This window comes from Contarinia nasturtii, unplaced genomic scaffold (genome assembly GCF_009176525.2).
Source record: "Contarinia nasturtii isolate CC-2019 unplaced genomic scaffold, AAFC_CNas_1.1 Cnas_scaffold_1627, whole genome shotgun sequence".
In the NCBI taxonomy this organism is placed as follows: Eukaryota; Metazoa; Arthropoda; class Insecta; order Diptera; family Cecidomyiidae; genus Contarinia; species Contarinia nasturtii.
In genome coordinates this window covers 1-54,064 of record NW_022198962.1, presented here as the reverse complement: position 1 = coordinate 54,064, position 54,064 = coordinate 1, and the positions used below count along the sequence as shown (strand labels likewise).

Genomic DNA, 54,064 nt, shown 5'->3' with positions numbered 1-54,064 from the left:
GAGAGAGAGAGAGAGAGAGAGAGAGAGAGAGAGAGAGAGAGAGAGAGGAGAAAACAAAAGCCACGAAACAAAAACAACAATGATAAAAATTCAAAAATGAAAATGAAGAAAGCAACACACAGCACAGACGAACGTGAAATGAAGACAATTGGCAAATAGAATCGAAAAAAGTGAACAGCGGGCACAAGTACCTGTTTTTTTGTTACATTCCACTCTGTTTTTTTTTCGTCATGAACTTCTTTTCATTCGTTCGAAAAATTCAATGACTTCATTTTTTATTTCAGCTGATTCTAGTGGCGCTTATGATTTCTTTTCGTTTTTTATTCGTAATGACTTCATTTGAGTTTAACGCGCGCGTGGTTTTTTTGTTGTTGTTTTTTCTTTCTGTGTTTTCCGATTGCACTGCTGTGAGAAAAGTTGATGGCATTCTCTATGGAATTCGGCGTATTGACGGGTCAGACAACACTCACACACACACACACACAAAAAAAGCCGCACAAAAAACACGATGTTACAATTAATTCAATGTGTGATGAAATGACATATCAACTGGTAGATGCGCGTCTCCATTTACAGCTAATCAGTTCTTTTGTAGCGGTCGTGCTTTTGAATTTGCACCGGCACACGCTTTTTTCCCATTTGTTTCAACCAATAATAAAACGGCCGCGAATCTATTGCTAGATGCTGGGCAATATAAACACTTGTAACACCGTTATAGATCGGGATCGTGCACGTCAAGTGTTGTCTTCTTCTTTTCATCTCAGCGTTATTTCAATTTTTCCATTGCGAACACAAACGAAATTTTCTTTTCATTCATTGCGAACTCTCGTATTTTATGTTGTTGTCTTGATTTTAATGCGCCACGCACGTATATTATCGTTAGCATCATAAAAATGAACCGTTAACTATACCGTCAACATGTGTTTATGTCGCGAAAGTGTTGCTATTCTCGAACGAACAATTGCCTCTTCCCTTTGGCCCGGCTATGCGAATACCAATGAAAAGAAAAAGAAACATGAAATACCAGAGTGGACGGCTCTCCGTTCCAACGGTTGAAGGTTATGATGAAAATCATTCCATTTTATAGATATGAAACTGAATGGAACGCATTTAATTTTACTTTATCATTTTTGCTTGTCATTACGACAGAGCACTCACATGAGGCGAAGAAAGAAAAAGAGAAATTCTTGCACCGTGAAATTTCTTTCACACTCTATCGCGATGGAATTTATTAAAAATCAGTTTTGAAAAGCGCAAAATTTTCATCCGCGTGTTTTATTTCACTTCTTATTCTATCAAATAATGTTAAATTAGATTCTTGTTCCATTTTCATTTCTTTTTTTGGGTATATCGCATTATCGATGTGACTTGGCAAAAAAAAACTATCGAAAGCGGGGCGTTTAAAAGCATTTATGTTCTAATTTCCATCACTGAAACGATAATAATACTTATAATTCCGCAAATTCATCGCTTTAGATCCGAAAAGAAGTTTGATGATTCATTGAGAGGAATTATATATTGAATTGGAATTGTGTTCATTACCAATTGTTCAGATTGCATTGCAAACATTTCGAAAACCATCAATTAAAATCCAATTTGAGACGAAAACGATAAAATTCGAATGAAAAGCCATAAAATGTGAAATAGATCGAAAAAATATTAAGAATAAACAGAGAACCGATCAACATATTTTGCCAGAGAAATGAAAACTGGAGCAGAAATCGTTCGGAATGGAATCGTACATGTTCGGACATCATTCATTAATATCTCTTTGATGCGCAGTAATGCTCTTAGAATCATTTTTAATGCAATCAAATCCCTTTTGAAGCACCAATCACAAGGAAAAACAAAGCGAATGAAGCAACGACTTTAATTGAGAATAAAAAAAATCGTTTGTCTTTGTGCTCAATGGAGCTGATGCTGGAATGATCTGGTAATTTGTAATTGGAATTGCACCGTTTCAACGCGGCTATTCAAGCTGTTGTTTCGATTTCAAAAGTGTGCACCATTTCAAATTATATGGGCGCAAATGAATTGACCCAATTCCCAGTGTTCTACATCACCCAACAAAATCCATGCCATTTTCGATGAATTAAAAAAAACGACAACATCACCATAGTGTAACCTAATGACAGAGTTCTTGTGTTCTGTCAATCAATGTGAAATGTACAGAGTGAGTGAACGAAAGTTGTTTGTGTACCTTGTAAAGGTAATTTAGTCCACATCATTGTGGTTTTGACAAGGAAGCCAAATATAGAATGAGTGAAATCCTTCAATTTTGATTTCATTCCCAACACACACACTCACAATGCCAAACGAATTGTGCATGTCACTCATCGGACGCTCGCTGTGTGCCGAAATAATATTCGGAGGGGCGTCTAGACACTTCTTAGTTGTTGTGCCATTATTATCTAAAATCTAATTTCATTGTCCGATTGTTCTATTCAACAAATTATTCGTTTGTATTTTTCATCAGCCCAATTATTATTTCGCCAGAAAATTAGGTGACCGTTGTCGCGCTTACGCTCGCATTCTCGCCAGCTATGGTCAAGTGATGGTGTATTTTCATTCATAATCCAAATAAATCTTGTTTGTTAAGTAGAACATCGTTAAATGTGAAATAAAATGATAAACACAATTTTTGTTTTGTTTTCGACGATCTCGTTTCCTTTTGTGGTGGATCTCTTTTGTGTTTTGAATGGACGCATTTTTTTACACATGCGGTATGTTATAATAGGCTGAACATCAAATCCAATTCGAATATTTATTATGGGTCATTTAGCCGAAGCGTATTCAGAGAGAGAGTCTCTCTCCAAAACCACAAATGAATGTGTGTCGTCATTGCGCGTTCAGAGTCAGTTTTGATCAACCATCAAAATCCTGTTATATCATGATGGTTGGAAGTTCTTGCGGCGCTTTTCATTCACCGAATATGGTTTGGTTAATGCTCGACAGCTCATTTGTGTGCAAAAGATGATCTAAATTATTGCTTCGCTAGAGATAAAAAAGAGCAGCGCACTGAAACTAAAAATGTGCAAATCCATTTACCATGTTTAAACACACAAATTATCGAAGATTGGCTGAGAGATAATGTGCTGGCATATCCACATAAGAGAAAAATGCTCATGTGGTTGTCGTTCGTATTGCATCGGCATTGTTGATACAGCTCAAGACGATTCACAACAGTAGCTTTTTAATCGTTCGTTGTTGTTCGTCGTTCAAATCATGCACATAATAGTTGCTACAGATCACACGAGAAATAGCTACATGTAACATCTCTATTGTGGATTGCTTCATATTTTTTTCCGCTGCTTCTTCTTGTTCGTTTAATTAATTTTGAGATTCCACATGCGTGGAAAAAAATTATTATATCTATGGTACATGAAATGGCGCACTCCGAATTACAGTGATGTAGCAATGTGAAAAGAATGAAAGAATTTCGAGAACACCCAGCACCAGAAAAGAGAAAGAGAGAGAATGAAAGCACCAACAACATAGCGGATCAAAAAATATCATCGTTTCCTTCAGCATTGGGAATGCACGAAATTTATGAAAAGAATGAAAATTGCGCACACAAAAGAACATTGACGCAGAGAATAACAGCGAATACGTGAGCGCTAAAACACCGTATTCAATCTTGGTTTGATGCATTTTTCCATCTTTGAAAAGAAAAATTCGTTGTATAGCTCGACTTATATATTTTTTTCTCTTCTTTTTCTCTCGCGCTTGATACTTTTTTTTAATTGAAAACCAAATCACACAAAAGAAACATCACGAGAATAAACCGTTAGAATTGGCTCTTACTTGCACACACTAAACACAATGCATTACCCATTTCTCATCGGTTGCGCTATTGAGCGCCAACGATCTCGTGCCAACGCCAATTCCATCAAAACGATCCATTTTCCTCGTTTTAAAGTTAAGACGACAAAAATTCGGATTTTTTCATCTATAAACCTATTGATACTTTACACTAAATAAATGTTCCTTTGTAACTAAAAAAACCATTCATTCCACTATATAAATTAATTATAAATCTATTTTCCTCCATTTCAGGTAATTTTCAATGGAAGCATTTTTGAACGATTCGTGAGGGTTAATGAATTTTATTGAAAATACCACTCTGTGGCGATCATAAAAGACCAGCTTATTTCCTTTTGCTGCGCTATATTTACCAATATAAAAATCGATGCCATTTAAATTGAAACGGTAAGCATATTGTCACTGGATGTGGTTGAAATGTATTAAGTTCCATACACAGACTGTTGTGAATGACGGAAATTGATTTCTCTTTATGATTTTTTTATATGCACAATATGAAATGAACCATTTTGAACTTTGTACCGCTTTTGTTGGGGCAAAAATTTAATATTCACTTCATTGTTGAACGCAATCCATATACCATACAAATGAGGAACAATGTGTCCGTGAGTCAGTTGTCGCCACATTCCATCTCCGGCTCCTGATTCATTCGAACGAGTAACGAGAATAGAGCAAAAGAGCAAGAGCAAAAGGGAGAGAGTGGTCGTAGTAAATGAATTATGACCGATACTCAGAAATGATTGAAAATCACAAAATGGAAAAGTGACACAGGTTTTCACACACACACACACGGTTCAGCACGAAAATATCATTATTTACCGGCCATACAAATTGAACAGGTGCTAAAATGCACGAATAGAAAAACGGTATAACGACAACCAATTTGAAAAATCAGATTTATGGGCGTGAAAAAAAGAGCATCGTCTGCGTTGGTGCTAGTTCCTTTTTTTTGCACTTAAAGCTAGTTTACGGTTTGTAGCGATTATGAATGCTGGTCGGAAGAATGTTGGATTGCACCCATAAATTTCTCTTTAAATAAACATAATCCGTCGACCGAAATGTTCTGACAACCGAATGAAAGCAAAGGTAAAATAAAGAAAATGCCAACACACAACCGAACGCAGTTAGAGAGTGGAATTAGATTTTTCTCGAGATGATTGGAACTCAATGTAACCAGAAAAAAAACACACACTCCGCTTAATCATGAAGCGCTGCATCGAGAATGCAATAGAAAAAAAAACCTGATATGTATTGCATAGATTCCAAGAGCAGAGCACGAGAGAGAGAGAGAACAAAGTAACCCGAAGCTCCAAACCAGACCAAATGTAACGTAAACGATTTTTGTCGCAATATTTTCATTAGAAGTTAGCCAACGGGATAAAATGTGTACGTTCACTTTGGTTTTTTATCGATTTCCTTTCTTTCGGTTCGTTCACTCGATGACAGCAACAGCATCAGCAGCCACATTGTGCATTTTATAGTGCATAATGTTTCTCTTTCGGTTCGTTTGGTCGCCGTTACATTTCACTCTGCCATATATATTTTTCTCTGTTTAAAAAATGTGCTCGTTTTTCCCTCTCGGCTGCTTATTTTCACATTGGAATTTCATCATGGGATTTTTCCCTTGTTAATGTTATTGTTGTTGTTTAACAGGAATTCGATGTGCTATAATTACTGCCTTCAAACAGCGATCTTCTCTCCCGCTCGCTCTTCATTCGCCGTAAAAAGAAATGAAACATTTACATTGTGTGTACTATTTGACGATATATGGTGTATTATCGTGAGGAAAATATTGCCTGAAGAAATGAAACCGCAATGAATTGAACATTTGATACATTGGTATCAACAACATTGTCCATTGTTTTTGCAAACTCATCTGGAAATGTGTTGTCACTTTTTTTTTTGTTATTCGTTGCATGTTTAAACGACTGCATAAGAATGATACAAAATATGATTTGCTCTTAGCTATTGTGGTCTTGGCCATATAAATACAAAAAGCTATCTATTGCTGTACCATGTTGCACACGATTGCAATTATAACCGTTGTCTATATAAATTATATCGAACTAAATGAGCTTTGGCCAATCAATGCTGGCCAATGAGAATCATAGGTGAATCCCGTTACATTTAGCCGATCTGATTTGTAATTAATGCCAATGGATGCTAATAAGTTTTATGAAAAGCGTTGACACTCCAATCACACACACACACAACCGCAGAAATCTATTGATTTTTAAGTTCACTGCATCCGGATTTGCTGGAAGAGTTATGCATGAAAAAAAAGAATTTATCGTGCGAAACGACTCGGAATAATTGCTTCAAAACGACAACTGTATTGCAATCGTGCTTTGTTGTTGTTGTCAAAGAGACAGGAAATACGATCATAGAATCTAATAAGAACAGAGAAAATAAGATTAAATCTGTAAGAAAAACGACTTTTCGATTTCTTTCAAATCCGCTTGTTCTTGTACAGTTGCAAAGAGAAATAACCTTCGTCACCACTACGATGATAACCATATTACATTTGCATCCGATTATACCAATAAAATGGGAACTCTGCACGATGCAAGATAGAGCGTGTGGTCATAAATTCCATTTGAATTACAGTGATTGAGATCGAAAAATCGTGGCAACAAAACCGACCACGAGCTCACTCGCTCGCACATTAATAACAATAATCGTGTATGCACACCGCACACTCATACACAAAACCTATTGCCAATAAGGAAAAGGTATTTTTTTCTCACCTACAGAATGCTCTGCTCTTTTATTAGCCAAAGTAGAAAATATATTTTTTTAATCGTAATTGTGCCATAAATATAATAAATCATTTCATAGTGGCGATTCACTTTTATTATTTAAATTAAACCTTAAAAGTACCACTACTGCACAATCCATGCGTAACACCTAGTTAAAAAAAGGAGAAGCCAACAAAAAAGGGAAGAGAATTATGGCCATTCTTTTTTTTTGTTCAACCGGTCATAAATTGCGTTCCTTAGGCACACACAAACAGAGCATGCACGCAAAGAACGGGATAGAATGAGACAGGTGCGCCAACAATTGCATAGATTAATTAATTTCATAACTCAAATGCATTTTATGATAAGATTTATGGGTCATTTGGATAGGGTCCAAGCCTCAATAGTCTATGCTATTTACGTGCATAATCATTAGTATGCGCACTATTATATCGCCACTTCGGAGGGAAATTGACCAATAAATTGACATGCAAATAAAAAAAGACAACTTTTTGTTTTGATTGCTGACGATAAATTCCAATGTGTACACATGGAGCGGTATTGTTGATTAGCGAACGCCAGCAACGGCATTACTGTTGCCGCCGCTGCTGCGGCTGATGCACTCGATCGAGGAAAGATAAACATGAAATAAAAAAAACGATGTGCAGAGGTTGGGATGAAGACGATGTTTTTATCTTAATTAGCAATGTTCGGAATTCATGTGTACAACACATCCAGCTTGTTGCTGCTGCCGTTGCTTTTGTTGATTTTTATGATTATCGCTCTTATGCGAAGTACTTGAACCTGCGCAAACAAATCATGTGCTGAACTACTACAGACGGTAGCTTATGATATGTTTTCCTTTTTAACATTTTTTTGTTGTTATTAAAATACCATAAATTCCGGACTTTGTCATGTTGTAAAATTCACATGGTTTTGTGGTAAATATTGATTTTAACCATAAATTCCCATGGCATTTAAAATAGCATACAGAATTTTCAATTTGATTAAACAACAAAGGGAAATAACAAACGTTTTTGTAATATATGTAATTATTACAATGATATTGCTTAAATATTGACACAGATTGTGATACATAATAATATGATGGTCATTGTTTTGCATCGCTTTCTATCGGTTTTCTATGTATATTTATTATTATGATGTGCAGTCCATTGGAATGATGAGATTTCAGCTATTTGATTGAATTTTCAGGACAATCGATTTAAATTTCAGTCAGTTTTCAATTTTGCATACAAAATGCATCATTATATCAAAAAGTTGATTATAAAAAATGATTTCCGCATAAATTCCGTTTGAGTTTACATTCTATTTGCGTTGAAAATTGCAAATACACAATTTTATTGAAATAATGATGTTTATTCAATGCAACCGTAATTTCCCGTGCTGCCAGCATTTTATCGAAACGATGGTTTTAGTGCTAGAACATGCACAGATAACCCTTTTGTTTACAACATTATATTGGGTGAGAAGAAGAACAAAAAAGTAAGAGAGATAGTGGGAGTGGGAGAAATGGCGAAACATAGATAGCCCAATGTGTCACATTAACGATTATGAAAATCCATTGAAATGCGGTTTAACTACACCTTGTTTACAAACTACATTGGAATAGCGACACACGTAAGTGTGTGTATAGCCAGGAGCCTTTCATCTATCATTTTATGTATGTGTAAGTTTGGATCGGTTCTAAACGAAAACAAACTGATACAAGCCTCTTTGACAGCAATGAAGCAATCGTAATGAACGGCGCCGTTGGTACAAGCGGCGGCAGTATAGCAAACATGCACTTACACTCGAGCGAACAACACGAAGGGAAAAAAACCGTCCATCCTCTTCTAATATAGACCACGATTGACTCTCGAAGAGTCACAACATTCGCAATGTATTGATTCACATTGTAAACACTATTTGCTTCGATATGTTTGATTCATCGTTTGTCTGTACGTCGTCGACAAACTGTTTTTTCTTTCTTCTTCTTTGCCGATCAGCATTCGTTTGTTCGTTCGCTTTTTTAGGCCAAATAACTGTTTATTTAAATCGATAAATATAATAAGTGTACAGAAAATAGGCACTATTTACAATTTTGCTTGATTTGTTAGTTTAACAAGAACGATGGAGTTTTGTACACATGGAAAGATAAAAAAAAGCACATACACAGCCACTCAGCTATGGCACAATACAAACGAACGAACGTGTTACGCTTACATACCAGCACATAATAATAAAATGAGACACATCGTTGAAGATAAAGCAAACGAAATCAACACATATACTAAATATAGAGGTGAAATTGGCTGCTTCAAGCCAAATGTGCGTGGATTTGTACACCGTGCGAATGTTCACCTTTTGAAATTGCATTGGATTTGATGGAATAATTAAAAAAAAAAGACGTAAAGACGGTGGTTACATCGATGAAATGTTCTAAATATGGCTTGAAATTGAACAAAAATCGGTTTTGGTGTGGTTGCGGTACGCAATTTAGCCTAATACATTGTGGTAAATTGATCAATCGGTCGGCATTAATAGGAATAATTGCTTAATTTATTTTACGGAATTTTCTCGGCTTCAGTCATAATGTCGGCATTTCGATCAATTTTCAATTTTGCTTTGAAGACTGAGTCAACCAATTTTCTTCTTCAGAAGATGAAGAAAATAAGACATTCCTCTTTTTAGCACAAAAAACATTTGCTAGAAACAATTGCCTACACACGTATTATTTTTCAAACGAAAAATGCAATTTTTTCCACAATTTTTCAATTCACCTAATTACAATCTATGAACGATGGTCGCGCGGTCATCGTTTTTTTCCCAATGATTATTTTTTATTTTCAATGCGCGCCAGGTGATTCTTCATTCAGTTTTATATATTACAAAAAAAACGGTTCTTTTCAAACCTGTAATCATCTCGACGATGAGTGAAGAGAGTCCGACGATATATTCTCTTAATTGGTTGATCTTTTGATCGCAATGGAAGCCAACGAAAATCAGAAATATCGGCCAAATGATTGTGAATGCGTTTACCCTTTTTTGTTCCCCGGAAAATTGATTTCTTCCGAATCATGTTGAAGACATAAATTGGGTTAATTGAGGTGAATAACTGAAATCACCTTTTAACATGCGCTCATTCGTTGCTTGTCATGTTTGTTAGTGTGTTCTATTCCTGTTCTGCATCACACCAAAAAATCCCCGGTTCGTTTTTTTTCGTTATCAACGTCAAAATACAATCGAATTTATGGCCGTAATTGTTCGATGCACACGACTACCTATTTCTGTTTTTGTGTTTGTCATGAACGCAGCATGAATCACGTCGGTTACTTTATGTGAAACGGCACAAATCAACAGTAGCCGGCACGACACACTGAATGCCATTTAAATGCATTGCATTCGACACATCGGATTCTCTACAATGGGAAATGTTCAAAGTGTTCACTTCGTGTGTTCATGTTCGTTCAGTTTCGATGGCTTTTGTCTTCTTTCATTCGTTGAAGCGATAACATTTATGCAAAGTACCTAATTCCCATTAAGCCATTTCAATGGCTTTAGAACTTCACCGCAAAGAATCAGCATTTCCGCAACACACACACACACATGTAGCGCGCAGCATTCGCTATTAACAATGATTAGAGAGTTTAAATAATGGTCGTTAAGTGTGTAATTTATCAATGCAAAAATGTCTTTTGTGCCTATATAGGGTCGCTTAATTCATTCTCAGCTACTTTCGTTTCCGATATTGATCAAGAACGATTGACACATTTCAACACAAAACAAAAATAGCACGATAAAATGCCCCAAACTTGACCACGTCATGACATCATTTTCCAACCGCAAACATTTACTTTTGTTTCCATTCTCATTCACTTTTCAGCGGCCATCATTGGTGTTACACGAATTCCTAATTCGAATCACAATGAACTAAATACCACTTGCAATTTAATCAACGAAAAATGAAAATCCAAATTTTTTTACAACGAAACGATTGGTTTTTCGGGCGAGAGAAAGTTTCATTTGGTGAGAAGATTTTAACAAAAGACAAAAAATCGTGCAAATCTTTTTTACGGATATTTAATCATATTTTTCAATTCATACGGCGAACTTTTTTTTTACCGGTATAGAACTTTCTAAAGACGCCGATATGATACACCCAACTGTCTCTGTAAGTCGTCGTATCGAGTAAAAGTTTTACACCCACACGCAACTGAACATCTTTGATTAATTGACCATCGACTCTTTTTTGCGATTTATTTCATGGGAAATGCCGTTAGCCAAGCGAATGATGACATTATACAACATTGTTTCCGATTTTAATCGAAAAAAATGCTCACGGATTAATCGCATCAACGATGTAAAAATGTATGTCACACGAATCAAATGGGTTGGATATTATTTTAAGACAAGCTGGAAATAATTCAGAACAAATGTCATCATCATTATGAATTTGGATTTGGATTTGGATTTAAAGAATTTTTTTCCCCGTAAAAGACTCACTTCTAATTGGATGACATTCTGGAGTAGGTAGAGAGATATCTCAAGCTGTTCGAATGATGCGCGTCATGAGCAATAACGGCAAACACAAGAAAAAAAGAAACAAATTACATCGAAAGACATCGAATATTTTAATTCTGAAAGCTAAACACGCAATTTAAACATTGTTGTGGGTTCAATGTTTGATTTTCATGTAATTTCTCTTCACCGGTTTTCTTCGCTCCAAAAGTCGTGCATCAAGGCAATGTCTGTTATTTTATTTTGCCATTTGATTTACTACGTGCAACGCGTCTATCGTTCGATAAATCGATCGAATGATAAAGTGGCATTGTTGTTGCACTGATAGACCGCTTAAACAGCCCGTTATACATACATTGCGCATCACATTCCAAACTATTAGCTCAATATGTGTTCGCATCATTGGCCGAATCAATGTGGCTGCTGCTGTTTTTTTCCTCTTCACTGTTTTTATGATGAAATTAAATGAACAAAACCACCAGACATAGAAAAGCGGTGGGGTAATCAAAAGAAAAGCACAAACGAATTTTTTTTCACCGAATCAGCAAATATAAATGCGTTGGCTTTTTAATATTGCTTTCAAGTGTACATGAAGTGTACTTTTCTTCTTTTTCTCTTTTTTTACACAATATAATTACATAATGAAATTGCCATAATATAAATGGAAAAGGTGTATTTAAATACCGTACGCACATCATCATGATTGCTCACTTTGTAACGCGTGATTTTGTTTACATAAAACATTGAAGTACGCAATAACAACAACAACAACGAGAAAAACAACAAGAAGAACAACCTCTCAACACACACACACATACTCTCTTCATTTCGAGATTTTCTACTCTTCTTTCGTTGGCATGCATTTTCGCTTGAAACCAACGTATAAATTCAATAAATTGTTTCATTCGGTAAACGGATCGGTGATAAGCGGCAAAACATTTCGATTGGCGCTCATTCAAGTTTGTCGGAATTGTTTCATTTTGTCCACTCATTTGAAGTGACAAATGCGATTAGCATTACTTTGCCGTTCGAATTAACTGCGTGCAGCACCGATAAGTCTTCGTGACGGTACTTGGACATATGCGACAAATCGAAAAAAATAAATATTGAAGAAACACAAAAAGAAACTAAATTTGCCACTATTTGACCCAATTCTTGGACTCGGACGAAAGTACGCTGTTCAAACAACAAATGTCGGCTAAATCATAGAGTGCGGCGATTTACGCCGTTCCATACGAGTTACGACCGATTCACAACCAATACCAGTGCAACAAAATCTCACTGTTATTATTATTAATAAATTTCAGTCTAGCTCCATATTACAAGCAAATAGATTGTAATATGTATGTAGCTGGCGAAGCAATAATCATTACCAGAACGACGTATATTGTATTACAGACGTAGCAATGAATAATTTTTATGGTTCGTGATGTGATCTTGGCTGTCATCGAGAGAGAGAGAGAGAGAGAGAGAGAGAGAGAGAGAGAGAGAAAGGAGGAGGAGAATCAACATATGTTCCGTTTGAAATTTTGAACAAGCGCCCAACAAAACACAAAATGCGGGGGAAGTGTTTTTTTACGAAATCGCAAACCATGAAATTGAATTAAATAAATCAAAAGAGTATCATGGTTTTAAATGTAAAATAACAGAGTTGACAGTTGACCAGTAATCGAGAGACAGCTACGTCGTGTGTACGAATCAAAACATAAATCTCACAAATGTGCTGTGTTGATTGTGTGCGTGTTGTGCATGACAAAAGTAAGTTCTAAATCAAGCGGTCATTTTCAATGGAGCGAACATATCATTCGCACATACACACAAGCTTTTTCGAGATAAATGTCAATTGGACAAAACAAACGCGTTCGGTTGCAAGCATAGATGCAATATGCTCACAAAACCAGGTCATGCTGCTTTTATGATCCAAAAGAATCGATGTGTGTCTGTGACGATGATGACGTCGTTGATGGCGCGTACAATACAATTCTCGTTCGCAACAAAGATTAAATAATAATTTTTAATTACATTCGAGCAACGATCGAAAGAGAAACATGCAATCAGTGAATTGCGCGCGCTATAATCTAACGGTAGAAAAATGACTCGTTGCGCCAATTTAATTCTATTTCTCATCTTTCGAGTCTTGATTTGGGTGACTTTTTTCTTCTCGTTCGTATTCGTTCTATCACGCTTGCCACACTGTGATTGAACCAATGCGATTGTGAATGGCAGTGATTCTGCCAACAACGAATATTCTCACGCCGTAAGTAACATGAACAGCTCATAATCCGTCAATCACATTATCACGAAATGAGAGATGAGAAAAATACATTGCCTTTTCAAATTACATGCATGTTCGATGCTCGCAAAAGTTGAAGAAAATTTGCCACAGACAAATGGAACAATGAAATGTGCTGAATGCACATTTTTAGTTGGAAGTTCTGCATTTGCTGGCATCCATTATATTTGCCATTTCGTTCGTGCATATCTCTCTCTCTCTCTCTCTCTCTCTCTCTCTCTCGTGAGTTGTTATCTTTGCTTCTGCACTCATTTCACAAAAAAAAAAAAAAAAAAAAATAATTTTGTGTATGAAAAATTTTGGCCTTTCTTTGTGTTGCCAAGTTGTTTTCCATCCGGGTTTACTCATTTGTTGATTTGTGTTTAATTTCTCACAAACAACGTATTATACCGTGCTTTATTTTTGTCGTTGTTCATTGTAAAAGTAGGGGATTTTCATAGCAGTCGGCTCATTCTGTAACGAAAATCAAGCGAAGAAGCTAAAAAAATCTGAATGTTGTTTTATTAAATGCAGAATAATAAATTTTCTCTCGAGTTTCACGCTTTCGAAACGGCATGCCAATGCACTAGACTCCCCAGATGCATGCATGCAAATTTGAAACAAAGTTGTAGTGCGCATGAAAGAACATTGCTACAGATTCTGTTCAAAAGTTTTATATCGGGGGAAAAATTGAATACATTCCGGTTCTATTTTTTTTCTGGTTTTAATAGAAAAATGCAGCACACACACACACATCATAAAAATGAGAAAGAAACCGAACGTGGAAAACAAAGCAGAGAGAAAAAAATGTAACAACGCCGCTATTGTTGTTGATTATATAAAACTTATTACATCTAGCAAATTAATAACTATTTATTGCGAGTGTGTGCATTTGTTCTTCTGTTCTTGCACTCTCCGATATGTGTGTGTGTGTGTGTGTGGCACACGGCGGTGATGCGGCTTTGTACAACGATTAGAATGTGGCATCTTCTGCTGGTTGCTTGTTCCGCCAACGTTCATTTTTTTTCGGTTGAATTACATATTTACCGGTTGCCTATTTAACCTCTATAATCACCAAAGCGGAAATTCGTTACTCATAATTTCTTTCTGAGTGTTTTTCGTCTTTTTCCCTCGGTTGGCTTTCTCACTGTTTCGCTACTTCAGTGTGGTATCGTTGCTTTCGATACTCATATATTCTATTCAACATGTTTGATTCTCATCATTTCTTCAGACGACGAATTCATTTTTCCCTGGCCGTCGGTGAAACGTTGGCGCATCATTAGATTCTGTTTTCGGTACATTTCAATTGTTTTTTTATGGCTTTGCATGCATTGCATTAATTTGTAGTTTTTGGTTGAAGAGAACCGAGAAGACAGAGAGAATGAACGAGAATCGCAAGAACAACCGTTTGACGAAGTGATTGCTTTCGGTCTCCATGACATTCACATGAAGACACTGAAAAAGACACACATGCATACACACGAAAATGATTGACGTAGAGGAAAGAGGCAGAGAGACAGAGAAAACCACTTTGTGAAAAATGTCATATCGTAGATGATGTTTCTCGATTCTAGGTATTATGTCATTCGAACGTTAAGTGAGACAGAGATCATTCGATAGATATATGTCTCTGTGTCTCTTTCTCTCTTCATTTGTGACATTGTTCATGCATCTTGCACACGTTTCTATTCCGTTTCGTTTTATGTGCGCTTATTAAAAGTCATTCAGCTGTACACGATATGCCACTATAATACAACACACCTGTTGAAATGGCCGTTATTACTCTTTTCTGTACGTTGTGCACTTACCGTTTATTCTCTATCGAAAATCATAGATTGAATCAAGTTGTATAATAGCGATAAAAAAAAGAGCGGAGGCAGCAAAGGAAATGACTGTTAGTTAACTTTGTTTTTGTCGACAATTTCTTCTTTCAATTTTCTCGCTGAAAATGATCGAACAAGAAGTTTTGGTAGCATTGTTTTGTTCTTGCTCAATGAGCACTCCTCGCAACGACGATGACCAATGATCCCAACAATGTAAATTGTAAACTCATTGTTTATGTGTCATTGTATTTTCGATGTATTAGAAGTGGAGAAAAAAGATCAATCCACCGGTTTAATCTACCAAACGATTCAATATTTTGCAACAATGATTTTGCACTTTTGGCATGAAATTCTTCAAAATGAACACAGTTAACTTTAATGCCTACAAAACATTAAAAAAAGCTACAGATTAGACATGGCAAACAGTGTCTGCGATAAAGACGATTGAAATTGCAGCCAGAGTCAAAACCAATCAATATTTATTTTAAAACAGAAAAGCGCATGATATATTCAATGGAAAAGTGGCATCAAAAGGTATTTGATTTTTGTCTCGATATCACACGTCATTTCACATCGATTCATCTGTGTAAATATTTTTTTCTTTTTTGATTAGATAAATGTGAAGAAAGATTACATCTCTTCCATCACGCATGTCACCTGTGAAAAAACCGTTGAACTATGAACAACGGTTATATGTGCAACGGTCTGTTTAGAAAAACACATGATTCAGTAAACCTTTACTGAAGGTTATATAGAGAAAAACTCGACTTTTATTCCCGAAAATTTGACAAAAATACGTCAAAAAGGAAAAAAATCACAGATTCATGTTATCAAATGACAAAATTCAGCAAAAACAAACATGTGTGTATGTCTCTTCGTCGAATTTTTGTTTGCTTTGCATCTCGCTTTTTGATAAAACGAGTCCTAAAAATTGATTTTTTTTTGTTTTCATGAAAAGACACAAACTTCAAACAAAAATGGATATATATGTGATATACCATACGTCGCATCAAATGTCATCATTTAAAATTATAACTATGAAAACTTTTCACCGAACTTAAAAGTTCCAATGAGAAAAACGAAACCATCAACGGAGAAATTTTTTACGAAAAAAAACACAACCATTGAAAATTATTCAGAGAAAAAGAGATGATTAAATCAATGCATTCAAAATGATCCCCTTTCACTATTTATCTGGGAAATTACACTTATGAGCGCATGAATTTTCAATCCGTTCCATTGATATATGATTGTTGGTCGGTATTTTCGATGATTTTTTTATGAAAAACATTTCGAAGTGGCGAAAAAGTTCTATTCATTGAAAAAAAAAGAGAGTTGTGTGAGAGTGAGCGACGGTTCCATAATCCACTAAGCATCCTCTGTATATTTTCGACTCTTCAATAAATTTTCTTCACGTTCCCGTTTTTTTCTAAGGCGAGTCAAGTCCTTGATGCCATTATTATTGTTGTTGACACATTTTTTATCGAATCAAATGCAAAAAGCTTGTATTCCATTCAATATTCGTCGTTGACATGAACGTCCGGGTAATGTTTTTCTTTTTATTTTGCACAAAGCGCGACCGCATAAAATTGAGACCATGAATCATGAAATATATGCAAATTTGTCGTCAGGTTTTACTGAATAACAGGTCATATTTTCCGGATGAAAACGGGAGAGAAAAAAAAGGATAAAAGCCATGACAAAAGTCAAAACAAATTAGGGAAAAAACCATCAGGCACTTACTAACTCATGATGCATTAAAGCCAATGTAAATTTATGGGTTTGAGCATGTACATTAGGGTGTTTCCACATGGAAAATATTAAAAAGTGGCTAGTATCATTTTGAAGAGCGTAAAATTCTGTATAAGATTATTTGATTTTCGATGCTGATTGGTAGCCGATGTCACTTCCTGGACTAAAAACACATTTGTAAATTGATTTCATGTCGCATTCACGCCAGAATGTGTAATTAATGAAATTATAAGATTGAACAAAATTAAAAACATGAAATATAATTTTAATATCAATATTATTGCTTAAATATTCAAAAAAAGTAACACAAAAACTAACAATTTTACCACAATAAACCAAAACAATGCAAAATCGCCAATTCATTTGAAACATAACCTGTCATTTGTCATGCGTGAGCGAATCACGCTTCAAATGTCATTCTGTCAAATGAGTTGGCGAATTTGCATTGTTTTGGTTTATTGTGGTAAAATTGTGAGTTTTTGTGTTACTTTTATTAATATTTAGGCAATTATTTTGATATTAAAATTATTTTGAGTGTTTTTAATTTAGTTCAATCTTATATTTTCATCAATTACAGATTTTGGCGTGAATGCGACATGAAATCAATTTACAAATGTGTTTTTAGTCCAGGAAGTGACATCGGCCACCAATCAGCATCAAAAATCAAATCATCTTGTACAGAATTTAACGCTCTTCAAAATGATAATAGCCACTTTTAATATTACTTTTCAGCACACACCTAGTGTGTAAGGTAAAGTATTGGAATCGGTCGAAAAATTAACACCCATAAAAAATGTGTTTTCTGGGTGTTTTTGGGGCCAGGGAACACGAATCTAGCGTTTTTTCGATGTCCGAATGTATGTGCGTACCCTGTACCCTGTACCCTGTACGCAAAAATTTGTTAACACGATAACTTTCAAACAAGAAAAGTAATTCAAAATCTGACTTCACAGGATGATTGGGGGTGCCGGGGAATAGAAACCATTAGATTTTGAGAGACTTTGGTTGACAGGGTAAAGTGTCATGTCTGGTGTGATGCCCATGTCCATCCATGGGAAAAATTCAATTTTTCTTCCAAAAGTGATATTTAATGTATTCTTAAACACTCAAAAATGTGTATTGGGGGGTTTTTTGGGTACGAGAAAACCGAATATGACGTTAGTTTTGCGATACAATCAACTTTCGAAACACTTTTCATACAAAAAATTTGGATTTTTGTATGGAAGCCATGCCTGTATGATATCGTAATGAGCTGAAACTTTGCACAGGTTATTTTTATCACACATAAATACTATTCCGAAAGTTTGAAGACATTTCAACGAATATTAGGGGCACCTCCCGAACAATATTTTGGATTTTTCGCTCTAAAACGAAATTTTGTATGGGAAGTACCCTTAATATGCATTGAAATTTCTTCAAACTTTCAGAATGTTAACTTTTGGTGAAAAAAATAACCTCTGCAAATTTTCACATGATTACGATATCATATAGGCATGGCTCCGATACAAAAATTCCCATCTTTAGTAGTTTTTGTAGGAAAAGTGCTTCGAAAATTATTTTTATCTAAAACTAATGTCAGATTTAGTTTCCTTTCATGTCGTGGATCACAGTGCGGAAAAGTTCATCTTACGGATGTAAGACATTTTATTTTTCATGTGGAAACACCCTAATGTACATTGTACAGCGTATGCATAAAACTATTGCCAAAAAACCTAATACTTGACGAAGCTAAATGGATTTCAGTATAACATGCATCATGTTGTGTGCACGTTCCGATGCTCACTCAACTTACTCGATTCAATGAAATTCGATTTTGGGTTTTTCGGATTTTTGTTCGTTATTTTCGTGCAAGCGATAAAATAAAAACAAGTATTCCAACCGATTCAAACGTATACTGAAAAAAAATCCATTCAAAATCAAATTGTTCACGTACACCATGCATTCGAATGTTTCATGTCGTTTTACAACAATTTCAATTTTACCATTGAAATTGACTTTGGTTTCATCAAAATGCAATCGATGCTATTTGTGCGCGCACATTGAAAAAAAAAAATTCTCACAGCAAATTCAAAACGCAATGGGAAAAACGCGAACAACACACAAATTCATCGATTCATTATTCGAATAAAGCGATAGATTTGCACTTTTGTATTTTGTCAAACAGTTGCGCACTCAAAAACATATTACTTGGGATGAGATAGAGCGTGTGGTATCGACTTTATGAAATGCTCATTTTCACAAGAATATATTGGCGTGCATTTCGTTTGAACGTTCTTTGTTTGCATTGGCATTTTTCCATATTTGGCGAATCAGAACAAAATTCCATTGCAATATATATGAACTAAATTTGTTCATTGAAATGTTGAAATGTTAAGATCGACGAAAGCAAAAAGAAAATTTCACATAAATGACATGCATCAAGCGATACCAAAAACCATATTAGAGGGAAAATATTCGAAAAATATGCATTTTCTCCAAAACCATAATAATTTTAGCCTATGTGTGCGACAAAACCGATAGAATGGTTAATGAAAAGTATGTATGCCTCAGCTTCATTGCCATAGTCGCATAATTGAAAATTCCACATCATGAACTGAATATTGCAAAAGAAACAGTCATTCCATTTAGTCGAGTGCTAATCATTGTAATTTTTCACCTAAACGAGAGAACCACATGCCACACGAAGCAAAAACCAACAAACAATTGAATGAAGAAAAAAAATCAATTTTGTAAAATGCACTCAATCTTATTTATCGCACGAAGAAAATAGCGCAGGTCGTCGTAGTCAATACCCATATCCAGTAGAAAACGATACATTTACTCAATGTGAGTGCCATACGGTTTTGGTATGGCTCGAAAACTTTGCCTTGATTAAATGCACTTCAAATTTCTCTGCCATTGTGTTAAATCTTATCCCGAATAACACATACGTACACAACGCACAATGAAAAATGGTGACCAAAAACGAAAATAGCGAAACCAATCCATTTGGAAAATTGAATCGCAGAGTTTTGGATTAAAGATTAAGGTTTTCGTTAGTTGCTAATTGCAATGGAATTTTGCTGCCAATATGCATCAAGTGCTCGACCGACACTTGCACCGCTCGACAAATACAAGAACCAACATTAAATTCCAACATTCGCAGCCACATTGTATTAAGACCTAACGCTAAATGGACGGATAGATAGACAGAGAATGAGGGAATCGAGCAACATTTGGTGCGTTTTGCTTGATGTAAATTACCTAACATGCAACGCTACAAAATAAAAGACACCGGTGAAGTTCACTGATGTTTGTTTTTACACACCTTGTTTCTTGTTAAATTGTCTATATAAATGGCCATTAGAAAATGCCATAGCTAAACAACAAACCATTGGTGTACAACAGCAACAACAACAACAGCTCAACATTATTAATTGTACTTGATCTACAGTTGAATCTTTTGGTGCTGCTGATGGTGTGTTGTTGCTGTTGCCGTGGCTGGTTCATTCGTGTATTTTAAAATGAATGTGTGTACTTGTTCTCATTGTTGTGATTCTTTCTTGAGTCTCGATTATTTTTCGGTTTCTGCAATGGACGTGTACACAATGTGTTGAGCATAAATTATGAACTAAATCACTTCATTCTTTCTCTTTCTTTCGTCTCTATTTCTCTCACATACACACACACACTCACACTCGCTCACTATCATCTATTTACCAGTGACTTTTACCTTTCGTTAGTGGAAACAATGCAGAGAATAACCAGAAATTCTTTGTTCGTTCTGGTGATTAAATAGACGTTTTGTAATGAAGGTAAGATGTTGAGATACTCATTTGCACATATTTTATTCAATTTTATCTGGAGCCTCGAATCGACTATACGATGAGAGAATTCCCCAATATTCAAATGCAAGGGAAACTATGTAATTTGCCATCAGCACCAATGGACATTGTTACACTTTGCCATTTTGACTAGTGGAAATTGGCACGATTGTAACGATATGCTCCTTTCAGCATCAACTTACATTCATCTCGTCATTTTACGAACTTTTGCCAGTTTCACCCATCAATTCAACTCATTGTTAGCAAAAAAAATCATGCACAGCTTTGAAGCGAGAACTGACATGTCATGCAAATAAATTTCACAACATTCGCCATCGTTCATAATAATCAAATGTGTCACCCTTATGACCCGATGATTTGTTTACCACATGATTATCTGTTATTTATGAATGAGCTATTGGGATTCTGATTTCAAATATATTGTTCTTTGTGAACGGAAAACCCGAAAATATATTTTGAATAAACCACATGTGTCAACAAATTTTCGTATAATAATGATGCATTTGGAAACTCCAATTAACTGAAACAGATTTTCTGTAGTATACTTTTGGTAATTTAAAATGATAATGTGTTGTCGTAATCGTATTACGTGAATACTTGGGTTTTCACATTCCTTGAGGTCAAAGATTCTGAAGCTGGTGATTCGAGGTGAAAAAAAAACTTCCAATATTTCTGATAGACAAAAAAAGTGAAGAGAGTAAAAAAGGTCTTCAACATACAAAGAAAACCATTCGTTACTTTCATCGTTGAAGATAAAGTGTGTTTACCATGCGATTCAAAGTTCGCGAGAGCAAAAAAGTAACAGAAAAACACTTAAAGTTTCGAATAAAAACCCATTTTCAATATAAATATAATTGCGTATAAGACTGGCATAATGAGAAGCGAAATTAATAGAAGAGAAACCAAAAACAATAAAAATCTCATGCTTAAAATAAGGTTCGGTTCGGTCAATCACTTTCCAAATATGTTCAATTTTATACCGTCTCAGGTTTTATGTTTGTGTGTTGTTTTTTTTTTCTTTTTCGAAATAATTTTCTTCATCAAACTGGTTCATGCGTACATTAACAATAAATTAAGCGCCATCAATCATTCGTATATATCAAATATCAACTCATCTTGTGTTTCATTGCGAAATAACAAAGTCATAAAAAAAATCATCATAATTTTTATCTTAAACGGTTGATATTCTCGGAAAATATTTATTTCAAATTTTGAAATGTTCGACAGCGTAATTTTTGCGCAATAATCGCAAAGTTCAATAAACATCAAAAAAATCAAAAGGGTCACATTGATTTCTTGTTGCTACGAGTGTGCACGGCGCCGGTATCATTGTCGAAATTGAGTGTTTTTTTATTTGCAAAGAATTCGTCGGTTCGTGCCGACACAATCAACAATCCATTTCTTAATGTGTCATTCGTCCACTTACGCTAAATGCTTATTCATGTCAAATTGATGTTTTTCTCTCAAGTTTCCACTCAAATGTGCTTTAAATTGACATTGTCACACAGAATACGGTGTTCAATCAATTACCGCAACAGAAAAAAAAGTAAACGATGTCATTACTTAATCCGATTTAACAGGAACTGTAGAATGATGCGAAAAAGAATGTTTCAATAAAGAAGTATTTTCGAGGAACACGATACGTTTAACGTGGAGCATGCCTGATTTATTCGCATTTCTTTGACAACAAAAAAAAATCAATAAACAGTTGCTCTCAAAAGAAATGTCGACCATTTTTCAAACGAATTTGCAATTACTCGAATGCGACAATATTAATTTTAAAATGATATCGTTTGTCATCGTAAGCTTGCTTCGGTAGACAGCACCGGGGAACACGAATCACAAATGAATTTCAGTAAATATCTCATCGTTCGACACCAAAAAAGAGAAAAGAATAAAACCGAGACAGAAAAAAATCACATTGATAATGAAAGCGGTTCGTTTGTTCTAGAAATGGCTCAATCATCTTCTGATCCCAACATTAAGTCCAAACGTAAATTGGCGTCATTTGTTGCAAATTGTAGACGCAGACTTTCTTTACTTATTTTCACCTTAGTCCCTCTCTTGCTCTCTTTTTCTTCTTCACATTTTAATATTGATGCTGCATTCTTCATTTGCAGAAGCTAAGGTTGGGTCAATAAATTGGCGACTCAACGATTTGGAATTTCTTGAAATCAATTCAAATCTATATCGCGGTCAAAAAAGTGTTTACGGCATTTTAACAATCTGAGTACATTATAAGCGCATGTGATTATAAGGCGAAAAGCTAAAAACGTTTATATAGGTAAGTAGTATCAAAGTCGCAAACAGAATTTGCAAACTTTTTTTGGCGAATGAGAAGGAAACAATAACAACGACTAAGGCGATGACAACGGTGACGATAGCAAATACCGAATTAAAAAAACAAATAAAAGCGAATAAGAATGGAACAAAGAAGACGAGAAAAAAAAACACTCAAAAGAGAAAAGTCCCGCTGCGGAATACGCCAATAACAATAATAAAATGGTCAAATGGAGAGGGGGAGAGAGAGAAAAGGCAAAGTGTATGCATAATTAATTGATTTAAACAATAAAAGAGTGCACATGAGAATTCGCAAAAAGAATGGTAAACAAATTGTCGAGCGAAGAGAAAAACATAAAATAAGAGCAAAAACGGTGTCGTTAATGGTAAGAGTGTTTATTTTTTTGGAAATTTCAAGTGGTGAAACGTATACCTTTTTCGATCTGATTTCTTTGATGATCTCATTTACACTTGTTTCCACTTGATTAACACCCTTTAACGTTGTATTTGTCGAGATGTGTGTAGTTGACAGTTCACTCCGTGTGTTTTCTTTAATGTATGTACTCGATTTCATTCCATAAAGTTTTCACCTCTCAATGCCACTTGATTTAGCCTCTCTTAAAATATAAATGATGTCTTGCTGCGCTCATCGCCTCGTCTGCACATATTTGTGTCTCATTCAGAATCAAGAATATTCCGTAAATTAAATAAAAAACCATGAGATTAACGAATTGAGTGTGACACTTAGATTCATCGTTGTCTCGAATTAGTTGTGATCGGCAGCTCCGTTTAATATCACCATACATATTTATGGCGCCAAAAACTGTGCCTGTTTAACCGTCGGATCGGCACTCTCTAATACAATAGAATTCTTGCAGTGAATGCCAATGTCAATTCTAGATTTGTTAAATTTCATGTGAAAGTCGAACGTCTAGTTGTGAGTCCAGCATTCGAAACCAGCTCGCCTTAAATTCGACACGACTGAAAATTCACCTAATACCAGCGTAATGGAAAGTTTGATTTTCATCCAGTTGATGAAATGAAAACAAAAATGACACGTTTTTTTGTGCAGAAATAAAACATTCGCGTTCGCATTTCAAAGAAAGCAGTTGATTTATGAATAGAAATGATAATAGCAGTGCGGTATCATTATTGACACACAAAATGACATTTATGGTAGTGTTTTTGATTTTATTGACACCCGTAAATCGTTCGTCATTCACCGCAATTTAATCAAGTCAAAGGAAATACCAGAAAGAGAAAGACACCTCATCGCATCGCATAGGACAATGAAATTGTGGAACCGAAATTAGAAATCCACATCGACAACAAGTAGGCAAGAACAACGATCAAACACACACACACGCACACCGAGACGATGCAAATATTTTATTAGCGGCAATGGTTTTTTGTGAATGTGCGTCGTTTCTTTGGCACGAAGAAAAAAATAAGCGAAAACAAAAACAAACGGAAAGAAAAGACTTGTTGAGCTGGTGATCATATTTACATAGCATTAATTAAATTTCGCGGGAAAAGTAAATTGGAAAAGAATTTTCTAATTTGAACGCTTAAAACCGTTGCCTAAGCAGAATCGATGAGACTTCAATTGTTTAAAATCGATACCGTTTTGAATTATTGTTTTGTTATGTGTGTCAGGCAGCCCACTTCTAGAGTAAACACCGATTCTTCTTCTTCTTCTTCTTTATTCGGTGTTTGTTTATTTTGATTTTGTCTCAGTTTCGAGGTTTTTTTCTCTGTCTACGCATTGTTGTTTGGATTTGAATGTTCGTTGAACAGTTACCTTTTGTCGTTGAATCTTTTTTGCTTCTCAATACTTTTCGGTGGACAAAGAATGGAATTTAATTAATTCTCAGCTCTCTGGAATCTCACTTGAATCGAATTAGCAAGCAAAAAAAGATGTTTTTTATTCTGGAAACGGATTTTCAAAAAATTGGAGCAATGGATTTTCATCATTCTTTATTCAATTGTTTGTCTTGTATCGAATCGGTTCATTGATTTTAAATTGACTAATTGTAATTAACGGCAAAAAAGACAGTTAATAAATTGTTGAAATCAAACTCATTTCGACTGAAGTTGAATGAAACATATCTAAACGAAAGAATTTTGATGATTCAGTATGCACCATGTGAGAAAGTATGCAATCATCTTGGTAAACGATTTCGAAATTATTTGCTGCGTTGCATGCAAGAATTTTGATGTTTCGTGCGCTCCGGTTAATTCAAAATCCATTTGAAAATTACACTTTTCCTATTTGAATTTTTCAAAATGCTTGTTCTTTTTTTTATAAATTAATTTGCAACATTTCTTGGCTTCCGTCTCAATCGTCGACACCATTGAAATCGCCTTCACTTCTTGACGGTTCTATTTTATGGGAAAAACCCAAATGACAGACGAACAGCGAAGAAAAAGAACAAAAAAAATAATAATATACAGATATTAAACTGCAGTGTGTGCTCTGTTTGCAGTGTTAAAGTGAAATGGCCTCGATTACTTCAGCGCACCACTTGTTCGATGGTAAATATGCATTGTTCCGCTTCTGCCGAACAAAATTCGCGCTGCAATTAGCTGGGTCGAATGTCGACAATACACGTACACATGCATACGCTTCGATGTAGAAAAATGTGCTACAACTAATTTATGGATTATTCTGGCGAACAAGCTTCCGTATGTGTACAACAGTCAATTAAAATGAATTGCCTTGAGCTGATTCTGTGTGAAATATTTCAAAAACTTAAGACAGAATAAAATGATGGAAATTCTTCAACTTTTACATACTACTCAGGCACATTAAATACATGGTAATGCCTAAATCGCATTGCAAACAAAAAAAATCACCATTCTATGCTGCTCGAAGAAAATCAATGATCAAGTTCATGACACTGTGTCAGTGTTATGCACAAAACCATGAAGTAGGTGATGTCTCTTTTCACAAAGTTGCACGAGAGTCGACATCAAATGGCTCGTTTACCATCGTACGCCAAACTTAGGCCACACAACATTGTTGCCCATGTGCCACATTTCAATGAATGATAAATATTATTCTAATAACATTACATCAAATTGTAATTGAAAAATGTATGGAAAATTTGTGTGCACATACGGTGCATCACATTCGACACAAAACTCGTTTAACCAATTCGAAAACGATTGGCATACAAAAATTCAAAATTATATGCTTGGGCCATATCGAATGTGCGCACAACGGCATGCTTTGCCAATGGCAATTGCCATACAAACTATGGATATATCGATTGAATTATTGTTGCAAAAGCAAACTGATGAAAAATTAGTGAAAATAATATACCTTCTTGAATAAAATCTAATGTTGTAGTACACATTGTACAATGTACATCTACATTGTGCACTGCGTGCAATGCATGCGACTTGCGAAAACAAGAAAAATGTTTATGTTCTATACGGTATGTGTATTTTTGTACTGTTTTACGGCTATGCGTAAAACTCACGATAGAAAAGTAACAACAGCAACAGCAAACGAAATGGTATGAGGAAAACCAGACTGAAATTCCGTTAAATGCAATATTGCGGTTTGACAGTAAATTGGCTTTTTTTGTTTTGTTAGTGTTTTTGTTCGTTGTAAGAATCAAGCTTTCTCATGTTGCATATTTTTGTATAGCCATTTTTGTTTCACCATCAGTGAAATGTGGTCGATTGATCGATGAATTGAATAGATGAATACAGAATTGAAATGCGATAAGCTCAAAATATGGGTCAATTTCAGTAGCTATTTCTTGTTTTCGTGGCTGTTGTTGCAGTCAGATTAATGCCGAAAAATAACAGACTCTGCTTGATTTTGACGCCAAAGTGATTGGCAAGAAGCAAAAAAGAAGATAGAATATTGAGTTTGCGCTTTGCGAATATGAGTTGATCGCCTACAGTAGCTACTGCTGCATAACTAGTCATTTGTGATTCGATATTTTGCATATGTACGGAAACGACAACAACAAAAAAAGAGTACTTGCAAAAATCTGTAGTCCATTAAAATGATTGAGTTCAAAATGAAGAGAAAGAGAGAGAGAGAGCGTGTTTGCATTTATTCGCGGTTGCGTGTTTTCGCAGAAAACTCTTGAATGAAACGAACAAAAAATTGGAATCTTGTGAGCGTACGCGGTATTGATGTCATCTTATTTGATTATTAAATTTCATGGTGTTCATTATCTCGATTCTTTTCATATCTTTCGCGCGCGATATCTCTCTTTTTCTCTCTGTCTCGCTTTGTCTATCGTCTAAGGTGCACAGAAATAGAGTATAAATGTGTACCCGTTTTTTTGTTTTTGTTCGCATTAATGGGAAATGAATTCGTGGCGCAGCGGTTTTCAGATGTATACTCATCTTTCGTAATTTAAATCGTTGTTTGTTTGTTTGTATGTGGTTGATGCCGTTGCAACATTATCAAAAACAATTCCAAACACACGAAAACAACAACAAAAATTATAGTAACACCAAAAGTCGAGAGAGTAAATTATAATGTGCTCATATAAGCGCATTTTCGCATATACCGCTAGCACAACACACTAACGGTAGTGGTTGATTGTGCTTAAATGCAGCGAATGTGTGTTCGCTCGCGCACGCCACACATGAATTTTTCTTATATGGGTCTTCTTTTATATTTGCGGTTAACGATAACAACAGCAATAACATACGATCAAATGGCTTTACAGTTCTTCTGCGATGCTTTTTTTCGATAGCTGTAAAAAAACATATGGGACATACACACATACAAATACACAGAACCCGTCATGATACGAATCAGGGTATCGTTGGCAAAACAGAGTGTTTTATTTTAAAAATGTGCTGATGCACATATGTAGACACAGAAAAATGCAAAAAAAAAACGATATTTGCATCGAATGGAAATTCATATCGTTTCGTCTGAATTATAGATCTTCTTCTTAGACCGTGTTGGGTTTTTTGTGTGGAAGAAGCAATCCAATGAGAAGCAAATCGGTTGATAGAGATATCGAAACCTGATAAAACCATTTAGATTGTATGCATATAATGTAGAGAATAATGTTGATAATGTTTGTACCGTAATCGAGATTTGTCGTATTCAGAACAGAAACAGAAGCTCACAATGTAGTCACATTGTGTGTAAACGTTTGTCCAAGCAATCGATTCGAACAATGCCCTGCCGGCAATGACGATAAATAAAAATATGCAAGCGCATCTAATTTGAACCAATAAAATGCTCGATGCCAAACGAGATCACTTCTATTTTACCATTCTAAATATAGAACTGGAATTTATTTATTTATACATGTTGATTTGTTGTGTAATGAATGCTAGAAAAAAAATGGTTATTAGTCTTATTTTGTGCATTGTATACACGGTCGTTCGATTGCCACTTTGGAAACCAGTTTGATTTTACACGAGTCCCTTTGCTCGTCTGAGGTGGCATGTAAGTGCGCGCGACACGAAGAAAATGATAAACAGCCGGACAAGACGCTTTTTCCCTACTTTTGTATTTAACTTGAATTATTCAATTCATTACACAATTCATGTGAAATGCAGGCGCGTGTGAGCATTCAATCAACATCATTGAGGCGAGGACAAGTTCAAGGTTATCATTGGTTCGTGCTAATGCGCGACAATCCAATACCATTTTCTTGGCCATGTTTATCCCATTTGCTTCACCATTTATACAATTATCGATTTGCTATTTTGGTTTTTGTTTACTTACTTTTTATTGCGTGATTTTCATCGCATTCTATTTGCAACATTGAATGCCAATGCTCTTCTCCTTTGGGAAATGTACTTACATAAAGTGGTTTGAATCTTAAAAAAGAACACAAAAAACTTGTACAAGTACAACTTGTTGTTGCTGAAGAATTAAAAACAAAAAAAAAAACAAATGAATAAATAGAAATGGTGGTATTTACCAAAGAATTGTCGTTTGTCGTTGTGATACAACTGTGCCATTTATTTGATCAAATAGACATTGTTGTAAAACTCCTTTTGAGGACATTATTCGTCGACAAAAAGAGTGAAGATAAAGTGATTTGTGCCTGCCGGCATCACTTTAATTAAATTAAGAGATTCATGTTCGTTAAAGACGAACGTGACATTCGCAATGAATAACAACAAAAAAAACGCACACACTTTCTTCATTTGATGCACACGCCTACTACATTAAATAAACGAAAAACATTTTTCATTGAATATTAGAGAGGAAGAAAGATACACGTTTCCTCTAGAAGAAGAAAGATAGACACAGAGAAAAAGAGAGGCAGGGAGCATTTTATTGAAGAGGATTTTTGATGAAATTAATGAGAATAACCTCAATTGAGAAGAGAATGGACGCTCATTAGTACGAACTCAATAAAAAAAGGAAATTAATTGGTGACTGTATGCCAATCGACGATTATCATGCACACACACACACACCACACATACGCATACTCAATCGAATCTATTGCTTTTTAAATTAATGAACATCATAAATCGCAATCGTCATCATATTCTAACAAGGCATAAACTTTGATAAGAGCGTACATGTGTATGCATATGTGTGTTTGAAATAAAATACATAAAATATCCATTAAAATATAACTGGCGGCGGCAATTTTCAGCGGAAGAAAAATGTCGACAACTTCAATTAAGTACAGTATGTATATCTGTAGCTCGAAAGATGTGTGATTATCCTCAAAACAAAGTAAAACTTGTTACATTTTCATCTGCTGTTGTTTGTAATTGAAGCAATTTGCAATGAGTACACACCACCACAGTAGATGACATGTTCAAGTATTTTCCACATCATCTAATTGCCAGCTAAATTGTAAAACCGTTTTTTTTTTCATTTGATGTTGAATTTGCACCAATCCAATGAAAATATTATGTTAAATTGTATGCCATCCTTGTGGTCGGAGAATTATCATTATTGCCGATGGTTCTCGAATATTTTTCATTCTTGAATTGACCCGTGTCAAGGTTAAATAGCATATGTCTATATGAAACAATGGTAAAAAAAGATTCAGTTTTTTTTTTGTTCTTCTCTCTCGTTAAGTTTCTAATTTCAAGTGAAATGCAACATCGTCGATTATGTTTCCCGATTCATTCAATGAGCCTCACCTCTTTCAAACAATCAGGAAAGCTAACGGTGTTTCTTCCCATTTTTTATTTGCTATTGCAAAAGAATCTTATTGTTTTTTGAATTATGGGAAAAAATGTGTTTGATAGCGCTTTTGTTTTAGCTCCATACCATATCCAGCTCCGCTTTAAGCAATACAAAACGGCATTTCGATATGTCAGAATGTATGCATGCTAGTGTGTTCTTATTTCTCAGTTTTTTTGTTTTGTTTACGTTACCTACCAGTCATAAATCAGTCTATGATATCTTGCAACATAATTTTTCGTTAGATGTTGAAAAATTAGCGTGTTTTTGCCTATTTTGGTCTTTTGTTCATCGAAAAGGTAAATGGGCCGGAATAGAAAACGAAAAAAAAGAAGGGTACAACCGTTTTATTTTTGTTGCACAAAAAAAAACCATACATATAGCGACCAATATGGTGAAGCGCAAAAGGTGGCAAACGATTGAAAAGGAAAGAAGAAACTCGACATACGAGAAGAAATTTAAACCCATCAAAAATTGTGTGAAGAAAGCAAATTCTTTGATTGAAGGAAATGCAAATAGGAAAAAAACGCATAAGCAACAACATTAATTTCTAATAAAATTTATAAGCCCGTCTTTTTTTAGAGCGACAAGTCTAGTTGTTTGTTATTTTCAATGTTCTATACTATAAAAAGCAAATTTTATGTTCTTGTTTTCATGCGGTTCTTTTTCTCTCTTTCTCCCATTTTAGCTGAACGGGCTATGAAACTATTACCGTAAACGAACCGAAGAGATCATTTTCCTCAGCAGCACATTGTGGTAAGTAAACGAACGACGAAGCCGAAAGAATTATCTCTCGGTGTATTGTGATTTTGACGCAAATGTATCATCAACATATGTGTTCAGACCGAGTCGAAAGAAAGAAAAAAAATAGCAGCGATTGAAAGAGATAGAAAAAGACGGGTTCGTTCAATCTATGGGTTAGTTGCCTTACCGAAGGTCATGTAACTTTACGACGATTTATTGGATGTGCCAAAGTCTGTAAGAAAAGCTTTCGATAAATTTGAAATTGATACTACCAAAGTATTGTAATTTTAACCTTACAGTATTTATACCAAATACATTCGTTCATCACCGCCCCACCCGTCTCGTTCGCTCCATTCAAATCATCTACGTATTGTTGCACATAGTGATTTGGATTTTTATGTGTTTCAATAAATCGCTTCGATCTGCAATTTATGAACACATACACTACATTTCGCAATCAATTTCACATAAATCCCCGAATCCCATCAACAAGCCATCTTTTTCAATGCGTTTATTGTCTATTCGAATGCCAATCGATATGTACTAGTTTGATAGGAAAATCGCATGAATAACGACAACTCAATTCCGAATCGAACGAATAAGACTTTCTCCTTTCGGTGGTTTAACTCTTTTTGTTTTTATTTCATATACTTGTAGCAAAAAGTTTCAAATAGCTTTTCTTTTTAGATCATCGTTTGGAACACCGCACATATCGCACAATCAAATAAAATATTCACTTTTTTCCAGAAACATTTCCATAACTTTATATATGCGTTGAATGCAATGAAACTTTTGTTCAACTGCTCTTGTTATTGCACCAATTGCCAGCGAAAAGTGATTACATCGTGAAATGTATACGATGAGTATTCTTCGATTTTTCTTTCTTGCTCTTTCTCTTTCACGCACATATACACACACACCACTATTTTGTGCATAAGAATTCTTTGCGCCCATAACATCTGAAAGTAATAAAAATAAATTTTATTCTATTTCGTTTGGTGTTCGTTCGTTTGTAAGTCGAATATCGCTTTTCGGATTTCATCATTGCGCGCGCGTATACAGTTGTTTTAAAGAACTTTCCTACATGCATCTCTTGACGTACTATAATGAAAGCCGAACGATGCCATCAAATATAAATGACTATACAGAGTGAAGCGAAAAAAATGCCAACTAATAGCCAAAGTCAATGGCTATCTTTGCATCTATACCTCATGATTTTTCCTTTTGCTGTACACATGAAAAGAAAGGAAGATTAATGCATTTAACCAAAGAGAGAAAAAGCGAGGGGAATTGAAATGAAAGCGACTGCTTTTCCTTCTTGCGACTCGACCACGCATACAAAGAATGAATTCAATTCGCTCGAGAAAAAAAAAAACACAAAAACCCAACAAAAGAAGATGACGGAAAAGTAGGAATAGAAAAAAAAATATTCGCGAACGAAGAATTGCATTGAAATAAGCACAATGTGTTCGATTTACTTTTTTGCCATTTGCTGAAAGTCATTGTTGTCATTGTCATGTGAGCATGTCGTACGCGCGCTCCATCGCATCGTCCATCGAATTCCAAATGAAAAGAAAAACTATCGCATTGTAACATTGCAACATTACAACAAAAATCGAGAATGGTGGCGATAAGCTACTTTTTTTACCCGCATTATCTAACCAGTTATTTATACGTTTATGTGTCTTTTTCCAGCATTTCAGTTCATCTGTTCCCATTTTTTCCCCTTTAATTTTAATGAAATAGATCGCAGAGTTTATTGTATTCGCACAGCCGACTCGATGCACACACACAAATACATTTTCATTTTCCTTTTATTTTTATTTATTTGCAAACGGAAATAATGAATCCAATGTCAGGTCAGAGATCTGCGACGGAAACTTTTAAACTGATAGATTTATGGTCGACGAATCACACAAATAAAATATTAATTTAATTCTACTTTTTTTCCTTTTCCACCTCGCCTTTATCTATTTTTGTTTTCTGCTGCAAATTTACACGTATCAATGGATGACGAAAAAAAAGTACTTGTACACACACAAATAATTCGCAGATATCGAAATACTAGGCACGTACATTATTTTGCCTGTTTTGGGATGCACACAACAGAACAGAGCAAAAATTTATGCGACACACCATAAGAAACAAATAAACGACGATAAAGACATTTTCAGCATTCATAGAAACAGAAAAACGGGCCTGCTTGCCAAAGCAACACCAATTGCCATATACCTAATTCTATTTATTTAAGCTGGCATTGTATGTGAGCGCGTGCGTTTTTTTGTTCTAAAGCTAGAACCAATGCGATATAACACGATGGAAATTCAGTGGAATGTGTTTTTTAGTTTTGCTCCACTTGTTCTTGTCCATATTGCATTTTTTGTGCACACTTTTTTTTGCTTGTTTTCTCGCTTACACCGAAAGCAATGAATCGTTTTTTGGTCGCAATGTCACACACAGAAACACAGTCACGAACAAATCAGACACAAACAATTCGTTCCAAGAAAAATGCAATTGAATGCAGAATCATTTTTTGTTCCTTCTTAACAGACAGAGCAAGAGAAAAGAACAGATAGAGAGAGAGAGAGAGAGAGAGAGAGAGAGAGAGAGAGAGAGAGAGAGCGAAACAAACGAGTCTTCATAAATAACATTGAATGGTGCATAAATTCGAAATTGTGTCCATTTTGACACTGAATTACGTAAATCGAATTGTGTGGAAAATTGGTTTGTGTTATTGGCCGTGTTGTTTTATGTGGCCAAATCAAATCTATGAAATGTCGTCGTCGTCGTTGCCGCTTGTCTTCTTTGTGCATTGAATTTTTGTGATCATAAATCAAATGGGCAAGCATATAATAGTGCGCGGCACAATGGTGATATTCTAGCATTATAAATTGCATTTGCGATGCTTATCAAACATCCAAATACCAATAATGAGGCTAATCGGAATGGAAATGGCAACGAAAGAAGTGAGATATACAACACACTGGCCCCACGAACAATGAATCCAATTTGCATGTATTACACTTACGTGGCTGGGGGAGAGAGAGTATGCGATTTCGCCTGCACACCATTGAAAGGTAGACAACGAGATGGCCAATAATTCATTATTGAGTGTCTGTCGGATGATGTTTGGGCACACCTATCTGACATATTTGCACGATATATAGAGAGGAAAACCCGATTTTCATACAACATGCTTCATGATTTGTACTTGTTGTTTTGGCCTTCTTCCATTCTTTGTCGATCATTTGCTTTTATTCAAGTGCAAACATCGAATTTGCATCGAAATTATCTGCAATTTCGTCTCATTATTATTCAATCATTGCAATATATTGAGTTTTGTCTGCTTCGACTGTCTGCACTATTCATTCAACGGAGCTGCATTTGTGTCAGTGTGATGCTTTCAATTTTCAATTGAATTGATGCAGTGCGACCACAAAGTTTACTATTTAGTTCGTTTGTCCTTTTTTGCGCCTCGTTTTGATCACCTTTTTTATGAGTTACTTTGATCTTAAGCAACAACAAGAGTCAACAGTGTGGATGTGCGTGGATGGATATCATCTTCTATAAAATAGGATAACAAAGTGGTCGCTGGTCGTCTCACGCGATAAATGTGCCGCGAGTGAATTCAACGAATGTCATTCAAGTGCCGGTTGCCGGGGTGAATTAGATCAACGAAATGAATGGCTGTAAAATGGAAAGCACACAGCAGAAAGCGAACACACAAGAATATATATCGAATAATTACTATCGAAGAAGTGAAAGACCAACAGCTCACTTATTTAATGGAAAATAGAATTGTACGTGGAGCCATTTTTACTTGGTGTGTTCGATGCGTGCCGATTCTCAATTAAGTTCCATTCTCTCAATTGATTTCAAAACAGACGCTTATAATTATTTTATTACGTTCAATTAGAATTACACCATCTCTTTTTGCTATTGCGAGCCGGTATACACTGTAAATTGATTCTTTTCGTCAACACACTGTCCATCGCTATCTCATTAGCCATTACAAATCGCTTGTTGTTGTTCACAGTTTCGATGCGTTGTTAATTTCTTTGTCAGAAGACAGACACTTACGCTCTCTCTTACTCTTGCTCTCTCTGGCTCTTGAGCATCGAGTGATTGCGTCCACTCATTGAAATTTCAAATTACATTTCACACTATTTTCGGTACATAAACAGGCCATTCATTTGCAATGTGAGCAATTGAGAGACAGTGAGTGAGTGTACCACCTGCTGTATAACAAAAATCATTTGTGTACGTGAATGGTTATTTCTCCTCCTGTGCGCCGCATTCTCATCAAAATATATGTAAAATGATTGCTCATTCTCATTTTGAACCCCTTTGAATTTGCCGCTCGATTGCATTTGGCAAATATCTCCTTATCAGATTGACATTTGCTGCTCGTAGAAATGTGCATCGTACACGTAACAGATGCATAGAAATTTTAATTACAGTTCATTTTTTTTAATGACCACCGCTGATTCTCTTGGTTAATAATAATCATCAACGCTGCTACAACTGATGCCCAGCTCATTTGAAATCACTATAAACTGATTCAACGGCAATCTTGCAATCTTGATGTGCACGTTTCCCATTGCGTTCTGCGTCATTGTCAAAGGTATTTATTGTGCTAAAAAGTATTCCTCGCATTTTCTAGCGGCAAATTACAAACGTCAAAATTATGGCAATCGTTTTATTTTGATGGTAATTGTGATGACACTTATTAGTTTTAACATCATGTTTTGTATTCATAATACATTCACTCGTTTCCATCTTACGTTCGCATCGCAACCAAAAATCCAAACGTTATATCTTCTAAACTGCTGTAGAATCTCCGGCAATAAGTTTAATGTGCAGCCTGAGAGTGAGAATTTATTGTTGTGCTGAGACACTCAGATGACATCGAAAAAACGAAATGAAAAATATAATAATGTGAGTGCAGTGAACAGAATTACATTTTGATGATATCCTTGTCAGATATGCGATGTTGCAGCACATACAGCTTTTGTTCGCATACAAACATAGCGTAATCGCTTTGTCTTTCCCTGTGCATGCGGAATGTAGGGAGGAAATGTGTATGCTCTAATTTTTTTTATTTCAAAGTAGAACGATGACAATGAAACGCAATTTCATTTCACATTTTAAAAGACATAAGTCAACATCAGACGAAATGCAATGCCCCAAATGGAAATAATGAATTATAACAATTTTGGGTCGTGAACATTGTGCGTTTCATATTGTTTTTCAAGACACAAACATAAAACTGACGGCAAATGCATTGAAAATGAAATAAATTCCTTAACTTTAACACCGTTGCGCGAATGAATGTCATTCCTTGGTGGGTAGATACAATGCAGCATTTTATACTTCCAAAAATTATTATGAAATAATTTTCATTTTGGTGATATTTCATCTGGTTTTACTTCTCTATTATCTATCTATCTCTATCTCTTTGGCCAAAAGTTCCAGAGCATTCACAGTTGCAACGTAAATACGTGACAAATGTGTGTAATCGCATTTCTTTAAAGCATGCACACGAACTTATGAAATGTCACAAACTTTAAGAAGTTACACTTCACATAATATGGCATTTGGCATTGTATCTACCATTTTTGATATAAAATTCATGCGAATGTTCGTTTGTCATCGAGTGGAGTGGCTCTGTTTTGTGTGCATTTGTCGGTGTTGTGAATGCGATCATCAAGTTTATACTATTCGTTTATCTCAAACTTTAATTACATTCCGCAGATGATTTTATTGTGCGATTTTTAGTTCGTTCATTTTAAAACTCAACTTTATGGTGGCCATTTTCAACGTTGCATAGTTGGATGTAAGCATGAACGCGTCTGCACATTAAATCCTATGCGAGCAATTGTTTATGGTGGAAAAAAAAGATGAACGAAATGCCAACGAAATAAGATTTATACTTTGCATCATTCGTATTTTTCATCATTAGCTGAACGAATTAATTTTATTTTGTGTCGATTGTTTTTGTTTCTTTGTTTTCGTTCTCGTTCTCGCGCCTTCAATCGTTCAAAATGCGCTCGGTTTTCAGATGCAATTTTGAAAGTCGGCAAATTTCTTGGTCCGTCCAAGATAAGGTGAAAAACAAAAATCATTTTATGCATAATGTTCGTGTAGCTGGCTACATAAATCAAATTGCAGCGAGTAAATATAAAAGCCATAAAACAAATCGCTGTACATTCATCATTTTTCCGCACTGCATCGATGAAGGCGTTCTTTTTTCTTATTCTCTTTCTATTTCGCTCTATCTTTTATGTCAATTCTGTTCTCTCTCTCTCTCTCTCTCTCTCTCTCTCTCTCTCTCTCTTCACAAAGAGCATTTCCCGTGCGGAAACATTTATACATATGAAGTGAGTGGCAAGAATGTTCGTTGTTCCGCCACAATGCCAAACGAGTGACATGCAATGAGCATGAAAATGCAGAAAATGTGTAAATCGGGATCCGCGATGTTGGAGAGCGGCAAAGAGAAAGTCGATTTGAAAAAAAAACCAGGACTTACTAATTGATTTTGCCAATGTTAATTGTAAACATCGCAAAAAGTTAGCACATATGAACCGGTGTTTACCTGGTGCATTAACCGCACGATTCCATATCGAATTGCAACAGCATACTTAACCGTCCGGATAATTTACGGCAAATTCTAATGCTTTAAACAAAATCTGAATTAAATCACAGCATAATTAGGAGCTATTACTTTATGTAATTACAATCATAGAGGTTTAATGTGCAATATGCAAGGCTTCAAATGGCAAAAAAGGGCATAGCACTTTTTAAACGTTACTATTTTACTTTGCCAAGCGGTAATGGTATGAGATCACTTAACCGGTCAAATATAATTCGCATCAGACACGTCACACTCACACATGAATACCTTTCAATGATTAAACATAGGAGCCCATTTTGGTGGAGAACTTTTTTGAATGAAAAAAAAACAGCATTTGCTTCAAAGAATACAGCCGACGACCATGCGGTCACATAAAACTCGTTGAACTTCGCTTGCGAAGCCAATGAATAATTTCCATGTGTCTCGAATAGAAAAGATGGAGAAGGTGTAACGCGAAAGAGACGAGAAAAAAAGTCGACAATCATTTTGGAACCAATCCAATTTAACTGTGACCAGAAAGAAATTCTTGAATGATTTGTTGTTTGTTGAAGACAGAAAATCACTTTGTATTCTTTTATTTATAACTGCTATTCTTCGCAATGGTTTGATTATTACCAATTTTATTGATTGCTACAAATCATCCATATACACTGTCTTGTGCACAACTCTCGGCTTGCTCATTGGCAAATCAATCTATTTGTCCGTCCTTGAGCGAGTAAATTGATTATTTGCGACTCGAAATCGAATCGAGTGGGATTGCATAAGTTGAAACGAAACACCATGCGATGTTTTTACCTTTTCTTCTTCTCACCTTGAACCTCAGCCGACGACAGGCCATAATGCTCTTCAATTTTTGTTCAGCCACCATATAGTCTCGGGTTCTTTGTTTTGTATGTTTTTCCAATTTTTTTGTTCGCGTAATTTCTCGCAGTTGCTCGATAAATTCTTGAATCAAAGTTCTAATTGAAACGCCATTATCGTTCGAAATACCAACCATTTTTTTCTCATTGAAAATGGGAGGAAAAAAAGGCAAAGAAACACGAATAAACAAAGTCAATTATAGCTGGCAAAGAGGATAAATTGATTGAATCACTTATATCGAACTGAAAGATGTACAGTCGTGTATGTCTTGTTTATGTTTATGAATAACAATGGAATATTAAAACAAATTGCCTCCATTAAATGCATACCTCTACCGTTGCCAATGCTACGTTTACTTTGTATTTATGACTTTTCATCGGCTAATCCATCTTTTGAGGCAATTAAAATCGGTAATTTGAGATTGTTTATTAGAACATCACGTTTCAACCGGCGAACAAAGTTCGAACCTTTTTTCTCCATTTACTTTTTCAAATAATTCCAAATAAATTTAATTTTGTTTTGTCATCTCGTTTCAGATTGAATTGACAATTGAAATCAATAAAAAATTCAGAACGTAATAAAGATTGAAGAAAACAAAAGCAACAGAAAGAAAACACAAAACAAAACCTTAAAAATGAAGTCCTTACAGTCACTACAAGTGTATACAGTATTGTTTGTATTCACAAGCATAGTCATATCGATGGCCAGTGGACGTGTGGCATTTGAGAAATTAACCGATTTCGATTTCTCCGGCCAAACGTACTACAGTGTAAAGAATCTATCGTTGTACGAATGTCAAGGATGGTGTCGCGAAGAACAAGACTGTCAAGCTGCCGCCTTTAGTTTCGTGCTGAATCCACTGACACCCGCACAAGAGACATTATGTCAATTGCAAAACGATTCAAGCGCACACAATCCCAGCGCCGTACCACAACGATCGGCTAGCTTGTATTATATGGTCAAATTACAGGTATTTATTCCATTGAACGTGCTGATGTTTTTTTCTTTAAATGCATTTGAATTTGATGTAAGTATGAAAATATTACCTATGATTTAATTCCATTTTTTTTTTCATTCAGTTGCGAAGTGATAACATTTGCATGCGACCATGGGCATTTGAGCGTGTACCAAACAAAATTATTCGCGGTTCTGACAATGCATTGATTTACACCAGCACAAAAGAAGCTTGCTTATCGGCTTGTTTGAATGAGGTTTGTTTTCATACACCTATTCACATAATAATTTCAATAATAAAAATGTTTTTTTTTTTAGAAACGATTCGTGTGCCGTTCGGCTGAATATGATTATAACAATATGAAATGTGTACTTAGCGAAGCAGATCGTCGAACAACGGGTCAATTTGTGCAATTAGTTGATGCCCAAGGAACCGATTATTTTGAAAATTTGTGCTTAAAACCAACACAAGCATGTAAGAATACGCGTATCTTCCAAAATCCACGGATTGGTGTTGCCGATGAGAAAATTGCACAGTATGCCGGCTTACATTATTATACGGATAAAGAGTTGCAAGTTACATCGGAGCCTGCCTGTCGTTTGGCTTGTGAAATTGAATCGGAATTTTTGTGCCGTTCATACTTGTTCATGGGACAACCACAAGGCTCACAATACAATTGCCGTCTTTATCATTTGGATCACAAGACATTACCAGATGGACCATCAACTTATTTGAACGGTGAACGGCCATTGATCGATCACGGCGAACCAACTGGACAGTATAGTGAAAATTTCTGCGAAAGTATGTTTTCGACTATTTTTCTATTCGATTTTGCCATAAGGAAAACAATTTACTAACAATTTACAACATTGCAGAAACTTCAACAGCGAGCCCAATTTCAGATTTACCAATAAATGTTGATCCAGTCGAAGTCGATGTGAATTTAACCAATTTCACTCGATCTGATGCCAATTGCGATAAAACTGGAACTTGTTACGATGGTAAGATTATCATCAGTGTCGTTTTGATTTAGAAAATATTTGTTTTTGATAGACATAGAGATGGATATAGATATGTTGTGTTGGCACTTCCGTGTTGCCGACGGCCATGAAGTGAAAAAAAAAACAATGTTTTTTTCAACGAAATTATACACTTGTTAAATTGCTTGTATTTTTTGTTTTGCCATTTTGCAGTTGCTGTGCATTGCAAAGACACACGCATCGCTGTCCAAGTCCGTACGAATAAGCCATTCAATGGCAGAATCTATGCATTGGGCCGATCTGAAACGTGCAACATTGATGTCGTCAACTCCGATTCATTCCGATTAGATTTAACAATGGGTGGCCAAGATTGTAATACACAGAGTGTGGTAAGAACACACTTAGACCGCGTATGCACTGAACCTTTTTATATATATACTAATATCTGCTTACTGCTAATATTGTTTTGCTTGCTTTTTGCCCACATTGTTTTACACTCAATCGATAGTATTTAAATAAAATCATTGAAATGTTTTGTTTTTTCTGCTCGTCGGTTTTTTTTGTAGACCGGTGTCTATTCGAACACAGTTGTCTTGCAACACCACAGCGTTGTTATGACAAAGGCTGATAAAATCTACAAAGTTAAATGCACCTATGACATGAGCTCGAAAAATATTACCTTCGGAATGATGCCAATCCGGTACGAATCGCAATTGATGAAATCTATTTTTTATTTTTTTACGTTACGTCAATCATACTATTATTAACATAATCATTTGTTTTGAAACCATGTAGCGATCCTGAAATGATTCACATTAACTCATCGCCAGAAGCTCCACCGCCAAGAATTCGTATTTTGGACACACGTAGCCGTGAAGTTGAAACCGTTCGTATTGGCGATCGTCTTACATTCCGCATTGAAATTCCTGAAGACAGTATGTTTCAATTCGTTTTCATTTCGTTCGTGGTTTTTGCGGTTAAATGGCGAAACTAATTTTGTTAATATCTTTCTAATTTTTCACAGCACCATATGGTATTTTTGCTCGTTCATGCGTCGCAATGGCCAAGGATTCAAAGAGTACATTCCAAATTATCGATGACGAAGGCTGTCCAGTTGATCCGACAATTTTCCCTGGTTTTACACCCGAAGCGAATGCACTGCAATCGGTTTATGAAGCTTTCCGTTTCACCGAAAGTTATGGCGTTATCTTCCAATGTAATGTAAAATACTGTTTGGGACCATGTGAACCGGCCGTTTGTGAATGGGGACGTGACTCGCTTGAATCATGGGGAAGAAAACGTCGTTCAATTGCAAGGTAAGTCCATTTAACCTTATATTTCTGTTTCTTATCGATTACTAATGCCGTCCTAATGTTTTTCATCTTACAGCAATGAAACACAAGAAAATGAAGAAGAAACAAATATTTCGCAAGAGATCTTAGTGTTGGACTTTGGTGATGAAAAGAGCGAATTTTTGCGAAGTGGCGGTGAATCGGATTTCAACGGAGGTACTTCAATATAATCTGATTATATTTTATAGCAATTTATATGGAAACCATTTGTTTTTTTTATTTCGTTCGATCGCGTAGATAAAACCGTTACAATAATCGAGCCATGCCCAACAAAGACGTCCGTATTTGCGTTAGCTGTAACATGTGCCTTGATGATTTTAGTATACCTATCAACAATATTCTGCTATTTCATGAAAAAATGGATGCAACCACATAAACTGATGGCTTAAAGCTACAAATAAACACCTAGACGAACTATTTAACTGCTAAAACATAAATACATTGAGTAATAGGCTTACTAGTAAAGTATAAATTTGATCAATTGAGCACAAGCATTTTGGTGTTTTATGATTTAACACGAATTTGCATTTTAAATGGAACAAAATATGATTTAATTCTTTTTTTATTACATTAGCTTATATTGGTCGAGAAAAAACCGATAAATTCTAACTGCAAAGTAGATACGGATTGATACCTCCGTCCGATCTATTTAAAACACTGACAGCTAGCCTACTGATAGACTAGGTTATTTTGTCTGCTCTTTTAAATGAAAACTTAGCATTAGAGTTAGATTTAAATGATAAAAAACAACACAAACAACTGCTAATGCAAAACATAAGTATTTATATTTCTTTGAAAACAGTAACAATTATTTAAAAGAGAACTAGCTTAGCAACAATGTGGCATTACACAAGAACAAACACTAAATTCAAAGAGCAATACCACCATGCGCAGTTCGCACACACCTGCAGAGACAAACACTCAACGCATTTATTTTATATGAATTCATGCTACTCACAATTCACGAGCACACTTTTCTCCCAAACCGCGCCTGATTAAATGATTGAAAAAGAAATTGTTTTAAATTTATGTTCATCATCAATCGATTCATGCATTTCATTTTATTTATTTATTCATTACATTTTTTATCGCGAGAATATTTTGATCAATTTTTTTCTTTTTCTTCCAAACATAACTCCCTTCCAAAGGTGCTTAAATAATTTTTCTTTTGAATTGTTTGTTCTTTTTTTATTAAATTGAAATTTAACATTCGAACGAGAAATATATAAATCTTAATCGCAAAGTCGCTCTTAATCATTTTTAGAAAAATTCTATTTATTTATTTGAATTGGCAAAACTAATTTTTCCCATTTAAAAAAAAAACATTTCTAGCATTTAAGTAAGACAAGATGGAAAAAAATGAGATGGAATACGTAGTGATGAAATCATTTTTTGTACATATATGAAAGAAATACGAAAAATCTCACATTGAATTAAAACACAAAAAATACTGAATGATTTTATACGCAGAATGTTAAGTACTTTATTGATATAATGATGAAGAATTTAATAAAAATAAAAATATGTAATTGAAAAAAAAAAACAGATCGATTTGGGTTTTTGTTTTATTTTATTTGCCAATCTCTACCTATAAAATAAAAAGTCTTACAGGAGTGAGACGAACTTTTCCGCACGGTGGTAGTTGCCTATTTTATTAATTCGATTTCAAGCGGCGGAAAGTTCGAGACCAAAAAATGTGTTCGGCATCGAAATATTCTTTAATTTAAAGCAGAAGTACTCGCAAGAGATTTTTCACACTTTCATGGTGAACTCATTTGTATGACATTTGAAAGTATTCTATTTTCTAACAAAACACTATAAAAAAATGTTTGAACATTATTTTTGAAGCACTTTTCACACAAAAGTCACAAAAAATTTGTATTTTTGTATGGGAATCATGCCTGTATGGTATCGTAAGGACGTAAAACTTTGCACAGGATATTTTTTTTCACAAAAAAATAAAATTCGGAGAGTTTTGAGAAATTTCAACGAAAATTAAGGTTACCTCCCACACAAAAATTGAAAATTAATTAAAATTTTCAGAACGTTATTATTTTGTGTAAAAATTAGTCCGTGCAAAGTTTCACGTCATTAAGATAGCATACAGGCATGGCTCCCATACAAAAATTCAATTTTTTTGTGATTTTTTCAAGGAAACTGTATCAAAAATTGATTGTATCTCAAAACTAACGTCGGATTCGGTTTTCTCGTGCCAAAAAATAGCCATCCAACGAATTATTTTTGTACGAAAAGATGAACATTCATCAGTGGCCGCCGTTCTTCGTTGTCATCGTCACTGCCGTCGTCGCCATGGCGAAATAATGATTGTGTGGCAAATGCGTTTGGTGGCATTTCCAACAACGACGTCCTTTTCTCGAATTACTTTTTGTTAAAAATAAAATAAAAAAATAAATACTTTTATCTGACTTTTAATTTTTATGCTTTTTTGAGGGGCTCAAATGAAATACGTCTCTTTGCCTGATCGAGATGAATGAGTATTGTCATTTGTCTACTGACATTTCCAACAACATGAAGTTGTTACCGAAATATGGTTTTGCAGACAACTTCACATGGCTCCCTGAAATAATTTATACCGAAATAATTTATTCGAAAATATTTATTTGGATTTTGTATGGAACTATAAATTATTTCGATTTTCTTATGCTATGTTTTATTTCGAATAAATTATTTCGTTTAAATCCGAATTAATATATTAAATATATTATTTCTATAAATTATTTCGATTTTTTGAATAAATAAATTCATATGAAATATATTCGGTTAGATCCGCAATTATTTATTTTAATTATAAAAAAACGAATTTGTTGGCGAAAAAAGTCACACCTTTATCAAATAATTTCTTATTTTCTTAATTATAAATACTATTCCATAATGTGCAAAAAAAACGATCATTTCATAATCTTTGTCAAACAGTTTTGTAAATTTATCACTGAGGGTGATCTCAGCTTTCGTCATATTTATTTAAATGTAGCCATACGAAATGTGTTGGTTTGAGCAACTACTTTGCCACAGCAAGGACAGTGTGCTTTCTATTTTTCTACTATTAATTTTCTCTTTTTTTGTTGTACAATACTTCACTTTTGAACAAATCACAATGTCGAAACAAGGCATAAGAATTATATCACAAGGTTGGGAAAGGCAGGAAATACATGTTCCATCGGGAACCTTTGGTTGATCGCAGCCATTTTCATCGATTTGTTCTCTGTGTGTCTCATTGGAATCATTTTGATCAATAGTATCATTTTGAATGTATCTTATCCCTTTGTTGATGTAGAGAATTCGATCCAAAAATTGATCTGGAGACAATCGACCCTCTTTCAGCAGCGTTGAACTCGCTCGGATTTTGTCAGCTCGGTCCTAAGTATTTAAGAAAATTTAAATTTTATTTCAAACTTGATTTTTTTCAAAATATTGCAGAAAATGATTAAAATCCTTCTTTTATTTGCAGCCGACCAAACCACCACTTTCATCAAAATTAAGAAATTCGGTAGATTTCATGAATTCTTGGTTACGAATGGATACGAGAAACCAAACAAAACTACCCTTTTTATGGCAATATTCTCCAAGTGCTCTGTTGTAGCCTTCTGCTGCAGAAGTTGTCCTTGTTTCGTTACCAAAAACAGAGAAATTAATGGCACCTTCCTTGACAATCCACTGCCGATAATAATAAGTTATAAATTCATTCAGACCGGTATTATTCACCTCGCTGTTGGCATGTTGTTTTAGATTTTCAAATGTTGGATTAATCATAGTTCCTGGTAAAAGTGCGAGATATATCAATTTATAATAGATTTTTTTGGCCATTTCGTTTCTTTGCAAAAAATCCATTAAACCGTTAATTTCCATAGCTTTTTTTCGCATTGCCTGAGCTTGATGAAAATGGCAGGTAGAAAAATCGGAAAATGGATATTTGGTTTTGAGTGCATTACGCATAGCAAGCTCGAAATCAGTTATAAATAACTTAGTGCCGTTCATATCGAAAACTTTTGCATTTATAAACTAAAAAACTGCTTCGTACGACTTTTGAGTTTTTCGGTTCATCAGTACGAATATAGCTAGAAATACCTTAATGTGATAACTTATAAAATATTGAAATTAAAATATAGCTATTGTAATATAACCGTTTTTTAACTAACTTTTTCTAAATAAACAGGATAAATAATCAACAACTGATTGAATGATCTAATAGGAACCACGTCAAAGGTCCCATCCATCAGAATAATTCGTTGTCCAACAGGTATTCTTGACGAATATGTTTCAAACATCCTCCCGTGCAAACTTTTGGGAAATATCATCGCAATTCAATGGGTTTTTCGGCAAACACAAACAACGAATTATTGTACCTCGGTGTAATTAGAAAGTTCAGAATAGAAAATATCTCGAACTGATTGTTTTTTCATCAATTAAAGTTGATATGTCACTGCAATTTTGTTTCATGATCATGTTTTGAATACTTTATTGGTTGTACACATAATTTATCGGATCTCAAGTGGACTCGGCTATTACATAGTTGGCACTTAAATGATGGCGTGTTTTGTATCGAAATTGTATTTTGGAATAATTTATACCAATTTGATTCGCAGCTAAAATCGCTAGCTACACTTTTTTCATTTGAGCTGTTTGAGCTGGTGTCGGTCATTTCAATGTTACACTAATGAAACTAACGCTACTTTCGTCATATAACTAAATGCTCTGTATAAAATCTAGTTTTTTCTCATGCACACTCACACATATTCAGCATCAACAAAATCATACAACACTTTCGATCAAGGGCAAACTACTATAATATTGCAGTTCATTTAGTTCATGAAAAATTCGATTCAATTCCATTTAGTTCACGTCAATACGTTTTTTCATTTTTTAATGTTGGTACCGCAGTGTTGAGTGAACAGATGATCTTTTGACGTTCGCAAAATAATAGCACAACTGAAAACGAAAATGGGTGACGCTGTTTGGTAAGTTGATTTGTAATTTATCATTTTAGAATGTTTTAAAAAAGAAAAAAAATTATAAAAATATTGTTTTAGGGCTAAACTTCGATATTGTCCGTATTGGCCGGGGGTTTTGGTGGAGACTCCAACAAATCTCAAGCAACCGGCAAACAAGTTTTGTGTATATTTTTTCGGAACTCAAAATTAGTAAGTCGCACAAGAAACTAAAATATTTGCTATTTCTATTCACAATCTAAAACAATTTCAGTGGCTTCGTTGACTTAGAATTTGCACATAGTTATTTGGAGCATAAAGCGAAATACGTAAAAAAAGGACGCGGAAAAAATTTCAATCTCGCTGTGGAACAATGTGACAGATTTATCGCTGATCCAACTGTAATAATAATATTCATATTGTGTTTTTCTTTTTAACATTTGAAATTATTAAATTTTAACTTTGTGTTGACAGAGCATACAACTGCGTGATAAATGTGTAAAAATTGCCAAGGAATTCAATGTCAAGAAAGAGCTTGAAAATGATGATGAATGGTATGCCACAGAAACAGTGCAACAAACTTCGACGTGCAGTGAATGCGGAGAGAAAGATGCTTACCGTCTACACATTGAAGCATGTCATCGGCAAGAAATTGAAGGAATGCAAAATAAAATAGATGAATTGACGGAAGAACGAAAGATGTTGCTTGCCAAAGTAAAACAATTAGAACGTGAAAAAGGAGAGTACGTTGTTGAAAATATCATTGGACACAAGAAAGACAAAGGCGGATACAAATTTCTCGTGAGTTGGAAAGGCTACGATAGTTCGGAAGATTCGTGGGTTTCAAAAAATGATTTGCATTGTCCAACAATTTTGAAAAAGTATTTGAAGTCCAATAATTTATAATAGTGTATATTTTTTTTTGTGGATGCAGTGTAATTTTCATATTTTCTTCTGTTTTGTACATTTCGATGACATTCATTCCAAGAACAAATAAATATTGGCAAAACATTTAGTGACGTTTTCGTTTTTATTGCAACGTAAGCAGTCTTCTTGGGTGGTCTTATGTTCAACATTAAGCATAACATTGTCGACATTCGGCGAACACACAAATTGAACAACTTTAACAGTAAGATTTCACACAGCCTACTGAAACTACTTGTTACGTGAAGCATTGGATTACGATATTCTGTCACGATATTCTGTGCATAACGGTATCGAATACACATCCCATCATAATTTCTACATTTGATCACGCGACACAAAATAAAATAGACGTTTAGTTTTCAACTTGGAAATGCAAAATTGAAGTCACTGAGGACAATTACATATTTTGGACAATTCTTGAAGAAAGTCTACGAACAAAGTTGCCGTCGCATATTAAAAACATATTCAGGTGAGAAACGCTACTAATATAAAATTAATATTGAACATTGGTTCTCTTATTTGTGATTAATTGTTTTCGTTTTAATTTGGTATACTCTTTGTTGTCGACTCAGTTTTAATGGTTATGGCAATGAACTAGTTTTCAAGGACATTTTGGATGAAGACGTTCAAGCAGTTCAAAAGTACGTTCGAGATTATTTGCCAAATATTTTAGAAGCAGCACTAAATGAAAACAACACAGTCTATGACGCCAAACAAAAATCTTGGTTTTTTGGAGCGTTTGCTTCAAAACCATCTACCTTTTATATTACCGGAGGTGAAAAGAAACTAATTGAAAAAGCCGTACATTTCGTACAAATTACTATTGATGAGAACGATGATGGGTTAAATTATTTCACCAAAGAAAAATTCAATGGAAAAAAAGGCAGAATTCCATATGAACGCAGTCTGTGCAACACTGTGTTTGGGTTAGTTTTTGGCGACAACCGAGATATTGAAAATTCTGAATCAACCAGAAATTTCAAGGAGCTCCAACGAAAATTATTGGCCAGTGCAAAATTAGTTTTCAATAGTCATAAAACTGAAGAAGTAACGCAATATCTGGAGCTCACACTGAATGCCGTAAAAGTAACTTCAAACGTCACTGGTGGAATTCACGGTTCAATAACCTGTATTTTTTGTGATGCATCTCGATCTTTGACTGAAGTCAAAGTTCATTGTCGGCCTAGTGGCTCATGGGTTTTATCAAATCTACATTCACATTTGGAACGACGTCATACGAAGAAAGAAGACGAACATTTAGTTGAAACTGAGGTGGATGGCAAACGCAAACACAAGCGTCAACCAAAAATAAAGCAACAAGCTGTGAACGAATTTGAAAACAACTCGAATGCAAAGATTGAAGACATGACAACGGTTGCATTGGAGATAAAACCGGTAGCATTGCAAAGTTCAGAAGAAGTGATTGATGCAGCTAAAATCGAATCAAACCTTCTCCTTCAGATGAAACAACAAATTATAAAAATGGGTAATGTTGCAGGAAGGAACAAAGATAATTTCGAGGAAAAGGTTTCAGGAAAAGTCGAAAAAGGAACTAAAGCCTGGAAAATGGTGAAATATTGTGTCGTTGAAGGAAATGGTGATTGCCTATTTTCGTCTCTGTGTCATCAACTTTTTGGATGTAAAATTGATTCGGAACAACATAAACAACATACGCTTGAAATGAGAGAAAAGGTTGTAGAACTCATCAAAGGGAATTTTGAAGATTTTCGGCATGAATTGAAGGGTCGAATCTATGATGATGAAATGGAAGTAGACACAGAAAATTCGGTTGAGCTCGCTCCAGACATTGACAATTTATGTCACGATTTTATTGAAAATGATTTATCAACACCTGGATTTTGGGGCGGAGCAGAAACGTTTAAAGCGATCTCAAATATGCATCAGGTTAATATAATCGTTCTTAATGATGATGGATCATGCAATCTACCAGTCCGTTACAATATGAATCATCAAAAGTCGTTGTTACTGTTTTTTCAAGGAAATTCAAATGAGGCAAGCAAAAACAACAGTGATCGAGTGCACTATGACAGCGTAGTTTCACTACACAATAATAAACTGAAAGAGATCTCAAAGTACCTTGGTGAAATGGAAGTACAATTTCAAACAAATAAAAACTGTGTTGATTTATCTGCTATTTGTATTGATTAAAAATAAATATAAGCCAACATTAAAAAATGTTACTACAAAAAATCACTCCTATATATTTGATTAATGACAAAAAACTTTATTGATTTTATCTTGTTCAAAAAATTCAGTTCATCAAAATGAAAGAAGTTTAATTAAAATTTTCTAAAAATTGGTAGTATACATTAATGCGTTTTTTCTACTTTTTTTTATTTTAAAGCACCTCTTACTCTAATAACTCTATCGCTGCTTAATTTTTCGTGGTCTGGTCGCAAAACCCAGCATAATGAAGTTTTCTTAACAATATGCCGCTTTGAATTTATATTAAAAACTTCAACGTATGGAGAATTTCCTGGAACTGCTTGGCCAATAAATTTTTGTGCGAAATTTGGAAGTTTTAATCCTTTAAGTTGAATAGACTGTGGTTTTTGTACTTGGAATGATGGTTTTTTTCGCTTTGATACCGAAGTGAGGTTTGGAAGTAAACAAGAAATGCAATCTGTCGGGTAATCTTGCTCGAGAAATCCAAATGTTATTGCTGATTCAATTGCATCTGTTTGACATTTTTCAATTTCACCTAATATTTCTTCCTTTGACGGTAAATCATACGAAGTATAATTAGGAAATATGTGCGCATTTTGTACACGTGGAAACTCGAAATTTGTGTTTGTAGTGATATCATTTAATAGTTGAATTTTGTTGATCCTTCCCAGAATTTCTTTAACACTGCAATTGACTTTTGTTGAGTATGTTGAGGTGAATGAACGAATCTTTCTAAAAAACTCTTCACACGGTTGACTGCTGTATAAAAATGGCAGGAAAAAGTTTGACAAATTATTCTTTTTAAGATGCAGTATGATTAGAATTAAATTATGGGCATTTAACTCGATACATGCATAAGTATTTTGAGTTAAAAAGTTCTTGTCTACTTTTAGGCCTTTGGTTTGACTCACGAACCGCCGCCAAATCCTTAATAAAAAAACCGTATACCACATTTTATAAATTCGTTCTAGTGGTGATAAATTGTTTGTAGAAAATGCATCAATTATATTTCGAATCATATTTAAGAAAGCAACGGTTCCTTCACTGTTGGGGACCTTAATTTCCAGCAGATTTATTACTTTGTCACTGCACATTCTAACGGCTGATGAATAGTTTTGACGATCAATTGGATTCAGAGTTGACTTTGTAAGCCCATGTTGATCTTTCCGAAAATGCTTCAATAAGTAGTTTAAATGTTGTATTTGAATATTGTACTCTCCAAATGTGAATAAACGTGGTGTGCGGTTTGTTTTTAAATATGCATTTCGCATCTTAGTTACAATATGATTAATATTTTGAATATCATATGCATCTTCGCTGGATTCCGTCAATCCACTGCAAAACCAATTCTCCTGCAATTTTTTGTGGTCACTTTTGACACCATTAAACACAGTCGACTCATAACCAAGTAATCCTCGCTTTCTCATCGCGCTATTATTTTTGGGGTCTGAATCTGATGAAAACACAAGTACTTTGATACCCACTTTAGTTAACTCTTGCTGTATGAATTTCCAACGGTTGTCAACATCTCGTGCTGTGTACTTGCAATCAGTCGCGTAGAGTAATAAACAGAATGGTGGAAACTTAGCTAAAGGTTGAGCCATCACAACATTCACAAATTTTGCTTGCGTTCGTTCATTTGAAAAATGTTTAATTATTTCACCATAGTTTCTTGCGGGATATGCATTTGGAATGGGCATACCCGTTGCTTTGTCTATTGGAGAGACAAATCCAATAATTTGATTGGTGAGTGAATCATACTGAATTCTCCCATCAATTCTTGTTGCATCCTCGGAAAGCGACACACATAAAGGTAAGTTTCTGTCATTCAAATACTCCAACAACTCTTTTGTGCGGAGCTGTCCATCAACAATTTGTTTTCCAATTTGTCTAGCGAATAAATTAATAGTAGTCAACGATGGAATGGCCAATTGAAAATTTCTATGAATTGTGGAATATGCTAGTGGTCCTGCTAAATATCGAATGTACGTGGCAAAAAATTTAGTCTCTTTATCGAATCGATAGCCAGCTTTAACGCGCATAACATTTTTATCGGCCCGTTCCAGCATTTTGCTTAAAATACAATGAGTTTGAGAAGATGGTTTCGGTGATGAACATGAATTTTCCGGTGTTGTAGAATTTTCAAAAAACATAGCATTTTTCAGCGACGCATCATCATTTTCGAATAATTGAAGTTGCATAAAAATTTTATTCTGGTCTTTTACTCCAAAGACTAAACCAAAAACAGATTGTGTCAATCCATCTTCATATCATGCTTAGTTTCAAAGTGCTCTTCTGATTCATCATGTAATTTCTTCACAAATCGTGACAACATGTGAATAGATTCCTTTTCATCTGGGAGAAAGATAAATTCTGTAGGATCGGACGAAAAATATCCAAAAAACCACGCCATTTCTTGTCGAGTATATTTAATTTCACTTTCCTTCAAAGCTGAATCCAAAATTTCTGGCAAATTTTCACGGACGAAATCTTCCGTGCCTTTGATGTCATCTATAGTGATGTCTTTGAATATAGATGCATTACCGTATCCAGTGAAACTGAGAAATATAGCAAAAATTGAAAAACATTGCAATTTTCCAACGAAAAGAATTACGATTAAAATCACAAAACTACTAACCTAAACGCATTTTTGATATGAGGCGGTATTTTAAGTTTTATATCTCCTTCTAAAATAGTCCAAAAAGCATAACTTTCCCGTGTTATTTCCATAATTAAAACTAAAATTCCTTCAATTTATTTTATTCACTTCTTTTTAATTTATTTTTATCTCAAAACAAGATTTCAGTTAGTTTGCATTCGGTATGATATACAAAACATTTGTTATGAGTGTCAAAAATGTCAAACCAAATATAGATCGAATGTTCACCATTGCTACCAACATTAAAAAATGAAAGAACGTATTGACGTGAACTAAATGGAATTGAATTGAATTTTTCACGAACTAAATGAACTGCAATATTATAGTAGTTTGCCCCTCGCTTTCGATTTATTTATTTAATATCGAAAGATGAAATGGAATACTTTGTAAGAGTTCAACGTCGCGTATGGCTAATAAATATTTTTGTACTTGTGTCAAGCTCACCAATTCGACTGCCCGGTCTATTTCATTGGTTTGAGAAAGATTTTCATAGCTAGGAATATTCCATTTATGTTTTTTTTTTATTTCGATGACCGTTTGTAATAAATAATGAGCAGCGTCAGAAATTTTTACACATTGACTCTTTAAAACGCTGCCGATTTGCATCGTGCCGTAAAATAGCACAAAACATTTCTTAATATTCCCAACTTTATACATCGAATTTATACGTGCTGGCCACGGTCTAAATGTACCCATTTTAGCAAGCACATATTCACTGGGGTAAAAAATGTTGTCCCGATTTATCAATTCATTCCAATTTGCTTTTGATACGGAAACAATTCGTTTTTTAATTGGGATAACACGAGTAGCGGTACTATTTTCATTTAGATTCGGTGTTGTGTTACGAGTTCTTAAATTATATTTTTTCGCAATTTTTGGTGGATTTTTGGTGGATCTGGCACTTAATTTTTTTAATTTTATACTCAATTCTTTCAAATTATAATTATTTTTATCCGCTCTTCTCTTGTGAACCGATTTTTTTATTTGTTCATGACTTTTGGTTATTTTTCCGCTACGAAGTTTGGCCATGTTTATCGAAACAGCACAAATTTATACTTGTGAATAATGACACGCTTGAAAAATGTACTATAGAAAAAACTATTATATCGTATTTAAAATTTGCGACATATAATTTGAAAAATTTACTATAGAAAAAACTATTATATCGTATTTAAAATTTGCGACGTATAAAATAAAAAATGTACTATAAAAAACTATTATATCCAGTGACCGGTTCGCGCATATTTCTATGCCTGATAGCTATGCTAAGCATAGCGGAGACGCAAGCCGCAACTTACCCGTCGTTATTCGATTCGAGCTATATTGTATGCGCACGGTCGTCTGCATAAACGAACATGTGTATTGTTCATATAGAGTGAACGGCGATGCGTCGGTTGCGTTTGCGGCTATGCTTGGCATATCTATGCTACCTAGCGTATTTAGGCAAGCATAGAAATATGCGCGAACCGGTCACTGATTATATCACGTCTAGAATTTACGAATATAATTTGAAAAATTTACTATAGAAAAAACTATTATATCACGTCTAGAATTTACGAATATAATTTGAAAAATTTACTATAGAAAAAACTATTATATCACGTTTAGAATTTGCGACGTATAATTTGAAAAATTTA

General features: G+C 34.8%; 1 protein-coding gene across 2 annotated transcripts; it reads left to right on the top strand.

Moving 5' to 3' along the window:
• The first annotated feature begins 38,957 nt into the window (after window positions 1-38,957).
• LOC116346678 lies at window positions 38,958-43,053 on the top strand. 2 transcript variants are annotated; one of them, XM_031776858.1, is made up of 10 exons: window positions 38,958-39,391; window positions 39,501-39,632; window positions 39,694-40,177; window positions 40,252-40,377; window positions 40,570-40,766; window positions 40,923-41,056; window positions 41,152-41,291; window positions 41,381-41,672; window positions 41,746-41,864; window positions 41,946-43,053. In XM_031776858.1, exons 1-10 carry the CDS (start codon window positions 39,056-39,058, stop codon window positions 42,095-42,097), a joined length of 2,112 nt encoding a protein of 703 aa, XP_031632718.1. In that variant the 5' UTR covers window positions 38,958-39,055; the 3' UTR covers window positions 42,098-43,053. The 2 variants fall into 2 exon arrangements, with proteins under 2 accessions (XP_031632718.1, XP_031632719.1); XM_031776859.1 differs by having other exon boundaries at window positions 40,570-40,745; window positions 41,946-43,052.
• Window positions 43,054-54,064: the final 11,011 nt, after the last annotated feature.

What these genes read in the sequence shown, in the direction of transcription:
- LOC116346678 (XM_031776858.1), top strand. Translation starts at nt 39,056, where the DNA reads ATGAAGTCCTTACAGTCACTACAAGTGTATACAGTATTGTTTGTATTC. An exon ending in TAAGAACACACTTAGACCGC is followed by an intron (nt 40,767 to 40,922) that starts GTATGCACTGAA and finishes TTTTTTTTGTAG; the next exon opens with ACCGGTGTCTATTCGAACAC. An exon ending in TGAATCGGATTTCAACGGAG is followed by an intron (nt 41,865 to 41,945) that starts GTACTTCAATAT and finishes TCGATCGCGTAG; the next exon opens with ATAAAACCGTTACAATAATC.